Below are 72089 nucleotides of genomic sequence, written 5' to 3' on the forward strand. Positions count from 1 at the left end.
ATTAACCTGTGGGTGCCAGGTCCTTGAAATTACACTTCCCTGAACTAGCCCCACATTCTCCATCCCATAGGAATCAGCGAATGGGGGTTTCCCAAACCCTTGTGAATTCCCACACTCCTTTCCCAGATTCTCAGGCTCTCCGGGCCCCTTCCCTGCCTCAGCTCTGCAGTCCAACTGTGCTCTCTGGGTTTTTATCCTGCTTTCCCCTCCTGTTTCCTCCCCTCAAAGGCTGATCTAGGATCCTTACCTGAAGGATTCCAATGTCTTCTGCCCTTCCAAGAACCATTTCAGGACATTGAAGAGGACACCTTGTTGGATTCCCAGGCTCCCACCAGCACTAACTAATGAAAATGGGCTCAGTGATTTCCCACACAAACAAGCGAACAGCCCCGCCCCTTCCCCATCTCTCCTTAGACTTTACCCTATTTACTTCCTTCTTTTCTCCCTTTCTATTCCACAAATGCTCACTTTCATACTCAATATTTTCAATATTTTTTAAATGTTCTGCTGAAAATCAAACCTGAACTCATTAAATCCAAGGAATTTTCTTATCTCTGTCATATTTACAGTATAGTCAGTACAGTACTTTTAAATCAGCTGGTAACTTACTCCTTTCAAAAGGCAGTGTTTGATCCTAGTCTGTTTTAGTGGGGTCAAAGCTATTTCATTAGTAAAGACTCACAATTGTAGGTGAACAGCTCAATAAAGTTTCAGTATGGAATCATTCCTGAAACTGCCCCACAACGCAAAACACAGGGCATTTCTAATGTCCTGACAATTATCCTCAATCTCCTTTCTTTCTAGACAATAGATCACATATTTACTCACCATCTTAGCCTCCATAATGTTAGATCACTTTACTTTAGTTTAGAATTTCATATTATAATTTGGCATTTACTCTTCTGTGTGAGCCTTTATACTCTATGATGTGTTTAAGATCCAACCATATTGTCTCATAGAGTAGCAATATATAATACTTCATAGTTGTTTATCTGCTTTTTGCTAGAAAGTATTATTTATTCTTTCTAGAATGGTGAACACAGGCTGTTTCCCCTACTCTGAGCATTCTGTGCTTTGGATTTGTGGATACGCACACGTACTTTCAGAGGTAGAATTGCTGAGCTATAAGGTTCATTTTATTTAGGTTTTGAAGATAGTTAAGACTTTTCAAAAGGGATTGCAGACATTTTTCTTTCCTCCACAGTATGTGAAAATTCTGTTATATGCCTTCACCCAAACTTAGTATTTCCAGATCTTTAAATGATACACATTCTGGCGGTCATCTCTTTGTGCCTTTAGTATTTTATTGCCCTAATGACCAATGATAGTAAGTATGTTTTTATACACATATTGGCAATTTGAAAATCACCTTTGTTGAGTAGTTTTGCAAGCTGTCTGCCTGTCATTTATTCGGGGAAATGCTGTACTTCTGAGGTATACCTCCAGCTTACAAGCACATTGTTACTTTAATTGGGGTTTTTCCTCCCTTCTCCCTCAATAATCCTCAAGGGCATGAATAATCCCTAACACATGTTTAAATCTCACTTGAACACCTGTATGTAAAGCCATCTGTAAAGCTGGTTACACCAGAGAACAGAAGAGATGGCTCTGTGGAAATGATAGGATTCCAAACATACATGATTAGTGTTAAACAGGGAAATTTACTAATAGTATCCTCCAACATAGCCCTATTCTATTCAGCAAGCCAATCACACAGGGAAAATCCAAGGACGGCTATGAATTGTAAGAGAAAGGCCTCAAGTCTGGTGGGGTCCCGCCGAGCCGAGCAGCCTTGCTCTGACCCCAGAGACTGCCTATTTCCACATCTTCTCTTCCAGCTCTACAGAAACATCCATTGAAGATTGGTGCTGAGCCTCTTTGAAGGAATTTGTGCATATCTGACTTTGAGGTCAAACTCTTTTCCTGGAACATTTAAAGAAAATTGGAAATTTGTCATTCACATTAGTAAAACTGAATGTTTTGGTCATGTTTCAGGTTTGCTTTCTCAGGACCCAGTAAGATCTAGTTTGATTTCTGTAATAGAATTCATGAGGGTATTTTGAAGAACATCAAAAGATGCTCTTATTTTTAATTTCAATTGAAATATTTCAGAACTGTCAGCCTCTTTCAAAATTTCCATTAAATAAGATTATTAGAAAATTATTAAAATTTAAAGCACACAGAGATAGTCAATTTATAATTCTCTTTTCTAACATCATGAATTAAAAATAATTTGTCAAGTCTGAAGACTAGATTGCAAAATATCACAAAATGCCCTTAGTATTAGCTATCCAAACTTGGGAAAATCACATAAGTTTATCCTCAGTTTATTCTTCTGAATGATAATATAAGACACATAATGCAACCTGGGAATGTATGGAGAAAGTTTTGCAAACTTAAAAATGCGATTGCCATTATGCTTATCAATTAGCAATGGTCATTATTCCAAAAGTTTCCAATTTAATGTCCTTAATACTTACATTTTATTAATATTTATTTTATGTATTTCGGGGAGAAATGATTACTACAAATATGCACTGAATTTATTCTAGTGGTAAGTCCTAAGGACAACATTAAAATCTTGGACTCATTAGTCTTTTTTTTCAGTGCTATTCATTCAAATGCAAGCCCGTACTGACCACAGTAATTTAAAAATATATTTTACTCATACTTTAAATAACATTTTAAAATATGTGCCCTCCTTTCTAAACATGTAGAGTCAACCTGTGGCTTGAATATATCCTCTCCAAAACGCAGCTTTTGCCAGTGTGGTGCTAACAAGTGTCTTTAAGGGGTGATTAGGCCACCCTAAAGAAATTAGCACCCTTCTAAAAGATTTGGGTAATGTGGGCTAGTTTCTTTTCTCCTTCCCACCATTTGAGTTGCAGCAACATTCTCCAGAGAGAATGTCCCAGCAGTTACCCTCTTGGAAGAAAACAACAGACAAGGCAACCAATCCTGACCTCCATCTTGGTTTTTCTAGCCTCCCAAATTTTGAAAAATAAATTTCTATTCTCCATAAATTACTCAGCCTTGATACCTTATTATAGTAGAAAATAAGCCAGAACAGCATGTATTTGATATTTTCATTCTCCATTAGGTTGGAATTTTAGTTCTTCAACTCAGCTTTCATGATACCTGTAGAAACTGCACTTCAGTCCTCTGTTTTCCTTCACTATATGTAATAGTTGTGGAAGTGTGTCTCCAGCATCCCATTCAGTAGTCAGTTGTGCTGACAACCCACACTATGTACGACTTCTGTCTTATTCTGAGTATTAACCTAAGAGGACAATGGCAGCACTGCTGGTAGGTGGCGTCAATGTTGGTGCAGAACATAAGTGCCACTGTGGACACAGGCAGCAATAGCAAAACCAGTGCTTCTCATGCCCAGTGAGGGCTTCCTCTCTGGCCTAACTGTTAAAGAAGCTACTAAGATCCACACTCAAGCTGTACGCCCTTTAGCTTTTACTACTTCTTTAATCACAACCTAATTTAGAATTGAAGCACAAGCCTTAAAGAACTGAGAAATGGAAAATGTTAAAAAAAATAGACAAAGGTAATGTCTTGTGAGTTGACCTTGTATCCAGCTACTTTACTGAATTTGGTTATTAAGTCTAAAAGATTTTTGGTGGAGTTCTTGGGGTCTTCTATATAGCGTATCATGTCATCTGCAAATAATGACAATTTGACTTCTTCATTTCCTATCTTTTTTCCTCTTATCTCTTTCTCTTGTCTAATTGCCGTGGCTAATGTTTCCAAAACTATATTGAAAAGGAGTGGTATAGTGGACATCCTCATCTTATTCCTGATTTTAGTGTGCAGGATTTCAGTTTCTGACACTTAGTAAATTGGCTGTTGGCTTTTCATAGATCACTTTTATCAAATTGACATAGAGACCATCTATTCCAATTTTTATAGGATTTTTATCATGAAAGCAATTGGATTTTGTTGAACATTTTTTCTGCATCTATTGAGATAATCATATGGTTTTTGTCCTTGGCTCTATTGATATAGTGTATTACATTTATTGATTTGTGTATGTTGAACCATCTCTGCAACACTGGGATGAATCCCACTTAGTCAGGGTGTATGATCTTGTTGATGATATTCTGCATTCTATTTGCCAGTATCTTATTGAGGATTTTTGCATCAATGTTCATTAGTGAGATTGGTCTATATAGTTCTCTTTTACAGTTGGGTCTTTCTCTGCTTTGGGGATCAAGTTAATGCTTGCTTTCAGGAATGAATTTGGGAGTATTGCCTATATTTCCATTTTTGTTTTTTATAAAAATGTATAACTTTATTATCATTCACTAAACACACACATATACAAAAATTAAATTTATTCAAAGAAAAGCAATACAAGGGAAAAACTATAATAATATTCAAATATAACAGAACTCAACCAAAACAAACTGAAAAGTACTTAAACATTTTTCTGTATAATTTACAAAACTATCTCAAGCATTAACAAGAAATCAAAGGATGTGATTTGTTTTAGAAAGATTTTCAAAACTAATATTGAACAAATAGTGGTCTGGAAAAAAATTCTAATGGTGATAGTTCTTCTTTAAATGTCTTGTAGAATTCAGCAGTGAACCCACCAGGATCTGGGCTTTTCTTTGTTAGTAAATTTTTTAATGCATTTTCAATTTCACTCATTGTAATTGGGGTAGTTTAGAATTTCTGTATCTTCTTCACTTAACTTTGGCAATTCATATGTATCTAGGAATCTGTCCATTTCTTCTGTGTTTTCCATTTTATTAGAGTACAGGTTCTCGAAGTAGGTATTGACGATCCTCTGGATTTCTGCTTGGTCTGTTGTGACTTCACCTTTTTCATTCTTAATTGCATGGATTTGAGCCTTTTCTTTCCTTTTTTTGATAAGGTTGGCTAAGGGTTTATCGATTTTATTTATTCTTTCAAAAAACCAACTCTTTGATTCATTGATTTTTTTGTAGCATTCTCTTAGTCTCCATTGCACCGATTTCTACTCTGATCTTTATAATTTCCTTTCATGTATGAGCTTTGGGTTTGTTATGCTCTTCTTTTTCTAGGAGCTTGAGGTTCTGCATTAGGTTATTTAACTGAGTTCTCTCTGTTGTCCTAATATGGGCCTTCACTGCTATGAATCTCCCTCACAGAACTGCTTTCATTGTGTCCCACAGATTCCTGTGTGTTGTACTGGCATTATCATTTACTTGTAGAAACTGTCTAATTTCTTCTGTAATTTTCTCTGTGACCCATTGGTTGTTCAGGAGGGTGTTATTTAATTTCCATGTGTTTGTGGGAGTTTTGCAGTTTCTTATGTCATTGCTCTCCAATTTTATTTCACTACGGTCTGATAATACACAGGGTGTATCTTCAATTCTTTTACATTTACTTAGACATGTCCTATGAGCTAGCACATGGTCTAGTTTGGAGAATGACCCATGTGCAGCCAAAAAGAATGTGTATTCTGATTTTGTGGGGTGGAACACTGTAAACATCTAGTAAGTCCATTTGTTCAATAGCTTCATTCAATTCTAGAATTTTGTCATTAATTTTTTGTCTAGATGATCTGTCTAGATAGTGATAGTGGGGTATTGAGGTCCCCTGCTACAGTTGTATTAGTGCTTATTAGGTTTTTCATGTCTGTTAATATTTGTTTTGTATAGTTGTGGGCATTCATACTTGGTCCATATATATTTAGGATTGTCATTTCTTCCTCTTGGATTGTTCCTTTCACAAGGATGTAGTGACCATCTTTGTCTCCCTTAATTAGTTTTGGTTTGAAATCTACTTTGTTTGCAAATAAGATTGCTATGCCTGCTTTTTTCTGGGTTCCTGTGGCATGGAGAACTGTTTTCCATCCTTTTACTTTCAGTCTATGAATTTCTTTTTGAGTTAGGTGTGTTTCTAGTATACAGCATATTGCTGGATTTTGGTTCTTAATCCATTCTGTCAGTGTATTTCTTTTGATTGGTGAATTGAGGCCATTAACAATGATAGTCATAATTGATAGATATTGGCTCATCCTTGTCATGATGTTTTATTATTGTTGGCTCTTTTATTTCTTATTTTTTCCCCCTTTCCCTTTAGCTTCTTACCTTGGCTGGTGGCTTCCCTCTGTTGGGTCTCTTGGAGTTGTTACCTTCATTGTCTTTTTCTTCATTGCTTAGAATTGTTTGGAGTGCTGATTTGGTGTTCGTGAAATTTCTCAGGTGTTCTTTGTCATGGAAGTATCTAATTTCCCCACTGATTTTGAAAGATAATTGTGCAGGGTACAATGGTTTAGGTTGGTAGTTATTTTCTTTTAGGGATTGAGATACTTCACTCCAGGCTCTCCTTGATTTGAGGGTTTGTGTTGATAAGTCTGCCATGATTCTGATGGGCTTTTCTTTGTAGGTGATTTGTTTCTTTTCTGTAACTGCCTGTAGGACTTTGTTCTTCTGTTGGGTTTCTGGGATCTTGACTATTATATCTCTAGGTGTAGATTGGTTTTGATCATGGCTAGTTGGAGTTCTATATGACTGACTTATCTGTATGTCCAATTCTCTACCACTGTCTGGGAAATTTTCTACTATTACTTCTGTGAACAGTTTTTTTATGTCAATTGTACTTTCTCCTGTCTTTTCGTGGTGTCTTTTCGTGGACTCCTATCAGTCCTATGTTATTCTTCTTTGTATCACCTAGCAGCTGCTGAATTGATTTCTTGTGGTCCCTTACTATCTTTAAGAAATCTCTGTTTTCATGATCCTTCACCACAATCCTGATATATATCTGATACTCTATCTTCAGACTCCCTTAAACCGCTATGCATGCTTTCAATGGAGTTTTTAATCTCCTGAGTATCTGTTTGAATCTGTTTCATGGATTCCATTTCTTTCTTATGTTGGGTGATCATGGTTTCCATTTCTTTCATACACTGGACATCAATGGCTTCCAGCATGTTTCTGAGCTCAACTATTTCTTAATATGTTTCTGTTCTAGAGCCTCTCATCATGTCTTTCACTCTGCTCACCATCTCTGTAGTTATCTGGGAGATTATTTCTGTTTTGAATTTTTCTAGAGCCTCATTCATCTGTTTGGTTACTTCCTGTGCTATCAGTTCGGAGTGTCCAGGTTGTTGATTATCAGACTTTTCCACCTCATTTCCCCCAGAATTTGCCTTTTTTAGGGTGGAAGTCTGAGTTTGTGGCTTGCTTAAATGTCTTTTCATTTTGGGGTTTTGTACTGTCTTTGATTTAGTTCCTGGGTTGATACTTTGAAGTTGCTTATTGTAAGTATCTTTGTTGTTGTATTTAGGACCCTTGTGGAATGATTTCTTCTCAGAGGTGTCTTCCAGGTATAGCTGGTCTTTAGGTTTTGAGTCTCTAATGGCTGTGAGGCCATCTCATTTTCATTATGCCAGGAAGGACAACTGATTCAATCAATCACAGCACCTTAGTCCAAGTGATACAATCAGCAACATAATAGCATCAAGTACCTCTTAGAAAATGACAATTTGTGGTAATTATTAATCTATCACCTTTAACTGTTTGAATTAAATCAAGAGCAAGAACCAACCCAGCATATGTTTATAGTGAATAAACTCTTCAATATAGCAACTTTACCTTTGGGATGGGGAGTTAGAAGGAGTTGGGAAGGGAGGAATAGTTAGGTAGAAGGGTAGGGGAAGGTTAGCAGTGAGGCCAGAGGGCACAGGTAAGAAAAGGAAAAAGAAGAAAAGAAAAATGAAGAAGAAATCTGAATTAAGAACAGGAACAGAAAGGGAGATGAAGAACAATGTGGGACAGGAAGGGAGGGAGGGAGAGAGAAAGAGAGAAAGAAAAGAGAAAACAAAAAAGGAGAAAAAGAAACGTTTTAAAAGAGTAGAAAAAAGAAAAATTGAAAATAAGAGCAAAAAAATTAGTGGTAGTTTTGAAAATAACAAAAGATAAAAAAGAAGGGCCTCCTTCAGGGTGTGTCTCTGCTGTCACAATAGACAACGTGGGCAGCAGTGTGCAGGTATAAGTCAATGAGTCTTAGTAAGCCAGTCACAGACCTGTGAGATTCAGGCAGATTTCTGGCTTCAAGTCACAAGTTGAACTTCCTGTTCTTCTGCAGGATTGAACTGTGCAAGATTCTATTGCAGGTTCCAGCTGCCCTTCCCCTGAAGAGAGTCCAGGTTCAAATGGGAAGTGATGATCCCTCTGACATACCAAATATGGTGGTCTGCTGTGCCTTTATTGCAGAGAGTCTCTTCATTTTTCCAGTAGGCTTCAGTTTTCATAAGGGAGCCTAAGAGAGGCCCTCTCCCTGTTGTTCACTTCTGCAGCTCAGGACTATGGCCTTTAAGTCCCCGTGTGCCTCTGTAGTGTGGAACCAGGTAGCTGCACAGCCAAGAGGCCAGGAGGTGACAGCTGGTGGGCATGCCCAGGGGCTCCTCACAGTCTCCTGGTCACAAGTGGGAGAAGCAAGCCAGACGGAGCAGGGCGCCATCACCAGTGACCACTCTGACCATGCGGCTAAGCTGGCAGGTGTGCCCGGGGTGTCCTCCCTTTATTTCAATTTCATTGAAGAGTTTAAAGAGTAATGACAATAGTTCTTCTCTGAATGTCTTGTAGAATTCAGCAGTGAAGCCATCAGGACCTGGGCTTTTCTTAGTTGGTAAGTTTTTAAGTACATTTTCAATTTCATTGATTGATATTGGGTTGTTTAGAATTTTTAGGTCTTCTTCATTCAACTTTGGTAATTCATATGTATCTAGGAATCTGTCCATTTCTTCTGTGTTTTCCATCTTATTGGCATATAGGTTCTCAAAGTAGGTATTGAGGATCCTCTGGATTTCGGCTGGGTCTGTTGTAATTTCAGCATTTTCATTCCTAATTGCATGGATTTGGGCCTTTTCTTTCCTTTTCCTGATAAGGTTGGCTAAGGTTTTGTCGATTTTGTTTATTCTTTCAAAGAACCAACTATGTTTGTTTTGTTCTCTCAGTCTCCATTGCATTGATTTCTGCTCTGATCTTTATAATTTCCTCCCTTGTGTGAGCTTTGGGTTGTCCTGCTCTTCTTTTTCTAGAAGCTTGAGGTTCAGCATCAGGTTGTTTAATTGGGCTCACTCTGTTTTCCTAATATGAGTACTCACTGCTATGAATTTTCCTCGTAAGACTGCTTTCATTGTGTCCCATAGATTTTGATATGTTGTACTGATATTTTCATTTAGTTGTAGAAAATGTCTGATTTCTTCTTTAATTTCCTCTGTGACCCTTTGGTTATTCAGAAGTGTGTTGTTCAAATTCCATGTGTTTATGAAATTCTTGAGGTTTCTTTTGCTATTGATCTCCAATTTCATTGGACTATGGTCTGATAATATATGGGGGATAAATTCAAATCCTTTTCACTTACTTAAACATGTTCTATGAGCGACTACGTGGACAATTTTGGAGAATGATCTGTGTGCAGCTGAAAAGAATGTGTATTCTGATTTTGTGGGGTGGAACACTGTAAACATCTGTTAAGTTCATTTGTTCAAGAGTTTGATTGAGTTCTAGTATTTCATTGCTTATTTTTTGTCTCGTTGATCTATTTGTGACAGTGGAGTACTAAGGTCCCCCGCTATTATTGTGTTAGTGCATATTTGATTTTTCATGTCCAATAGTGTTTGGTGCATATATATTGTTTTCCACCCTTTAATTTTCAGTCCATTAGTTTCCTTTCGAATTAAGTGTGTTTCTTGTATGCAGCATATTGTTGAATCTTCTTGACTCATTCTGCCAGTCTCTTTCTTTTGATTGGTGAATTTAGATCATTAACACTGATGGTCATAGCTGATATGTATTGACTTATCCTTGTCATGACTTTTTCTTTTTGATGGATTCTCCCCCTTTGCATTTAATTTCTTGTTGTGCCCGATGGATTCATTGTGCTTTGCTTCCTGGGGTTGTGATCCTCATTGTCCTTTCCTAGAACATTGTTTAAAAGTTTTTGGAGTGCTGGCTTTGTATTTATGAAGTTCCTCAGGTGCTCTTTGTCATGAAAGTATCTTATTACTCCATCCATTTTGAAAGATAGTTTTGCAGGGTACATCAATCTGGGTAGGAGGTTGTTTTCCTTTAGGGCTTGAAGTATGTCACTCCAGGCTCTTCTTGCCTTGAGTGTTTGTGTTGAGAAGTCTGCTGTGATTCTGATGGGCTTTCCTTTGTATGTGATCTGTTTCTTTTCTCTAACTGCTTGTAGAATTTTGTCCTTCTGCTGAGTTTCTGGAATCTTAACTATTATATGCACTTGTGTAGATTTTTTTTATCATGGCTAGTTGGAGTCCTATAATAATAAATCTAGAGCAGATACAGTTTTTAAAAAGTAGAGGAGCTGAGTAACATGATGGAATTCCAACATATGAAACAAAAGGAATCCATAAAACAGATGCATACAGATTTCCAAGAGATTAAAAACTCCATTGAAAGTTTAAGCAGCAGAATGAGCCAATGTGAGGATAGAATTTCAGATATAGGAGAAAAGATTGCAATTAGTGACCAGGAAAAGAAAAATTTCTTAAAAATAGTAAGGGGCCATGTGAAATCAATCCAGCAGCTGCTAGACGATGCAAAGAAGAATAACATAAGACTGATCGGAGTCAATGAAGAAACAGGAGATGGTTCAAGTGACATAAAAAAACTGTTTACAGAATGCTTTAGGATTATATACACTCTGTAATACTCATTCCACTACCTTGAAATAAACTAGGAAATGAAATGCTCTCTTCCTTAGCCCCAAGGAGCTTCCCAAACTTGCTTTAGACATTATCTAGGCTGGGCCAATAAATCATACCCAAATTGTGCCCTACCATGGCTGAATACACAGATATTCCTTGGTTAAAGATCTACCTGTTTGGACTTGTGACCCACCACTCAAACCTACAGCCTGCCTTTTTTGTACAGTTCTGTATATCTTGTTCATAGAGCCTCAATGTCTTTTATTGTACAATACACTTTGTTCATACGGTACTCCAATTTTTGCTGATTGCACTCTACAGTACTATTGTTTTATTTTCTGTTATACATCACAGTAGTGCATGTAAGGGTTGTGCAAATAAAGGAAAGTCATCAAGTTATAGTTCCCTTTAACCACTTCTTTTTTCTGAATATCACGATGTACATACTATAGTGACCAATTCACTGAATGACCCAGTCCTGGGAACTTAACTGGGTCATTAAACAAGTAGTGTCTGTAGTGGTAAACTGGGTCAGATTTAACCATGGACCTATGGGTTTTTTAATTATTCTGATTTCCTTATTTATATTTCCCAGATGAGGAGGTGTTCCTGGAAGTCACAACGTTGGTTTCTGTCCATTATTCTTTCACTTCTTGGATATAGCAAGAGCTCAAGTTAATCATGGTGTTCTTGTTTCATAGCTGGTTATATTAGTGAATTGTCAAGGGTTCCAACTTTTAATGGGGCCCAGTACATGCTGGGCCATCAGCATTAATTATACTAGCAAAGCTTATTAAGGAACAGAGAATGTAGGGTCATTTTCTCAATGGTCCATGAAGGAAAATGGGAGACCTGCATTTTCAAGATTATTATTAGGTAACAAAAGAGCCTAATCTTAGGGAAGTGCTAAATATTTTTAAACCACTTGAGGCATAAAAAGGAAAAACTAATTCTGATCAGAAGGAAAGACAGGATATAGAATATTTTTAAAACCAGGAACATTTCTACAAATTCAACGTGAATCTACAACTTTGATATAACCTTAAATAATACTGTCACTGCCAATGAACTACAGTTACATTTGTAAAATATCCTTATTTTCAAGGTTGTTCTACATAATTCAGGTGATAAAACTAAAGTATCTAGTACAATGGCTATACTATGAAAGATGGTCAACAAATACAGGGTATTGTTTTCAAAATTTTATTGGCTTTATTATTCTATATTACTCTCTTGCCATTAAAATATCCCTTAAAATTGTCTATACTTGCCTGGGCATAAGGTCTGTAAAGCAGGACTCTGTCAAACTGAGACAGAAGGATTACACATTTGAGTCCAACCTGGACAATTTAGTGAGAATATGTCTCAAAGAGAAGAGAAGAGAAGAAAAGGGGTTAGGAATCCACTTCAGTGGGTTCAGTCTTTGGAAAGAAAGCAAGAAAGTGAGAAGGAAAGGAAAGAAAGAAAGAGAGAGAGAAATATGAGAGAAGCTTCAAATGAATCACCCATGGACTAGACTAGAAAGCCAGTTTTACATGGATATAATTTTTAATTGAAGTTGTGTGGACAAAATTCTATCAATGGGCTATTCTTAAATAAATTAAAAAATTAGCTACTTTAGTTCCTTACAAACATGTTTTAAATACGAGATCCTACAGAACATGGTTTATAAAACAGACAAGTTATTGCATTAAGCACACTCAGGGTCTCTTAAGTTTTCTCTTTCTATAGTCACTTGCTAGAAATCATGACTTTCATTGTCAAAAAACCCATTCTATCATACATGGCTAGTAATAATTATTTTTTAAATGATTACCAATTACCAGTAGGAATAAATCACTTTTCTTGTTCTTTAAACAATAATATTTACTGAGTAATTATTATGTCCACTTGCCCAGGGGAGGGGACCTGCAGGAAGGACAGGGAGAGATAAGCACACAGTGAATCCACTGTGATTCTCTGAGGAGTAATCTCTAAAGGTCTTAAGTAAAAGGGACTTGCTAAAGGTTATAAGACAATCTGAAGCCAGAATCTGTTTCAGTAACTCTTGGTTTAAATTGTGAAATACAAGGGAGCCCCCTCCTTGGTCTTAGACAATTATTGTCTATCTTTGGGTGTTACAGCTATTTTGTCTTTACATTAAGTTGGGTTTCATTAGGGATGGAAGGATATGACCATGTAGAAGCCAGGACCTATTTGTGGAATATGAATAGGGAATTGTGTAATACATGTGAGTATCAACTCAAGGTGTGGAGAGAGGGTCGGAGGTTTAGAAGGGAGGATACATGAACCAGTGCTGGCTGGTTTGAAGTAACACATGCCCCTTCCTGACACAGGAAAAAAGCCATATAGTTAGGAGACTAGAACACTGGATTTGGGTAAGGAGAATATGCATCCTGTTCTCATATATCTCCACCCAGACTCCTAAAGAGCAGCAGAGATCATTTTTGTTACCCAATGCCGTTAGCAGTTCTAAGAGTGCTTATGTTTTCACCGTAGACATTAAGAGAAGAGAGTTTAAAAGGAGAGGGACAGAAGTTACGGGGACATAGAAATGTTCATGAAGAACACTTGGAAGTGAAGAGGAACAGCAATTGGGACCACTGGTGAACAAGAACAGTATCAGCAAATGGTAAAATGTTGTGCAGGTGCAATCTGGAGTGTGGAGTGCTTTCAACGTCATCCTTAGTGGCTTGGGTTTGGTAGGGAGTGGGATATGATTTAAAGGTTTTAAAAGAAGAGTTAATGAAATGAAATGACTGACTCAAAAAGAGCACCTGCTGCTACCTGGTAGAGGAATGATTTGAAATAGTAAAAAAAAAAAAAGGAGACTGGGAAGAAATAGCACAGATTGTCTTAGGTAGCGTCTTCCCACATTTAAATAGGTCTTTGGGCTGAGGAGCATGGCTCAGTGGTAGAGCACTTAACTAGCATTCCTGGGTTTGATTCCCAGTACCATACACACTCACACACATACACACATACAGTTTTTTGAAGTATATTTATTAAAAGGTCTTTAAGTGCCACTGGCTTTTGTAGAGAACACATAATATTAATACAATGAGACGGATTGTATTATTTACATAAAGCTTACCTTTAGACACTAATTTCTCAGACAAAGTAACCTATTTCATAGCCTAGCCATGACAATAATAGTGGAGGGGAAAGTCTCTCATTACTACAGATGAGGGGACTGTGTGAGAGAAAAATTAGTCATCATTCTGGTGTCATACAGGTGGGAAGGCAGACCTGGGATTCAGGTCCAGGGTGATCTGGCTCCAGGGATTGTTCAGTGACATTCATTATCTTGGTCACACTCAGTAACATAGACAAAGGGAGTCTTTTACCTGTCTACACCGAGGCATCACTGTGCTTTCTATTTCCCTGATGTCTACATTTACTAACTACTAACATGGAAGAGTTTGTGTCCCATCCCTGTGTTGACTTTATTGACATTTAAGACCTTCAAACTGTCTGAGGTTAATACTCAAATGATTCCTAAATAATACCTTCCTTCTGCATTCTCTAATTTACTCTGACTCTAACTCTCAAATATCATTCAAGATAATTGATTCAATTTATTGGAATCAAAGGGCAAAGAATATTGCACATGATGGCAAATGCTTGGCATTGATTTTTTTTTTTCATTTTAAGGAACTGTTATCTCCCTTTCAACTAAAGGATCTACTCAAGAGACTGACCTCGAAAATTTGGTTCCTTGTTTGAAATACAATATTTACTTTGCACAGGGTCATTTACTGCACCACTGCAATTCAGGGAAAATCCTACCAGATAGAAAGGATTAAAACTTTTTTTAAAAATCTGTAATTTTTGCTTTTGACTCTGAAAAAATGTATTTAGGACACACTCAGCTTTTCTTATTTCGGCAGGCGAGAAGTAGATTGTCAGAATAACTCTGCAGCAGCACCAAGTCAAGTCAGCCACAGAAAGAGCTTTGGTAATAGAGTTATGGCAGGGAGCCCAGGATGCGCTTACCTCAGTCACAGTCAGAGCCCACTGAACTCTGCTCCAAGCCAGCTGAATTGAATGCAGAACCCAAACAAAATCATAAAGCCAATCTGAAATAGCATCTGAGGGCTTCCCTCCTTTTCTCTCCCTCATGAGAGAGGGGGTTTCAATTCTAAAAGAAAGCCCAAAGTAGCTCAGTAAGGAAACGGCCACACAGAGTTAGAACCACAGGGTGGACAGGAGGAAGAGCTGAGACCCAGAATAGCAAATTAGACCTAGATGGGAAACTTGATTATAAAGCTACTGCTGTCTACATCAGGCAGCAAATACATATAGCATATTAATCCGTGCCCTTTTATACATTTGTTCAGTAAATATCTTTATACCAGACGAATGAGAATCCATGGGAAAAATTGTTTAAAGGTACAAAAAGTTGTTTACATATTGTTATGGCTTGTGTATATATGTTCCCCCAAAGCCTTGTGTTTTCCAGAGGTGGCTGAATCTAGAGTGTGTTGTTGACTCATAGTGGGGCTAGGCTTGAGGGCACTAGGATTAGGAGTGTGAGTGCTACCTCCCTAAGTAGTCTAAGATAAAAGGGGCAGAAAGATGCTCTTAGGGTCCCAGGAACTACTCCCTTCTGCAATGCCCCTCTGGCAAGCCACCTTGCTCTGGAGCCAGCTGATCATGGACTGAAAGCTCCACAAACTGTGAGCCAAATAAATCTTTCCACCTTTAACTTTGGACGTTGGGTATTTTGTCTCAGCAACTAGAAAAGTAACTAACATATATACATTGAGTTTAAACTCACTCTGTGACATCCAATGAGACACCTTGTCATTGAAATTATCTCTATTTTTCCTGTTTTTTTTAAAATTACCATTCTCAACTGTAGGCACACACATAAAAATTATATATATATTTATATTTATATATGTATAAATTGTAATCTGTCAAGTTCAAACTCCTCTGTCCTAGGAGAAAGTTTTAATTGCCCAAAACGTTTAAGGTTTAAATCCCAATAAGTTAAGGATTCTGTATTGTGTCAAGAAAATAGTAAATATTCTAATATCAGTCCACAAAGTGGTAGGTTGATATAAGAATGTCTCACATGCTCTGTAACAATATTTTATTTTAAAAAGTGCACTTCATATGGAATTATTTTTTTAAGTATGTTTGCAAGTCTATTTGCCCCTGTGGGAAATGGGTTGTAATTGCTAACATAATTAGAAGCTATGTCCTAACACTGCATACTCTTTTGACCATTTTTAGATTATGGAGACAAACTATATTCTTTAGCAGTTCAGGAACTTTGATAGCCCTCTTCTAAATGGAGAAAATCAATTTTCCATGATCTTAAAGACTAACTGTATACCACACTGCATTGTTGGCAAGCTAGTTTAGGAGTCACCAAAGTAATGAATGTAGGGTGACTGCTGCGTGTAATCTATTCCCTGCTTTTGTTAGTAAAGTGTTTTTTGGCATTAATAATTGAACATTGAAAAAAAAATAATTGAACATTGAAATCATGGCTTTCAAACTGATGGACATCCTGAGCCCTTCTTATTTTTATTTACTTAAATATTTTTAAGATAGTGTTCACTAAGTCCCTCAGTTGCCCCATCCAGGCTTGAGCTTGCAATTCTTCTGCTTCAGCCTACCAGAGTGCTGGGATTACAGGTGTGCACACAGCCACACCCATTTGTTGGCCTGTTTTCCATGGATGCTTTTGCACTACAACAGAGACTGCATGGCCTTGCAGAGTCGGAAGACTTCACTTTCCATCTCTCTACAGACAAAGTTTACTGATCTCTGGCTTAATAAAGTACTAAGCATCTTCCCATTTCTGGCTTCCAGAATTTTCTGATTCTATGAATGTTCCCTGTAGGCTTGGAAGCTGTGCCCTGCATCTTGGCAGAGAGAAGGTCTGGTGCTACACAGGTCCCCAAAATAACAAACTGATAAATGATATGTGAAGGATGGGCAGAAGCTTCTGGTAAAGTAAAAACTATTATCACAAGTTCTGAGTATGATCTGATTTCTATTCAGAAATTCAAAATAAAAATATAAAGTATGATTTAAAATACGGTAAATGTTTTCATTTTAGAAATATATTACAGTAAAGGATACATTTCCCTGAATCCCCCTCTTCAAATATGCTTATTCCATCATCCTTGCCACTTCCTGCAGCAGCTCAGGAGTCCTCTTTCCTGAGGGTCTTTGGCTGCGCTGTCCTGGCTGCCTGATGTCCTGAATGAACTCAAAATGCCTCCCTTTTCTGATCATTTTGACTTTGGGGAAGAACCAGAAGTTGCATAGTGCCAGATCCGGTGACTAAGGTGGATGAGGACACAGCGTCGTATTTTTATGAGCTGCCTTTCTTTTGGATGGTGCTCAGCAGCAGCAGTCACTGTATTTTTTATCCCACCTCATAAAGACACTCAGGAAAGTGAACTTTCAGAACTGCCACAGAAAGTGACAAGAACAATGAGATAAGTATGCATTCAAAGTGAGGGGGAGGATTTTGAAGTGGATTAACACCAATGTGTCTTTTCCTATAATACATTATTTAAACATTCACTGTATATTTTGATAGCACTTCATACTTAATGAATGGGACATTTGAGACATCAGAAATAAAGTTCTCTTATTTAGCATCTCTGTCTCAAATCACCACTATTTTTAGACATAATTCAAAGAGCAAGTTACTATCACACCTGCATATCTTTTCCATGAACAAGCAGAGAGCATGGAGTATTTTTCAAACCCCAGGACAAATATATATATGAACATTTAAAGTAAAAAATAAAGATAAATCCTTAAAAGATGCAGCTGATAGGAAATACCCTTTATATTTTGCTCCTAAGACATTGTTCTTCTCCTGTTATTTGCATTTTCCTTATAATTTCAGCAATAAGTGATGATTACTAGCCATAGCTTATCAGTTAATGACAAGAACAGCTGGGCCCTATATCCCTGGATGCGTTTTAATCAAGCCATTGAAAGGAAACTGAGCAGCTGAAAGCTATCTATTTTCTTTGCAATGATTGCATAATATAATTAAAAGTATTTTATCAGCCTCCCCTGGCAGAAGACAGAAGTTCTATGTATGTGGTCTAATGGACGTGACCTGCCAGCATTTTCTAACACTTGAGGAATTTGCCATATAAATCATGACCTCATACCCGAAGACTCCATTAGCTTCTTGGTGCTTGTGTTTGCTGGTGAGCCAGGGAAAAGACTCCCAGAAAGTCTTCAGTTTGCAGAACCATAAATCCCGTGTGGAGTCAGTGGCATTGAGAACACTCGGGCAGCTCCAGCTTCTGTAGATGAAATTCACACCCTCATCGAGACTCATGGACACATTGCAAAAATGCCACACAGCATATTTTCTGCAATGAACCCTTGAGACTGTTGAGATTTGATGTCAAGAGTAGAATTCTCTCTCCTGCTCTCCTATTCCATACTTGCAAAAATTGAGCGGGTTATTTGCATTTCTGAGCCCAGATTCTTCACAGGGCAAACAGGTCTCTAAGTTAAATTCTTACCTAACAGGATTATGTCCTTTGCAATACACTGTCTTTGATACATGTGTGCACGGCCTAATAAAGGGCTACCTCTTAGGAAACTTTACACATTAATCATCTCAGTATGCAGAAAGTTTGTCTTGTGTGATAATTAAGCTTGATTATGTCAAATTGTGTGGCTTGAGAATCAGGATATTTGTGGAGCTCTTTTCTGGAGGTCTCCGGTTTGGTCATGAAGGGGTAACCTTAAGGGATTTTTTTTTGTACATGTTTGCTATACATAATGATCACATTCACCACGGGAAACTTGTACCTGTATATAAAATATCTTAATTTTTTTTTGTTCCCATTCTCCTCCCCTCTTCAACCCTTCTTCCCCTCCCCATTTACAAAAGCTTTATTTTCATTTTCCCTTCTATTCTTTTTTTGTAAAATCCCCTTTTTCTTCCTTCCTTTCCCCTCCCTCCTCCCTTGTTCCCCTTCCCATTTGAATAAGTTCTTCCTACTTCCCATTATGTATCTTACATTTTGTGATTTTACACTTTGAGTTTCAAAACATTGCAATATTTAAACTTGTGTGTTTGAATTATTTTACTATACCCAATGCAAAAATGGGCATCTGAAATGAATAGATACTTCTCAGATGAAGTACAAATGGCAAATATATGAAAAAATGTTCAACATCACTGATCATTCAAGAAATGCAAATTAAAACCACACTGAGATTCCATTTCGCTTCAGGAAGAATGCCTCTCATCAAGAAATCAACCAGTAATAAATGTTGACAGGGCCATGGGGAAAAAGGAACCCTTCTCCATCACTGATGGGAGTGTAAATTGGTATTGCCACTATGGAAATCAGTATGGAGATTCCTCAAAAAAATAAAACTAGGGGTTCCATTTGACCTAGCTGTGCTCCTTTCAGGTATCTAACTGGAGTTCAAAGCATCACACCACAATGTTATATGAAGACTTCAGAGGTTATGTTGAGGCACTTCTTTTCTGGCACTGTTCCCCGTCTCAACCTCCTGGCCTCCAAGAACTAAGCAGCTTTGCTTCACCACACACTTGATGTCCCTGCCTTTTACCTAGCTTACCATGGACGGAATCCCCTGAAACCATGAGCCACTTTGAATATCTCCCTTAAGTTGTGGATGTCAGATATGGGGCCCCAAGGACAAGAAACCTGAGTAATACTGCTTTTTTCATTGTTTAAATTAAAACGAGTGTGTATATAACAACCTGTACAGATATTAAGTGTTCAAATGAAAGAGTTTTGGAATTTTATACTCTCCTGTAACCATCAAAAGAAATAGGGGCCAGAACTTTTCCAGCATGCTGAAATTCCTTTGGACCGCTGTCTAGGGAATTCCAGCTGCTTGCCTCGGAGTTGAGCAAAATCCTTCTGAGTTCTGCATTGCTTGTTTCTGGTTTCAAATGCATAGAATTTTACAACATGTATTTGTGTGTGTGTATACCTGGTTTATTGTTCTTAACACACCATTTTAAGACATCCGTCTTGTTGTATATATCTTTACTTCTTTTGTGTGTATCTCTATTCCTTTAATTTGTACTCAATCTTGAATATACCTTAATTTGTTTCTCTGTTATATGGTGATGGATATTGGGTTGTTTCCAGTATGCAGAGACGATGAATAAGTTTGCCACGCACTGTCTTGACTAAGTCCTTCTGGGCACCTATTCTCATTGCCCTTGATCTCTATGAAGGAAAATGCTAGAGGGGATGCACATTTCTGACTTCAGAAGAAACAGCCAGGATTTTTTCATCATGCTCAAATCATGTTACACGGCAGTAGGACTGTGTGGAAGTCCTAGTTTTGTAAGTGTTTCACATTTTGTGTGGTTCATATTAAAGTCAAACCAGACATGTGGGATGGACTTTCTCCACCTAAAATTTGTTTCAGATGTCAAGACGAAAGACATCAAATCCACATAAAAAGGGTGTGAGAAAGAGGCACTGCTGATACAATGAGCCTTCATGAGGAGTGGGCCTCGGGCTCCCAGCTGGATCAAACACTGTCCCGAGAAATCAGGGAGCCATGATGGGTCAAGGATCTATGAGTTTGAGGGGAGACACAGGGGTGAGGATTCCTGCCTGTCAACCAGGACTGGCATGGTTTGAAGTTCAAACCAGTACAAACCAAGGAGTACCAGGCTCTCTGACCAGCTCATCCAGCTGTGGACCAGAAGTAGGGAAGGTGGTCAGACTTGACAGCTTGCATCAGTCAAACCCACAAATGGAACTGGACAACTTGTTACACATTGTCTCTGTATCTTGAGGCTTTTGTGTGGGTGTGAAACAGTGCACCATTTTAGTTTTAACTTAATTTTACCGAGGGACTAATGGTGGCGAACAAATTTAAATGACAAATTAATCACTTATAGGTGCTTTTGCAAAGTGTCAATTAAATTTTTGTCAATTTTAGTGTTGCTTTTCCTTTCTAGTGGTGCATTTTGAGATGCTTTTGTGTTTTAGACATGAGTGCTTCATTAGATACATGTGTGGGTATCTGAAGGCTTAAACCCACATATACCTGTGTTTATGCATGTAGTTCATGCATCTAATACAACTTTACCGGGGACAGAATACATCAGCAATTTTCTCTCTTAATATTTTACTTTATGCTTTTCTGGAAGATAATTTCACCAGAGAAATTTTAGGCTTGGAGATGTTTTAAATTCAGCATTTTAAGCATAACATTTCTCTGTCTCCCAGTCACCATGGTTTTTCAAGATAATGTAGCTTCCAATCTTATTATCTACCTCGTTATGTAAGCTGTCTTTCCCCCCGTGGCTGTTTTCATGACATGTTCAACATGTTGCTTTTTTAAAATTTGATTTTAGTTTTTCCTGCATATGATTTTTCTTGTATTTATTTTGCTTAGGATAACTGCATTCTGGGATCTTCTTTGGGTTGACATCTTTCAATTTGGGAAGTTCTAAGTATGATCTTTTCAGATATTATCTGTATGCTGTTCTCTTTTTACTCTCCATGGGGGACCCCATTATAATTTTTCAAAAGCATCTCATTTTATCTCAAGAACTTTGTACATAGCATGCATTCTTTTTGTACATTAGTTAATTTTAATTTATCTCTCTTGAAAATCACTGTAACATCCTCTTTTGTGTTGTCTGCTTTTCAGCTTCCCAAATTAATTTTTCATTTCTGATATTGTAATTTCCATTTTTTGTTTTATTAATTTGCATGTATATACTGGAATAACATTTCTTTGCTCCCATATCTGTTAATTGTCATAGTTATTTTAAATTATTGACATAATTCATATGTTGAGGTCATCTCTGGTCCTGCTTCTACTCATTGTTTTTAGTCTTTTCTTATAGGTTGTATTTCCCTGCTCTTTTACTTGGCTTGTCGTTCCTAACTATATGCTAGGGACTATTCTAAGAGAGCAGTAGAAGTCAGAACAAAATCATATTTATCTTGCAAGGAAGTGCAAGACTCTTCTTCCATCAAATTGTCAATGCAGTGCCTGAGTAAATCTAATCTACTCTGAAGCCAGGTCAGCGATTGAACATAGCTTGGACTAGTGCTCAACTGACTTCAGTTTTTTCCAGGAAGGGTGGCACTGGGGAATGAGCCCAAGATCTCTAAACTAAGCTACACTCCCCCAGCCAACTTTTTAAAACTTTTTCATTCTGACACAGGGTCTTGCTAAGTTACCCAGGCTGGGCTGGAATTTGTGATCCTCCTGCCACACCTTCCCAGAGTGCTGGGATGACAGGTGTGGACCACCGTACCTGGCAGCTTCAAATACTTCAAAGACAGAATTATAAATTTACATTCAGCAGAGCTTTATGATTTCCTCACTGACAAGATATTACAGATTTCTTTATTATTTTCACCTTAGCTATCAGCTAAGGAATATTTTCTGTCCTATGTCCTGTTTTCAAGATGTTGTCCTCAGTACCATTTTCCTTCCAGCCCTTCACTAGATCTCTGTATGCTAAGTGCCCTCTCCTGACCTTACTGCTCTGCCTTGGTTTTGAATGAGGCATAATACTGAAGACCTTTTTTCTATCAGACAGACTTAGCTCTGCTCTCCTAGTCTAATCCCAGTTTCCTTAGGGTGCGCCATTTTCCGGCACTCAGGGGAGTTCTGAATACTAAAGAACTGCAATCTAACCACCATTCTTGGTCTCATTACCCTGGAACTTTTGGTAAAAGTCAGAATGTATTACATTGCACAGTCTATCAAATATTTAAGCTTTTGTGACTTAGAAGTTTCTTTACTTCTTGTTTTAGTTTAGATCAAAAATATCCCCCAAAAGTCTATGTATTAAGAAGGTGACTGGATCATGGGGCGCTTTGCTCATCAGTGGATCCATCCATGGATGAGTTCATGGCTGAATGTGCTGCAGGAGGAGGGGCCTGGAGGGTGGAAGTCAGCGGGGTGAGACCTGGCAGGGTGCATTCCTGTCCCCAGCTCCTCCCTTCTCTCTCTGCTTCCTGGCTGCCATGGGTTGAGCAGCTCTCTTCTACCAGACCCTTCAGCTATTCTGTTGCTGCCATGAAGGAAGCTGACCATGGACTGAACCCATGAGACAAAGTAAACCTCTGCTCCTTTAAGTTGTGGGTGTCAGGTATTTTGTCCCAGTGATAGGAAAGTGATTGAGACACTTCTTAATGAGGATCCCAATTTTTTAAAGTTGTTAGAGGACAATAATGCTCATCCTGTGAAGATTGAATTAAATAAAAGAAAAATACTTTAAGAAATGTAGAGTGTTACACACAAGTAAGACTTTATCACCATTGGACATAACATGTTTAAATGGCAACAGCTGAATCTCAAAGAATTTCTTCTAACACTAGAAGAGCCTTAGAAGAGCCTTTTATGCATGTTTTCTCAAAACTCAGAAGTCAGTGACAGCAGCCAGCAATGACAAAGACCAAATCAAACCAATTTTTCACTGTTGGGAAATTATTTTTCAGCTTTCTGTCTGCATGCTTAGAGTATTATACAATCTTAATATTTGAAAGAGATTCTGTCTCAGGGAATTTATTCATGGTACGTTACTATTCAAAGTTGAAAAAAACATTCATTACTGCTACAAATTAGGGCATTCAGCCTTAAGTATCCTGCTCCTGTTAACATATGAGTCAAGTTTGACTTGGAATATCAGTAACCTCAAATCATGTGCCTTCTCTACCACAGTACAATAATATTTTGAGTTTATACTACAAAATCACATCAGTTTATTTACTCTGTCCTTTCAAATGCCTTCAAGACTTTAAAATTCCTCTTAAAACATGGAGGTCATCATTAATGTCTATTTTAACATTAATTTTTCATAAGTCTATTAAGTACAAAGTTAATTTTCTACAGGTTCACACATTTTTCCTTCCTCTATCCAGGTATGTCTCATTTCTTTTATCTTTCATTATCAACACATCTCTGACTGTTTATTAAAAGAATCTGTCTGCCAAGATACTCAGTAGAATGTTTACTCTTTAATCTATAATTATTAGGGAGCTTCCTCCACCATCTCCGGAATGCCATCTGGATTACTCTTTGTTCTGTCCTGAGGCCAGACATCTGCAGGGGCTGGTTTTCTGCTTTCTGAAGCTCATATTTCTCCAAAATCAGTCTAATTTATAGAAAATATAATGCAGGTACCCCACACACACATACACACACACAAGTGATTGCCATCAGAAATAAAGAACTTATATGTGAATTAAATGTGTTTTCCTTTTGTCATCTACTGCTTTTCTTTCTTACATCAGCAATCCCTTCTAAACTCTGGTAATAAACACCCAGTTTTTATTCTTTATCAAGCACCATAGAAATTCATATTGAAACCGACCTCGTTCATTCCTGAACTGTTTAATCATATGACTGAAATTAAACACTTTTCAGAAGACCTTTAGAAATCAGGATACTTTGTGGATGCTCCTAGCTGATTTATGGTTTGTTTCTTTTGATTACAGGTGGGCTTCTGAGCAACACATATGGCTGCAGTGATTGTGACGGAACTGAATTATCCCACACAACTAGCGAGAAGGTATTCAACACTGTGTGTTATTTTGTTTCTGTTTTGATTTTTGGTTACTGTTCTTGATTTTCTGTTTAACGATCAAAGAACTGGCCAGCCACTCACTCAACAAACACTTTTGGATGCATCATGTTCTGGATCCAGGGATTCTCATTAAAACCAGCAGAAGAGCTTTCAAAAGCACACATTTCCCACCTCAAACCCTAGAGTTCATGACATCTACATGGAATGGAAGACTGGGTAACACAGATTTGCCTCCGGATAAGGATGAATGATGACCAACTCTTGTCACAGAACCGTGGGTAGCTCTGGGTTCAGAGCATACAGCAGTGAGCAGGATGCAGTCTGAGTGCTGCAAGTCTTAGTACTAAGTACTCAGTACTGAAAGTCTTTAACACTAGTAGTCTTAGTCCTGGAAATTTGCAAAAAGTGCTCATATTCTGGGTGGACTTAACTCCAAACTTATATGGGGATCAGGAAGTGATTTGGAGGAAAGGTCTTGTGTTACTGCCACTCTAAAGAGAAGTGGATTCATTAGAAGAAGAAAAGAGGAAGTACATTCCAGACAGGGAGCAACATAAACAGACTCCAGAAAGTGGAGGTAGCCTCCAACATGGGAGCAATGTGAAGTCAAACTTGTCCATGGAGGAGATGATGGCAGATAGGGTCAGGGAGGGGATTGTAATCCATGTTAAGCATTTCAAGTAGATTTTTGTCATATGGAGCAATTATAAAATGTATAAAATACAGGGCCAGGGATTTATTCTGGCCAGGGATTTAGCTCAGTGGTGCTGCCACCTGCCTTGCAAGTGCAAGGTCCTGAGTTGGATCCCCAGTACCCCCCAAAAATGTATAAAATATAAACTCCATAACTAAGGAAACCAAATATGGCTCACAAGTTCTGAAGCGTTAGGTGAGCTATGGGGACTCTACAATCCTCAGCTATCCAACCCCTGAAGTGAGAGCCATACACCCAGGTCTTGCGTAGTTAGAGGACAAAATGCCATCACCTATACAGTGCATATTTTTCCCAAATCTTTTCTTCCACTAGAAGGCAGTTTCCATAATGATCACATTCATCATGGGGTATATGGACCTTTACATGATGTATCTTGATCCCTTTTTTCTTCTTTTTTTCAATTAGAAATGAAAAAAAAATGTTGTGGGGAAGGGGTGCATCTTGTCAGAGGATTGGGAAGATTCTCTGCCCAAGGGAGGAGTACCGGGGCTGTTCTGGGAGCAGACAGTTCTCTACCTCCTCTCCTTTGTACAATGCAATTATTTCTAGTAACAATCATAAAATTGAAAAGACCGACAATTAATGAGAAAAAGAAAAGAAGGAGACAGCTTCCTTTGTCTCTTTGTACCCTAATCATCAGTTCCCAAGCTTTAACCGCACACTGCAGAAAACGGCAGAGTCAGGGCAGCAACAGGAGCTAGGACCACTTATCCAAGAATGGCATGCGTGCTCCTCAGCCTCACTCAGGCTTGGTCTCCAGGAGGTGAGGTTTGGGCTGGGTGTGTTCAAGGCTCTCTTGGTCTTTCCCGCAGGGTTATAAATTGCCCATGAAGCAGCATGAGAAAGCGATTCATGCGTGCTTCATAAGAGGAAGAAATGTTTAAGAGAGAGAAAAATGATATAAACATACACCTGGCTATGCATTCATATATAAACTAATAATATAGGACACCTTTGTATGTGTGGATAGATTCCTTTTCTCCACAATCTTTTCTTCTCTGAAGAAGGAAAATCTTATCCAAAAGGGCTCCAAAAGTGTACCTTTCTCTCTCACTATGCAGCAAGCCTACCTCATCCTTAAATAAGACAACCAGCTGACAGGTATCGATGAAGCATGAATGTCAGGACTGGAGAAAACACCTCCCTGCCTCTTTCAACCTGCTATGCATCTGATATCTGAACAAATCTATATTTCTGTTAGCAAGGAAGGAAATGAAAAATGGCCGCTCATCAACAAATAGTAATCAGTGCAAAGTATGAGGGCACTGGGGAGGCAGAGGGGAGTTAGATGTGGAGTGGAGAGTAGAGGAAAGACAATCAGAAATCAGGTCAGAGCAGGTGAATGGCAAGGATGATCCTACTCCAGCCATCAGGAAAAAGATTGTGAATACCTTGGAAACCCAGGGCAAAGGTCAGGAAAATTGTGCCTAGGTAGGCTGATATGGAAAACATCTCAGATGAGCATAGTACTACACACCAGTGATCCCAGCACTGTGAGAGGCTGGGGCCAGGTTCAAGGCCAACTTTATGACTTACAAAAACCCTAAGTTAAAATAAGTAAATAAAAATTAAAAGAGGGTATTCCTGAAAGAATTAAAAGCATCATACCACTGTGATATATGCACACCCATGTTTATAGTAGCACAGTTTGTAATAGCTAGGTCTTGGAAACAGCCCAAATCGCCATCAACCAATGAATGGGTAAAGAAGATGTGTTTTTTTATACAAGGAGCACTACTCAGACACAAAGAAGGATAAGTTTAAGACATTTCCAGCTAAATGAACAGACCTGGGGATCATACCCTTAAGTTTAATAAATTGGACACATATGTGAATATGGCTTTGCTTCTCAGGTGTGAGAATCTGAAAGTGTAAATAAGGACCAAAATGTATAGTACAGATTGAGAAATGGGAAGAAAATGTTCAAATGGGAAGGGGAACAAGGGAGGGGGGAGAGAGAAAGGAAAGAAGAAAAAATAAAAAGAAGAAAGATAAAATGCAAACAAAGCTCTTATAAATAAGAAGGGGAAGAGAGTAGAAGGGAGGGAGGGGATTGGGAAAGAATAAGAATGAAGACATATCCTGCACAGGTACAAATTCCGTATGACAAATGTGATCATTACGTATATCTAAATTGTACCAATAAACTTAATTAATGATAATAAAAAAGCAGTAGCTTTAACATACACATAAATAAATAATAAATAAATAAATAGAAAGATGGGGTGTAATTCACTCCAAAGGCCCTGGGTTCAGTCTCATGTACTACAAAAGAGGAAGGAAGGAAGGAAGGAAGGAAGGAAGGAAGGAAGGAAGGAAGGAAGGAAGGAAGGAAGGAGATGGGAAGAAAGAAAGGAAATATCCCTAATAATTCATGATAGCTAAATTGTGCAAGCAGCCTATATGTCCATCAACAGATGAATGGATAAAAAAGTCTGTGGTATTTATTTATCCACAATGAAGCACTATCCTGCCATAAAAACGGATGAACGTGAATCATTTGTAAAAGAGAAAAGCAGCACTTTGAATCCATAATGTTAAGTGAAATAAGTCAGATACACAAGCTTACAAATTGTATAATTTCTCTTGTAGGAGAAGCCCAAAGCGTAAGTAAATCAAAGAGTAAAGTGAAAGACAGACAGTAGGAAAGAGGGAGACAGAAGGTGGAGGCACATGAGGGGACTGGGCGGGGGCGGGGGGAGAAGACATAAAAAGAAAGGAGATGTGTCACGTACATGTGACAGCTCCCACGACAACGTATTCATGGTGTACACCACACATGTACTAATAAAATAAATTTTAGAAAAAAATCAAATTATAAGTAAAATAAAATAGAGCTATAGAACAAACACTCAAATACCCCAATACCAGTGGGAATTTTCATCTTCTTTTTGGTTTGAAACCTGCTTGGTGCATGATCCTGGACCTTGCTATGTGCCAGCCCCCTTCCAACCTAGAGCTCGTGCCTTGAAAATGACCATGTTCCCTGCCCAACATGCAAACATACTGCTACTGTCCTTAAATAGAAAGTAAAATTAATCCACATAGGAGAAGTTAAAAGCAACAACAAAAAACCCTATCCACCTGACATTGACACCAAGTAATAAAAGCTTTAAGATTTCCACTGATAAAAAACAGGAGAGGGAGGCAGATAATTTTAAAATGCCCTCTGGCTTAGTAATATTTCTCATACCATTTTTTCCTCAGATAAGTCACTACCCCTGATTTTCTTAGTTATAAGAAAAAAAAAGTAAAATCCTTGGCTAAACTTTACTCTTGTGACCTAGAGGGCAGGCTTAGGTCACCAGTCACAATGGCCGTATAAGAGGACAAATATTAATTGACTCTTTTTTTGGAATAAAGCTCAGTCTGCTGCTGTCTTTTTGGAAAAAGGTTTGGAAATGTGTGTGCACACATGTGTGCACGTGTGCCCCAGAGAGAGAGAGAGAGAGAGACAGAGAGACAGAGACAGAGACAGAGACAGAGACAGAGACAGAACTCAACAGTGAGTCTCTACCATGTACCCAGCACCTGGTAGATATATTACATACATTATCTCTAATCCTCTTCACAATCATATGAATTTATGATCATTATCCTATTTTACAGATCAAGAAACATGTTCAGAAAACTTCAGAACTTTCCATCAAGTCCCATCCCAATCTCATAGCAGAATGGGGCTCAGATCTGCCCCTCCATCTGGCATGACAGCCCATCTGATTTTACACTACACCCACAGTGCTCAAGGATAGCTTGGAAGGAGAGCGGTGGAAGATGTGGGCATCTGACAAAATAAGTCAGTGCAAGCCACCACCCCATCAAGCAGAGGACCAGCAGGGGTGCTCTGCATCCGAAGTGAGATCCTGCTTAGCACAGTGGCTCCTCTCATCTTCCACAGAAAACTCCAGAATCCAATATGGAACCAATGATATTATGTCATGCTCATGGCAGGGACTTCATTCATGCAGTCTTGACATTGAGCTGCTGTCCTTTTCCTGCCTTTGCTCTCTCTGTACACCAATCACTGTAATTTAGGAAGATTACAGTGAACTAAAGCTAGATTGATGTCAACATAATCAACTGTCTAAATGATCTAATAAAAGATCGTCCATGAAATCTGTTCGGCAAAATTAATATTTGTTGAGTTATAGAGGCAAAATATTTTGATTCATAATATCAGTTAAGTACATATATCGGTGTATAGTATATAGTGATTTTGTATCTATGTACAATTTTATATAGTAATCATATGCATACATATGTGTATACACACACATACATGTATAAACAGAAACAGTATCTTTGCCCATCCTGCTAGGTTAGTTTGAGTGTTAGTTGTTAAATGACATCAGAAGTGTTTTGAAATAGTTTGTTCTTCACCTCCTTGATCTATCAATGTGACTACTTGAAATTTGAACAGATGTTCTTTGCAAGATTTTTTTCTCAAATAATTTCCGTTTTTAAAAATTAATCCATTAACTTCAGTAGCCTAGTCACCTGCCACTTGGTCAGCATTTGACTCCAACATCCTCAATAGTCTGCTCTCCAGAATTATAGCAGGAGAGGAAAATTGCTTTTGGTCCTTCACACACACATTAGACCATAGGACAGACTCTTTTCATCTGATCCTTCCGAATGTGCAATACTAAATTAGTCAACTCAGGGAAGGAGATATGTTTGGAGATATACATATGTTTGGTTATGTTTACCAAAACCCATTCTATGTTGCTCCTTGTACTTCTATATGTTCTAATTCTATCATGGTTCTAGTATGATCTTTGAAAGATGTGCTACTTCTTGCAGGCCTTAAGAGTGATAAAATCCAAACACTATCCCCTAAATGCATTTTTGAAAAGGCATGCTATTGCCAAATAACAAGCACACAGCTCCACAGTGAGATTCGTAAGAAATCAAGCCTTGTGAGTGTTCTGTGTTTATAGTACGGCTGATTTCTTCTGACCAGCTCTGGGTGTCACGAGTGGAATTGGGGACCTTCAGAGTTTCCATTCTAACCTTCCAGACAACCAGACAAGCCTAGGTATTGGAAACCCCTGGGCCCTCCAATGTCATGTGGCCCAACTCTGGAATTTGCACACTTACAACTGGCCCAATAGAGACGCTGACTTTTGCACTGTGGAAGGGACACATTTCCAATCCCGGAATTATCAAGGAGTCATGATTTGCTGGCTAATGAAGCCAGCTAAACCGACTAAGTTTAGAATCTCAGCAATCAGCACTTTGCCTGGGACCTTGGATCTCTCAGCCTCTCTGAGAAGCTCTTTCTCCAACTAGAGAGATGACTGCTGGCCAGTCGACAAGGGTTTTGAGACTATAATTTCAAAGGGTTCCCAAATTGGCAAATCACATGATAGACCTGGAAAATCTGCCCTGATTCAAGAGATCTAGAATGTTCCCTAGGAAATTGCATTTTTAATGATAACTCAATGTTATTTTAATTCATCAAATGAATTCTTAAAAATCAGTATTTGAACTTTTTCACCAAACATTTTTAAAATTACTATTTTCTACAAAATCTAAAATGATGAAGAATTTTCTCATTCATCTGTTTTATCTTTTTAAAATCCCTGAATATAAATAATGTTTTCAATTCTCCTGTGTCCATTTGAATATCTGACAGATGCCCATTCTGCCAAAACTATTGAAGTCACCCCAGCTTTAAGGTGATAAACAACAATTCTCTGGCAATCAACTCATGACTGGGAGGCACTTTACTCACCTAAATCATTTCCTTGGCTCCTCTGAAATCAAACTCACAGGAATTATTAAACAAAAAATTACAAATTTGAAAAATGTCATACTTCAATCTGCCTGACTTCCTCCAAAGCATATGTAGGCCTATTCCTTTGGTTTCCAAATATCTCTCAAGAAGGACTGATAGCTAAAGAAACATTCATATAAAAACATTAGCCTGAGTGTAATAAATACGCATCTCACTTACAAGAGTCCCACTACACTAACTCTAAGGTCTCAGATTTTGTGTCAAATCACAGTAAGTGCCTGGATTTCTCCACATGCAGCCCTATGGGCAGTAAGTTCAACCCCTCATTCAGAGTTAAGGATGTCAGGAGCCCATCCGACCTGTCTAGCCCCAGCTCACCCAACCAAACTCATGGCAGGCATCCTTAGCGGGTCATCCCTGTGGACTTGTAACTTGAATTTTTTCTTCCTGAAGGACTTTTCTTCACCTTTGAACATCAGAACATCAACGCTCCTTCAAAGTCACCTGGAAAGCTCCTCTGACCTCTCCACATCCCCCCATACCCCTTAGCCAGCTACTCATCACTTTCCCCTACTCATTTCTGCAATTTCCCCTCCATTCCTCTGCACAGAGCTGCCCTGCCTGTCTCACTATGCGCATTTGAACTCAGGCTCCCAGTGGATGGCCCTCCATGGTGATGCAGAACACTGGGACCAGCCGGAAGACAAGCACGTGAGCTACTGTTGGTAGAAACTAAAATCATCCATAAGAACATCTGTAAATGATTGAGCTGCTTCAACTAATCAGAGGATATCTTTGTCAGCTTGGTCTGCCACTGGCCAGAATTAGTTTTCAACACTCTATGATATTTTAAAAATCTAAGTCCATTGTTTCTCCTTCCTTTCTGTTTCCTGTGGTAGTCTATTTTCTCCTCCATTTATTCCTTTCAGTGCCTTTTTAATGCCATTAGTGAATTTTTCATTTTTCAGAATCATCAGGTAAGTCTTCCTAGGGAGTTTTCCAGAAGAGTCTATTCCTGGTGCCCTTAGGTAGAAGGAAAAAATTGGGAAGCAGCACTAGGGGGCGCCATAGCCACATTACAACGCAGGAATTAGAATGCAGGAAGAGGGTGTGTTTGCTGCCCCAGATGAGTTTTTGCTTCCTCCTTACATCTGCCACCCAGGCTCCTCCTGAAAACGATCTTGACTCCGTCTCGTCCTCATTACACAGGACCTGGTCAATTTCAGCAGCCAGAGGGAAGATTGCCTTTCACCAGACAATCGTCTCACTAGCACGAGACAAGAATTTTGGTTTTTTTGAGCCAAGAAGCACTTACTGAAAGCCAGCTCTATGCTTGGCTCTGTTCACTCTTGATTTAAAATTTGACTTTGTGCTGCTGGAAAGAAAAGTAGACTTCTTCTACCAATCCCCTGTTTCATAGAGGAGCTCCCGAACTCCCAGGGGTGACGTGAAGCCTGACTAATGGCTTTCAAGGAGGTGGAAGCAGGAACGGTGTTAAAGACCAGACCTTCCAGCTTCCAGACCTTCCTTCTCAGTGTTGTTCCAAACCAGCTTGAACTCAAAGATCGGTGCTGTCCTACGGGGCCCAGCATAATAAGCAGCCTTTGTAGGTGACCAGAGAGGGGTACTGATAGATGAGCAAGTTAATTGGCTCTAGTTTTATTCTGGTATAAAAGGGTAATTATTTGATCCAGAAATATCAATATTTTCTTTGCCTTGAGGCGGTCTGGATTCTAAATCCAAACCACAATTTCATATAAAATAAAAAGGAAACTTCCAAGAATGGAATAAATAACCTTGTGCAAAGTATGTTTTACCTGTTCACACATATCCTCAGTGACTTACGGGTTTGCTGCATATCAGAAGTGTGGTGAAGCCATTTACTTCCTACGGCACCGGGGTATTTTCTGATGAGCTGCTGCAGCACGGATGCTGCTGAAGAGTTGGTTATTTGGGCACAAGCTCCGTGTGAGGTGGTTTCTATATGGACCTGGCCTGACTCAGGGGTTGCAACCAAGAACAGGAAAGACAGAACCTCCTCCTCACCCTTCTGCTATTTTCATAAATGCATGCGCTGGTGGCAAGAAACAAATCAGCAAAAAGCCAACTAAAGTAGCACGATGTGGAGATGGTGACCAGGGCTGTTTAGATGGAACAAAGGAGGGAAGGAGCAGCATAAGCCCACTTGGATGGAAAGGGCGGCAGACATCAAGGATGTATGCAGACCCACAAGCATGCTGTGGTTTGGGTGTGGCTTGCATAGGCCCCTCAAAGATCCATGTGGTGGAAGCTAGTCCTCTTTGTGAGGTATTAAGAAGGTGGAAACTTAATTTGACTGTCATGTTTAGAGGTTCATTGCCTGTGGGATGATTAGGGTTAGATTAAGTCATCAGGGGGGAGTTCCATATGAATGAATCCTGGTAGCTTGGTAAGAGGAGAGAGAAAGAACAGAGAAGACAGACATACACATGCATGCTCCCTTGTGTTTTGCCATGTGATGCTCTGTGTGGCCTGGGGACCTGCCTCAGGACCACATGTAGTCCCTGAACCTTGTATCTCAAGAATTGTGAGCCCAAATGAACCTTTTTGCTTTACAAGTTACCCAGATTTCAGGTATTTAGTGATAGCCACAGAAGCCAGACTAATACAAAGTGCAAACCACCTGAGAGAGAGATGTGACTGATATATGGAAAAATAGCAAGGAGGCAGTGTTTTTGGCCAGAAATAACCAAACAGCTCTTATTTTTGCAAAGGCAAGGAAGGGAGTCTTTGTCTTTTCTCTGCACCAGGTTAAACTCTTATGAGACAACACATGGTTTTCCTTTTACTGCTGTGGAAAATGTGTTAAATGTCTAGGTTACTCATCAAGCTCCAGGACTTGGTGACTGGGAGAAACTGTCATCTCAGAACCACTAAGGATTAATACTGAAATAATTTCCACCTCAGACTGGAAACCCCCCCTATCTACTGGAGCTGCCAGTCACAATCGATAGCCCAAGCCAAGTTAATCATAACAAATGAAAATGTTGAAGCACCTATAATTAATTTCTACCTAAATGAGATTCCTATCTTTGCTAAAAATAACCCCTGGATATATCAGGCCCATCCATCTTTCAGCTTCCTCCCCTAGGTTCATAATTTCATTTTCCTGCTGGCTCCTCTTAAAAACTTCCATGAGCCTCCCACAGGCAATGTTGTTTTCCAGTTGTTAAGATTATTATGCAAGGAATGTGTAAGAAATATGCAAAAAGAAAGTCAATCATGAGTTGTAGGGCAGCGAGAGTCATTCTCTACTGGATAAGAACTCATGTTTGTAAATGATTTTGAAGTTTATAATTTCTTCCCCACATTTATCTTCCTGACCTTCCCCCTGAACACCATGAACTGGGTGTTTTGTATTATTCATCTTTATGTGTGAGAAACCACAGTGAAAGCGTTTTAAAAGTTTTTCAGTCCTCTTCACCCTCATCAAACTGCCTATTGTTGCAATCTGTTTGATACCTAAGTGTTCAGCTTCGTCTCATTAACTATTTTAAACCCAGCAATAAGTTTCACTGCAACCACATAATGGCAGAATAAATATTTGTGGGGTTGAACTGAATTGCTCTTCATGGGAAATTTCCTTCTTATTACTCATCCTTCTCTGCACTTTGAGTCTTCCCTCAGAACTCAGATGAGATCCCATTCATTCTGAGAAGACTGCCCTGGAATAGCTCTCTATCCCCTTGTTCCATCTACGCTATCAACTAGAATTTCTAACTCAATTCACTTCAGTGCATACTGATTGAGCCAATGTCTTAGAGTCATCTATCACCACAGGAAGACTACTAGAAGGTACTAAAATCTGGAAAAATAAATAATAATAGTGTGTGATTGGCCACATAGGAGTTCCAAAAGTGGTAATTCATTAGTTAAGATTCTCTGAGAAACAGAATCAATAGAAAATATATGTATAATTAGGCAAGGGGGCTTAGGAGGTAGCTTGAAGGCTTGGGGGCAGAAATGTCCATAACAACTGTGAGCTCAGAGGCAGGAGAGCCCACAATGCCTGACTACATGCTGGAGAGCTGGTGGATCCTAGAGCTGCTCAGCCAAAGAAGATGAAAGCTGCAGAACAAGAGGGATCAAAGAGGCAACACTAGTCCAAAATCTGGAAATCTGGAAGCTCCTTGGAGCATCACCAGCAAGAATCTGTACTGGGAAATCTGGAAACTGATGCCCAAAAGCAATGCCAGCAGAGGACACACCTGCTCCAAGAGTTGGGAGCTTTTCAGAATGGACCCGCTGCCTTGTTCTTCACTTTTCTTATTCTATTCAAGCTATGAGCCTACTGATTGGTGCTCTCCGTGGAGGAGGTCTTTCTGCTCTTCAATTTGCTGGCCTGTGTGTTAATCAAGACTAACAGTCACAGGTGGTGAGCCAAAAACAGTGGAAAAGACAAAGAAGATCACAAAAATTACCTCTGTTTTCAGGGAATTTACAGTGTAACCCATGAGTAAGATGGAAGCTAAAGGCGGATGGCACAGAGATGAGGTTGAGTTCATTCCTGGGGACACTTTGGGAATGGTGGGATTGGATTCTGGTTGATGAGCTCAAGAAGTCACCGAGGAGGAAAGGACAATTTGGACACACTCTGAAGAAAGGGAAGGTCCCACAAATACAGAGGTGTCTCTGGAGCTCTGGGGCCTTGGACGTGGGTTTGAGAACTCAGGAGTGGGGAAAGACTATAGGTGTGGTGCTGACATGATTCACAGCAGCTCTGGAAGACACCAGTGTGTGACAGTCGCAGGAGTCAGACAGGAAATGCGGTGCTCAACATCCGGTGGCCATTTCCTCCTAACGTGGGGCCCATCTGTTTTAATATTAAGGAAGAGGATAACTGGAATCACCAATGGATGTTGTAGGAAGACAAAGAATATTCTTGGGGACCAATAGGATCAAACTCATGCAGGACTGGTGTGGAGAGCTTTGCAGTCATATCCCTGTTCCTTTCCCTGTCTCTCTGCAGGGTCTCCCAGTCTCTTTCCACATGTGTACGATGGGGATTTTACCTCTGTGGTGTGTAATTCCTCACTTGTGGATAAACTCATATAAACAGTAACTAGAGGTTCCACAATTCAAACTTCTCCATATGCTCATGTGTATTTTTCACACAAATTGAATCACAGTGAAATTTCCAAAGTTTCTTGGACAAAGTGCTATATGTTGACTATAGAAAAATCCAACTATGAGTGCTTCACCCTAATGAGATATCTCTTTTAAGATACTTTCTTGAGTCTACCAAGGCTTTGGATTATATAAACACACAACATTGAATTGATGTTTTACATTGACATGAAACAGATATCTAACAGAATATAAGTATAGGCATATTTATGTATATAAATGTATAATTATTCTTCTGAAGTTTATAAAAACATTCACACATTGCAGTAGTCGAATGTATTAATGCTCTGGAATTGGCGACTACTTTTCACATACTGACACGACCAAATTCTTTCTCTACCTCCCTCACAGATTTCTTCTGAGCTTTAAATGATCAATGATCAATTAGAGTTAATGTCATGGTAACTGTAACAGAACAAGTCCTCACCAAATACTATTGCCATTATCATTATCATTGTCATTACTTTCTCTTCCTAACAGCCTGATGGAGTCTTAGGGCAGACACACTACCCAGTTTAGTGCAGAGGACTCTAAGGCTAGGGAAACATAAATAGATAAATGGCTTGGTGTAGTACAACTGCAACTGGAAGTTAGCTCTTATACATCCTGGTACAGTGGTCTTTCTCTTGCTATCCTACCTCATGTCTCCATGTTAGTAAATTCCCCTACTTGGGGAAAAGGCTGCCAAAAAGGAAAGTTGATGAGATTAATCACTTTGATGAACAGATTAGAAAAAAGGTTGTTCTTTTGCACATATGTTCTTGACAGAAATCAAGTTGGTGCAGATTTTGAAGGGAAACCAGTTAGATAAATATGGTGGTTACAAGTAATCAATTTACTTAAAGCCATACTGGTTATATTTAATTTTAAAAAATAAAATCAGAAAATCTATGCAATGTTGAAACTGTTGAGTTTGGATCACTACCAACTTTCTCTCAACAAAAATAATGATTCTAAAGAGATATAAATGCTATAACCCTATATCATGAAGTATACATTTTTTTCAAGAGAACTTCTCCAGTTAAATCATCATTGTAAAATCTTAGGAGTTGACTAGGACTGCAAATATATAATTCAAACACCAGTAGCTTAAGGAAGAAATTTAAATAGCAGGAAAATCTCCTCAGCCTAGGTACAATCCCATCAGCTTTGAGATCAATATTTCTTTAGCTCTGTGTCTATAACTCATACCAGGCACCATAAAAGTAATGAGGTCCTACCAGCAATTATTTAGTGAATGAAATAAAAACACTGGTGCTCTGAACAAGAAAGTAAAACCAAGATAAACTAGTGTCCGCCACTGATAAATATTTAACAGATGTGGTCCAAATCTCTCTGCCAGCTGGAGGAGGGAAAAAGTTCTATTTCTATTTCACAGCTCAGATATAATTATTGGCCACATTTCTCCAAGCAAAGACAGTGACATTGGCTCACTCCCCAGGAGAATTTTCTTGTGATTTTGGCTCTGGGACTTGCTTTTCTTTAACAGATTGCAGCAATATGCCCTTCACTTGACCTAGTTTATTCATTCCAAAGATACCTGGAGCCAAAGCCATGTCAGAGAACTAGGAAAGGAAGACGAGACACAAGTGGTGTCCTTGCCCCCACCAAGGATTACAGTGAAACACATCGACTCCAGACTCCACTGGTTACAGCTGTCTTTCTGTCAACTTAGACCAGATTGGTCTGATGAACGATCACTTGGTCCAACGGGTTCACTTGGCAATGAGAAGAACTTTTCCCTAGATCCTCCTAATCACCTTTCAGGACAACATTGCAGACAGGAGACATTGTTCCAAGCATTACACCCTTTTCACTCCTAAACAGAGCACATGCACATTTCCTTCCACACCACCACTGAGACCCCTTCCAGGAATGACTCTGAGTCATCCTTTGGCTTACCAAGCAGCTGTTGTATAATGTGAGCAGGATGTTTTGACCATAGTTCATGACCTGCCCATTTTGACCCTAGAGGTATTTTGGCCTGAGAATGAATTCCAGAGCTTAGGTAAGTGATCTACCATAAGTGTATTCATTTCCTATTTCTACACTTTCCTCATTTAATCATTCCCCTAACATTGTTATTGAAATATGTTTTCAAAAACACTCATTTCATCCTTCCACTTAAAAGCCATCAATCTCTAACTTCCTATCACAAACTAAAAGACAATCCTACATTCTGATTCCAACTGACTTGGCTTTTTCATCTCCCTGGTGACACAGCGGATCCTACACCTGCCATACATTCCATTTAACTTTTTTACTTGCCCAAGGTCACTTCAGAATTGTCTCCATGTATAATTCTTACTCCATACAAAGCCTCTCTCGAGACCCAGGTCAAGGCTGTCCATATCCAGGAAGCATTGCTCAATAACTCCTAATCCTCTCTGCCGCTCTTGTGCATGTGTTCTTCCTCACTCATTAGTGAGCCATCACTGTCTTCTGCCTGACATTTCTTATTGGCCAATGTATGCCTGGTCTTCTTACTGGTGGTACAGCAAAGCTTTTTTTTTATTCATTAATTTTATTGGTACATTTTAGGTGTAGAATATGCTGACATTCATTATTGGGGATTTGTACCTTTATATGATATATCTTGGTTCTTATTTTCCCCCCTTCCCCTGCCCTCCCTTCACCCCCTCCCCCCTCCCTATTTACAAAGACTTTGTTTCCATTTTTTCTTTTTCTCATATTTATCCTTTCCCTTCTTTCCTTTCCCCTACCCCTCTCACTTCCCTTACCACTTTGGACCTTTTCTTCCTATTTCACATTATCTATTATACATTTTGATCCTTATTTACACTTTCAGTTGCTCACACCAGAGAAACTATTCGGTATTTACACATGTGTGTCCTATTTATTTCACTTAAGAGTATCGCCTCAATGTGCATCCATTTAGCTATAAATGTCTCTAGTTTCTCATTCTTTATGGCTGAGTAGTACTCCATTTTATTAAAAAAAAAATACCACATCTTCTTTATCCAGTCTCCAGCTGATGGGCATTTGGGCTGTTTCCAAGTTTTAGCTCTTATAAACTGTGCTGCTATGAACATAGGTGCACATATATCGCTATGGTATGATGCTTTTAATCCGTTTGAGGAGATCCCCAGCAGGGGAATAGCTGGGTCAAATGGGACTTCCAGTCCTAGTTCTTTGAGGTATCTTCACACTGATTTCCACAGTGGTTGCACCAGTCTACACTCCACCAGCAGTGGAGCAGGATTCAGATCTTCCTGACTTCTTTTAAATAATTCTATGGGAAGACAGAACCAAGATAGGAATCAACCACTAACTAAATAGATGTCCTGCCCCCATATCTCACTTTGTGAGGAACCAAGTCAGTTAAGCACCGATGTTTGATAACTTCATAAAAAGTATTGGTGAATATTTTATCATCATGTGAACATCAATGAATATGTGATATGGATGTCATCATTCATTGTAACAACAGCCATTGGGCATGTATACTATGCCTAAAAGTATAGAGAGACCATGATTCTGTCCTTATCTTGAGGAATTCTCTGCACAAAATTTTAGAGAAAGAAGATCTGAAGCTCAGTTCAGTCAAGCAACTGGGCCCTGACCAAAAGTTGGTTGGCATGGACTTCATATAAGGTACTTACTTAAGGTACTTTTCTCACAGTCCTCTCTTCTCCTTGTGCTGCTTCTTGGTCCACATTCAAGGAGATTCTCCTCTGCCTGGGCTTTTGAAGTCTCATCTAAGTAACTGGTGAGCTCTGGATAAAAACAAAACATAAGGAAATATGACCCTATTCTGCTCATGTTTCAAAAGCAACTTCTCCAAGTAGGGTAGAGACACGAATGCCAAAGTAGCTTCCCAGTGCTGCTCCTGGTCTCAGAGAACATCTAGATCTCTCCTCAAGTTTACATTTCAAGTGTTGCATTCTGCCAGCCCCGGTACTTAGAAAGGTCTCACCACTTCCCAGGGATGTGGGCCAATTTGATTGCCTTCTTTTTCCATACTTGGAAGTTACTATGCATGCACTCTGTTAAGCTCTGCAAATCCAGGGGAAATGTGACTGCAAAGCCCACACTGGTCCTAGAAAATGACTTTCTTCTTAGATTTGAGAACCTATTACATACATACATGAAGAACGCAGAACTCCTATCACTGCCAATAGGGATTCTCCTATTTAGAGCACAGCTCTTCACAATTCCTGTTCAACCCCACAATAGAAAGGAAGGATTCTTAGAAACGTGTCCTTTCAATTTCCTGGCAACATTTAGGGTACTTTCCAGCTTTGCTTTCCCATCCACCCTTAATCTGCTTGTTTTATTCTTAAATATCATTAAGATTCTCTCTGGCTTTTAAAATTGGTTTTCCATGGCAAGGTGTGGTGGTGCATACTTATATTTCCAGTTATGGAATTCCAAGGAAGCTGAGGTGGGAGGATTACAAGTTTAAGCCCAGCCTGGGCAAATTACTGAGACAGAGAGGTGCTGTCTCAAAATAGAAATTAAAAATTAAAAAGGGCTGGGGATGTAGCTTATAGCAAAACCTTTAGGTTCAATCCTCATTACTGGAAAAAAAAAATAAATGCCCAGCCACTTTTCATTAGTACCTCGATAGGATGATCAACATTATTTCAATTTCCCTTTGGTCTCTGAATCCAGACTCTGAGCATCCCTCAGCTTCCCTGTGAGTTTACTCACCCCTTGCCTAACACCAGATCCCAAAGCCTCTCAGGAAAATATGACCCCACGAGTTCCTTTCTAAGAGGGGCTTTGTGACGGGAACAGAGACTATCTAGCTGTGTAGGCCTCATGTATTTACTGGAAAGCTCAGCATTTTTTTTTTCTCTGACAGGCTAAGCTTTTAGTCCCTTGGTTTTTGGCAAATGCGGTAGAAGTCCAATCAGTATTCTACGAACACATCCCTCTTATTCCTGAAGTCACTGTTGAGAATATTTCCCAGTCTTCTTGAAGTTACATATGACCCACATGTGACTTACTGAGCCAAAGAAAATGTGAATGAATATAACTGAGAGGGATATTTAATGACTGAAACCAAAGGGTCTGAGTTAAAATAGCTCATTTAGAGGTAGCTCTGAGAAACAGTGTGGCCTTCCCAGGCCAGCATTTTAAGTAGCATGAAAGTGCCCTTATTAAACTGAGAAGAATGGAAAAAGCTTGCAAAAACAAAAACGGGGGGATTACGTCTAAAAAAGGATTTTCCCTGTGATGATAGGGACAGAGCACGTCCTAGAAGAAAATCAAGCGGAAGTCTACAAAGCTTTTGAGAGAAATCATTTTCAAAGGATTTACAGTTGGAGACTAAAAATGTGTTTGGCTTCTCAAACTTTAGAGAAACCCTAGGCTCCAATCTTACACAAGCAGGGAAGCGTCTGAAGGTCTGATCACTGTACAAAGAGAGCCTCTTCCTGGTCCTTACCTGGGCTGTGAGCAGGGATTACAGAGGAGGCAGAGCCAGAAGAGCCCACAGCCATTCTGAAGTTTTGATTTTGTAAAAGGAGCTTCCTTTACTACCAGAACCAAGAGAGACAGATTTTGTTCAGCAAGACTCACGACTGCGGAGAGCCAAAGCCTCTTCCATTTTATCTTTCTAAATAAGGCTTCCATCCTGGCTCTTCTTCACCATTTATATTATGTGTACATATGGGCTGCTGGGCGTTGAAAGAATATCAGTTTGGTTTCTTTATATTCTAAGAAGTTACATTAGAAAACGTTGTATCTGGTTATAATAAGTAGACTGGCAATCACCAGAAATCCTGGATTTTGAGATGGATAACATAGCTGGTTTTGGCTTTGAGTAGCAAATGAATTTTGTTTCCTATATGTGAAGATTAAACTGACATTGGTGTCTTAGTCCATTTGGGCTGCTGTACAGTAAATGAAGTGATCTAGAAATGATAGTAATCTGTTTGTAGCAGGTGTGGAGTCTGTAAAGCTGAAGGTGTTAGCAGATTCTGTGTCTCCTGAAGACCCATGTTCTCAGTAATGGCAAATTTTCAATGAGTTATATTGTGCTTGTAAGAACTCGCTTCTCCCAGCTCCTGGGTATGTTCTGAGACTTCTTGAGTACTAGGTAACCATGTTTCATGGCCAAGCATCAACATAATTCTTGTTTTTCTTCCTCTGTAAATTTTACAGCAACCACTCTTTCCAGCTGCTTCTCAGTTTACAAGGGAGTTATAACTAATCAAAACATCATCAGTGACAAATATTATTAATCAAAAATGCATCATACGTTGAACATCATAGCTTAGCTTAGCTTACTTGAAACAAATAAAATATCAAGTTGCACATTTTAAAAATAAACATTTTTAATTTGTCAGTTGTACCTAAATAAAACTAAAACAAGAGAAAGAGTTAAATCAAAGAAAATTTACTCAGAAGCCAGCTGGAGAGAGTGGATGGAAGCTGACCATGTTTTTCAAAACAAGAAGTGAAAGAGGACATGCAGACTGCTGAAAGTTTCCACCAAGGTGGAACAAATGCTCTGATGAATCTGAGGCTCCAAGAGGGTCTACAGATGGATGAACCTAGTCATAAATGGGTACATCTGATATTTATAAGCCAGAAATTCAGGAGCCTGACCTCAGCTGGAGCAGTAGATTTCGGAATCCTTTAAGTGTGTGTTCCTAGAGACCTTGAGAAGGGTGCTGAGAGTCTGTGAGCCCTGGGGCTTGGTTCTCACCTTGGGGACCCACAGATGTCACACTGTGAAAAGCAGCCATAAAACAGCCGTTGCCACTCAAGACTGCTGCAGCGCGTTAGGAAGGATCAGCCCGAGAGATCAATTGCACAGCATGTGGACTACCAACAGAGTCTTGGGCACTCTAGAGCTACTGACAGCAGATTTTAAGTCATTTCACCACAAAAAGTGGAAAATCTGAGAGGTGATTGACGTTCATGAGTCTGGCTTACCTGATCCACACTATGCACGTATTTTGAAAAATCATGTTGTACACCATGAATATACACAATTTTCATTTGTCAATTAAGAATACATTTTTAGAAATAAATTTAAAATTATTGTAAAATAATAAACATGTTAGCTCATAAATTATATCAACTTAGGCAGTGAATCGTCAGTGTGTTTATTAGCTACATTCCTAAATGTTGCTTCTAATGAAGAACTAACAACATTTGATATCATTTATTGGGGTTATGAATAACAACTTTGTTTGTTTTTATTTGCACAATATTAAACACATAGAAAAGCTAATTATTAATTAACTAGTTCTGTTCATTTTACTGAAGCAATAAAATTTCCTCAAATAACCAAAACATATTTTTGAATTTTATTTAGTAGGCAGATACCAAATATAAACGATATCTTGCTAGACAGTAATGTACAGAAAATTTATAATTTTTTGAAATGAGCACCTAAAATTTTATAAAAAATGTATTTTGAAAAAAATACTATGCATTGTATTTTCCTGGAATCAATCTATGTGCATTCGGAAGTACATGCAGTTGTTGAAAGTATACTAAGATTTCTTGATAGCAGCCATTCTTTCTGGGGTGAGGTGGAATTTTAGTGTTGTTTTCTACATCTCTTGAATGACCAGTGAATGGAGGGGAAAAAGAAAGGAAAGAAGGGAAAGGAAAAATTATGAGAAAAGAAAAACAAAATGGAAATGATGTCTATGTAAATAGGGAAGGGCGCACAGGTAATGGGGAAAAAATAAGAACCAATATACATCATGTACAGGTACAAGCACCCAGTGATAAATGTAAACATATTGTATACCTAAAATGTACCAACGAAAGAACTTAAGAAAAAAAAAGTATACTAAGAGCTACTCATCATTTGACAATATCGTATTGCTGATGGCAATGATAGTTCTGATATTTAAGTTACCAATACAATACATAGACATCAATTTGAACTTTTAGCAGATAGAGCTCAAATATGCCAGTCTTGAAACTCCTTCTGATGGAAGTAAAAACGCTGACGATTGTTTCATATGATCACATACATGCACACACATGATGAAGAATCCAAGTAGTGGGAAACCACTGCTTTGTCTTTTGCACCCGAGTTTCATATGAATTCCATTGGTTTCATATTAATGCGAAACCATGGGTGTCCTTCCATCCCTCTCCACACCATTCTGTCTCTTTTCCAAGAAAGTTCTCATCACCCTCTGATTACTAAGGGCTGCCGTCTCCATGGCATTCTGAGTACTGGAAGCTGAATTTAGAGATAAGCAATGATGATGTTGGTGATGATTTATAACTTCATTCCATCCCAGATATTAGGAAATCATCTCAGCTCTCAATATCACATTTCCTCACTTTCACTTATTAGACAGTCTGTAACTCTCATTGTATGTTGTTTTTATTGAAATTAAAGACAAGCCTCCCCATATACAGACAAAGTAGTCTGGTTTGCATTTACTAATTTTAATGCTGTCTTCAATTGAGAGTCTAGCCATATATCTAATTGTTTATTGCCTATACTTCTTCTTTTCTTTTGGTACTGGGGATTGAACTCAGGCCCTTCCGCTTGCGAGGCAGACCCTGGAACCACTGAGCTAAATCCCCGGTCCTATTGCCTATACTTTTCAAATTTATTTTGAATGATACATAAAAACAAATTTTACGTATTTATGAGACATTGTATGATGCTTTATTATGTATATACATGTATGATCCTTAAATCGGGTTAAAATTCTTAATTATAATTTTTCTTAAATTTAAACATTTTCATTGTTGCTACATAGATTCTTTAGTACAGCAATTCACTTTTTAAATGTGTATTGCTGCTTTTTCTCAAAATCTTAACTGTTCAGATTCTCCTGTATTTGCCTTCCAAAGACTACACTTGTAAGTAGAAAGTTATTTTGTAAACAAACATTAAGAAATACAATTTATCCTGCATGATACAGATAAAGTTGGATTCTCGTGGTGATGTTTAGAAGGCCACACATACACAATTGAAGCTGCACTGTTTAGAGTCTTGTCTGAACAAATGATTAATGACAAAATAGAGCACAAATAAAAATATTACCAAAGTAGAACTGAGTTTTATTGGTCACTGCTCAAAGAGATAATTGTATTCTGCTGGCTCAAATCTCATATTGCCAAGGTCATTTCCTAGGAAAGCTCATTTCTTGACTCTGTTTGGATACGGTGGGTGCTGGGTATCTCCACTCTGTGGACCTCAGGGTCACTATGACCCCTAGAGAGGCCCAGTGGTGTCCTTCTGATAGAAAGCCTATTTTTTAAGAGCCAGAGGAAAAGATCACTCCGATCTCTTGGAAAGAGAGCAAACCTGTGAGGTGGCAGAGATGAAAATCCGTCACCCTAAATGACATCAGCTGTCTATCTGCAGGTGCCTCAGCCTCCTCTGGGTGGAGACCGCATCTTCTTCCCTGTCATATTCGCAGCTCCTGGAACCGGTACATAAAAGGAACCTAATAAACATGTGTGGGTGGATGACAAAAGCATTTCCCAGGTAAATACAACATAAAGAATATTGTGTGGTGGTATAGGTTGAATATATTTAAAAACAAAAAATGAGGGAAATTTCAGGAGCACTACATTAATAATTTGAAAATTTACATTTCTGTAGATTGGTTAGGAGCTGTGCGTAGGGGTGTATGCCTATAATTCCCAGCATTCTAGAAGGCTGAGGCAGGAGGATTGCAAGTTCCAGGTCAGCCTGGGCAACTTAGCAACATAGTGAGACAGTGTCTCAAACTTTAAAAAGAAAAAAAAAAGGCTAAGGATGTAGCTCAGTGTGAAGACCTTGAGTTAGTCCCCTCTACCCCCACAAGTGCTGTCCTCATCTGCAGGAATCAGAATAGGTCAATAATTTTTCCTAGAGCCATTTATAGCTAAATGGATGTGCCTTGAGGCCATACTCTTAAGTGAAATAGATCAGTATTTTTAAATGTCACAGAACTAGATCATGCCTTGAGTATTTAGTGAAATGTGTGGACTGTGCCTTCAGAGAAAGAATGTATCACACCCAAAAATTTGCAGTGATTTTCAGAGGTCCTGAGAGCCCTCAGGTCATCAAACCAAAAGTTTCTCAAACTCTAAACTTTCTTAGTCTATGACTCAAGAATTGTTATTATGTTCTCTCTCCTTCATTAATCCTTAGGGCTGGCAGTGGTAGATAAAATAGTCATACGGACCAATTTGGAAATTTGTCAAAATTTTAACAGACTATTAATAGTGGAGATTAAATTTGCATCAGCCCTTTTTGACTCACTCTACAAAATCATTTTTCAGTTGGATGTGGTGGCACATGCCTGTAATCCAGCACTCTGGGAGGCTGAGGCAGGAGGATCACAAATTCATGCCCAACATCGCCAAATTAGCAAGACCCTGTCTCACAATAGAAAAGAAAAAACAGCTGAGGGTAAAGCTGAGAGTGAAGACCTTAGGTCCCACTAAAGAAAACATCATTTCTTTATAATATTCCATGTACTCTTTATGGCTTGTACCTACATGTCCCCCTAAAGTGTCATGCAATCAGAGGTGGGGCTCTTCAGAGGAGGCTGCATCTAGGATGTGTGATGCTGGGATTGAGGGTGTCTGATTACTACATTAGTCCACTTCAGGTCGGAATAGTTCTGGGTGTGGATAATGGGAAGGCCCACCCTGGATGTGAGTGACACCACCCAAAGGATGGGTGGCTTAGAAGGGTTAAAGAGGGAGGCAGGCTGCTTCTGCTGCTGCTGCTTCCTCAATACTTTGCTGCTTTGCTGCCCTCCTGCCCTCTGCTCACCATGAACTGCTTCTCCTCTGTGATTTCCCTCTGCCATGCTGCCTTGCCTTGGGGCCAGCTGATTCTGAACTGAAACCTCTATAAACTGTGAGCCAAAATAAACTTTTTTCTCCTTTAACTTTGAGTGTTGGGAATTTTGTCTCAGCAACAAGAAAAATAACTAAGTAACTTATTACATGCTTCCACAGCATGCTCCATATGGCATGACTAACATGTCAGAGCAAAAACAAAATCTATCATGGCAAGAATCTTTTCCATTGGTTTTACTATTTTTTAATCATGTGTGAAATACACAAACACTGTTTTAGTTAAATAGTGCTAAACAAAGCACTTCAAACCTTAATGGCTTAAGACAATGCATATTTATTTTCTCAAAGTTTCTCCAACTCAGAGGTCCAGGAATGACTTGTCTGAATCCTCTGCAACCCATGAGGTGTCCTTGGGGCCACTGTTCCTTCAAGGTTCAATAGAGGTAGGATCTGCTTCCAAACTCACTCGATGGTTATGGGCAGATTCTGTTCCTTAGGACTAAGACCCTGTGGGCCTCAATTCCAGGCTTGCTATTGCACCGAAGTTTCTGGCCAGGTCGATCTCTTCAACAGAACTGACGTGGCAAAGCACCCAGGGACAGAAAGTAAAATAAAACCACAGTCTTTTACAGCCTAGCCCTAGAAGAGTCTGCCCGTCAGTTTTCCATACTGTTTTCATTAAAACGAGATATTATGTTTGTTATGGTCAGCCTGCCCAAGAGTGTGGACAGGAGGAGGTAGGGATGATTGGGAACTGTATCAAAGAACCCACCACAATGTGCTCACATTACACTGACTTCTTAAACTCGAATCTTACACGTAGACCTTCTTGATGGATGAGCACATGTGGTGTTTCAGAGGATGTGTTTATTTAGTTTTCCAAAAAGCATACCATATTTGCCAGACCCCATGCTAAGAATACAGACATTGACATCTTACTCTTTGTTCTCAAGGGGCTCAGTTTCTGTGTCAGGAGCAAATGTGTAAACAAGCTGTGAGTGAGGCTGTACTAGGAAGAACAGAGAGCAGTAGCCCTGAGCTACACCAGCACATCGCCTTGTCGGGACTCCTCTCTGTGCTTAACCTGCAATTAGCCAGGCAGCAATAGCCTTTGTGTGTTTAAAATTTGTTTATTCAGTCAACGAATCACCAATCACTCTTCACTCTGTTGTAGTGATAGCGAGAAAGCAATATAAGAATGAGTGAGAATCATTTCAGAACTGTGGTACAAGACTGGACAGTTGGTGCATAAAAAGGACTGATTGTATCTATGTTGGTGAGAATAAGAAATGATCCACTGGGAGATGGAGTTCAAGAGTCTCAAAAGTCAATATCTGGTGTGATTTTATGTCTATGAGTAGAGGAACCCATCAGCAAGGCAAAAAATTCATCAGAAGAAGCAGGTTTAGTTGTCCTATGAAATGTTTTCTTAATATTGCATGAGTTGCCATTCAGTTGAAGAAAGTAAAATCCACACTGTGTACTCCTTCAAAAACTGATTTAATAAAGATAATTAGCTGCTTATAAAATTCCTAGAAGGGTTCCAGAAGGGTGCCGTGAGCTGAGTTACTGTAAGACATCTTTCTACACCAGAAAAATAAATGTCCTTTACCTGGCATCCCTCGAAATAGCAAACATTACCAGATTTTCATTGGTTTCATCTCTGTAACCATAGTTTTAATGACATCTGGGAAATACCATCTTTTGTTCCTCCAACTGCACTAAAACAAATTAGGCTGAAAGGAGCTATTTCTTAGGTTTGGTCACAATTTAATTTAGAATATTTAATTTGAAGTGCCTGTGGAACATGCTGGTGGAAAAGCCCAGTGCATGTGGTATACACAAGTCTGAGGTTCAGGGACAGTTTAGAAATAAAAGATCTGTTGGTAGTTGAAATGAGCAACGTGCACCACCCAAAGAAAGTGTGAAAACAATAGAAAGCTCCCCAATAATTCATTTGGGACTTGTATGCTCATTTTTTAGGAAGAAGTAAGAATACTAAAAACTCAAAGTTGTCAGGCCCCAATCAGGACATTTTTTCAAGTACTTCTAGTATTTGAATTTGACTGGTACTATGTGGCTAAAATAATGAATGACTGCATTGAACTATTTATCTGTGAAATCCACCCCTACCCTTGATGGATACAGCTCTGTGAGATTTCTATGCTAGATTCAGCCAAAATCATCCTCCACCTACCATTTCCTACCATTTCTTGGTACCATGGAGTTTCTCAGAATATTTGTGCCAATTTTCTTTAAGATCTACCAAATTTTGAAGGCCGTTGGTACAAGTGGGAGGCTCCTGTCTGGATCACAGCCATGGTCACTTTAAAAACTCAGTGAAAATCTTTTGTGAAGATGTCAAGATTCTAGAGGATTCTATTTTCCAGAATTCTGTGAGTTCTTGCTACTTTGGAGAGATTCATGAAATTTGGGGACCACCACCCTGTCTTTTCCATCTCCTCCTCCTCATTCCCACTCAAGGTAATTCTAGAGTATAGTAAAACCAACTATTTCTTTTATCTGTAATATTTTATTCATTAGAGGGACTGTGCTAGGTTCTTCATTTGCTCATTTTGTTTAATACCCAACAGGATGGTGACCGTTATTGTATTTTTTTTTTGGTACTGGGGTTCGAACTTGGGTCCTTGAGCTTGCAAGGCAGGTGGTAGAACCACTGAGCTAAGTCCCTGGCCCTGGGACTGCTATTATAGACATTATTTTCTTTTTATCATAGTGGAGAAAACTGACACACAGAGAAATTAATAAAATGTTCTTAGGTTAACCAATTTCCTCCACTTGTGCTTTTATGACATAGCGGATTGAAAAGCAAGGTACAGTGGTAAGCTAAGATCTTTTTGATCTGCCTTGTTGCTTAGTGAAATGATACGATCAGGTTGAGGATCCAACATGGATTCCTATGATGCTCTAAGTCTGTATTTTGTTTTGCTTTATCTTTTTCAGGTGAGAAAATAGCTCCAACCGTGCATACATCTATAAATCTCTTCTGAAAATGCAAGCAATTTAATAAGTGCAAGGGGATTCACTTATTAAAACAGTTAGGATGTTATTTAGGAAATGTGGGTTGTTTTCTGGCATTTCTAGAGATAGGCTGCATGTATTGACTTTAAAATTATGGTCATTTCAAGAGACCTTGAATGCGGCCACTTTGACTTAGGTCCTGTTAGTGTTGTTCGTTTTGCAGATAAGAGCCTTGTGATCTAGAAGGATGAAATGATGACGTGCCTTTCCCAAAGCCCTAGAGAGAATGAAGTAAATGAAAATGTACCAAAATTCAGACCCCATGGAACCTTATATCTAAACTCATGCCTCATTCCCAATCCCTACCAACTTGGGCTTTTTCTTCCTTCCTAGAAGATGTGACCCTTCTGGGAAGACTGTCACCCTCAGGTAAGCATTGGATCAACTGGCCAAAGCCTGGTTGGCATTGACAGTTAAATGGGGGCCTTGGCTCTTTCTTAGAGACCAGAGTTTCTGGGAGGAGACTCATTTTCCTACTCATTTTCTTGTATCATGTGCTTCCTTTATCAAGTGGGACATTAGACCATTTGGAACTTTTGCTTGCACATATTGGGTCCATGTGTGCAGAAATAACCCTACTTCAAATATGCATGTACATTGAGGAACTGGCTCATCTCTTTCAGAAGTTGGAAGTGGATATGTCACCTAAGCTAATCACAATGCTTCTGTATTTGTGTTTGGAATTCAAGGAACTTCTATCCATCGGATTAGAGTCAAGTTCATATAACTTGCCTGATAAAGTAGGAAACTAACATGTCTGGTAAATTTAGAAATTTTTGTCATGGAAAGTATTCTTCATTTACTTTAAAATGTGTATGAAGAGATAATGAATGAGTCAAGGTCTGAAGTTCTGTTTTGCTTGATGACTATAGCAATCATACCCTGCTATAGATCAGTAGCACTGAAAGCTTATACCCCCCACCACCCCAATTTGTATGTTGAAACCCTAATGCCAATGCTATTAAGAGGCAGAGACACTTAAAAATGTGAATGGATGCATGAAATTAAGGCCTTTATATAAGATGGAGCCAGAAATTCAGCTAAATCTCTTTCCACCATACAAAGATACACAAGCCAAGTCTCTGTAAATAGAAAAAGGGCACTCATCAAGATCCCAACCAGACTGGCTGCCTGATCTTGGACATGAGCCCTCCAGAACTGTGAGAAACAAATCTTTGCTGTTTAAGACCCCACTCTGAAGATACATTGGAGCAGCCCAAGCTGAGACAAGAATTTATCTAACATTTTTTTCACCTCATAGTGTTTGTTCGTGCTTTACATGTACCCTGTGTTGGGTCTCAGTAGTAAAATACCAATCTTTTCAGGAAGAATATGCCAGAATTTGTTCTCTGTAATCTCCAAGAAGTATCTATCCAAAGCCAACCATTTTTATACCGCACGTGAGCTAAATATCTCTTTGTTTTTGTTGATTAGCTACCATGTCCAAGCTTTCTATCTCCAAGGAGCCCATATTTTCACGGAGGATACATGCATAGATTTGACTGATTGCACAAGTTACAGTCAAGATATACAGCGCCACTGGTGTTCCTGGAGCTTCTAGGGTTCTTGCCCTGTTAGCTCAGAGAAGAGGCCTCCGGCAGCCACCTTGGCCGATGAGGAAACTGAGGATCAAAGTTAACTACCCAGCATCCCATAAGCGGGTAACACAGCATTCACGGGCTGCCAGCTGTGACATCTTCGGCCACGCTCCCCAGCCCTCTTTTCAGCGCTTGGAAACAGGGAGTGCTGAGAGCAGGAGGTGTGCACCAGAGCAGAAGAAATGCAGGTTTCCTGGGCAGGATGGGTGGTATAGCTAGGAAGTCTGCCCTGCCTTTATGTTCTAAGGTCTTCATTCTCCTACCAGCAAGAGAGGGAGAGCTGTTAAGAATGTCTGCTGTTACCCAACTCCCATACCCTAATGAGGAAAACAACCCGCCCCCTCTCTCCCTGGGGCTTCAACTCAGCCTTTCTGCTTATTAGGTTTGTTTTAAATTTATTTTTAAACAACTTTGCCTGTAGCGGGTTTTCCTCTCAGAAAGAGAGTCAAACACCAGGAAAATTGGTCCTCATTTTTCACCTGAAGATTTTATTAGCCTCTCTGCTTTCATCCAGCCTGACACTTTGCTGTGTTTTCTTCTCCTGACTGAGCCTCTTATTTGATCTACAGCTGGTAAACTAATGAAATAAGCTTGGCCCTTGCTGTTCTGTGGTCAAGTGTGCGGGTGCCTTGCCGAGGGTCCCTGGATTTGCTACTTGTCTCAATTCTTCAAATTGAAGCCTGCTCCCCTCCACCTTCAAAGTGTAAGGGAGGCACTGATTGTTTCACTCCTTCCACAGAGTAGTACTGAGCATCTTTCCTGATATCAAGATTTCCTTTAGAGGTTATAGATATAATATTAATAGAACCAAGAAGAAAGGAAGTGACAATGAATATAATACAGAGAAACACTGTAGTGTGCAGATGATGCCATTAAGTTCTGCAGAAGGTAGGAAGGAAATGTGCCTGGAAAAAGTATTGTTCTTGGAGAGATGGAATCTGAGCTACAGTTTTGGAGGATAAGAGATGAGTCAGATGGATGGTAGGGAGAAAATAAGTCTTCGGAGTCAAGGAGAAAAGGATGTGCAAATGTACAGAAGCAAGAAGATGCTGGCAGGGCGAGAGGTACCACTGCTGGGGGGAAGACAAGCAGGGCTAGCAGACTGAGGAGAAGCAACCCGGAAAGATAAGGGCTGGGCAAAAGAGCAGGCTGAGCAGGGGGCTTCCTCCTGAAGGCCAACAGATCTAATCTTGGGGTCCACGTGCTGTTCAGCACCCATAAGCTACCTAAAATGTCCTACAAATAAATGTATGCAAACTTGGGAATAGGGAGAGAAAAGAAGATGAAAATGCAAAACTGTGTTTTGATGAGCTTTGGGAAGACATTCTTTACCCGAATATTCTGAGGCCGTTTCTGTAGGCGACAATGTGCCATTGTGAACTATTAGATGCAGTGGGAATGACCAAGTCAGTGCTTCAAATTCTTCACTTTCAATTAAGCCCCTTGCTTCCTATGACATTAACAAAAATAAATGCAAGTGTTGCTCTTAATGTGGTTACAGAAATACTCTTTGTGATAAGCTCCAAGAATTTAAGGGTTTTTGACCAGATATGTGGGCTCATTCACTTTAGGCAGCTTCTCTGTTTGCTTCAAAAATTGGTAATCTAGGAGGTCTTGAAAAAGGTATTATTTGAAAACAAAGTACCCATTTGCAAATGTGTACGGGAAGCGTGGCATTTCAGGGAAGTGTGGGTCACCAGTGACTCCGGTCTATGGGCCGTGGCCCTGACTAGAACACTGAATGACTGACGTACTCACTGGCGTTGGGATCAGCGTTTCCATATTCATATCTTCTATGTGGGTTTCAAACAAATGCTCATTTTTTTCATCGAGGGAAAAGGCAATATCTAGAAGCCCCATTGGGAGCTCATGCAAGGGGTTTAGCTAGGGCTTGAACTTTGAGCTTTTTCTCCTAAGTCCACACTGTGTCCATGATGCAAATTCTCCACAATGGGGAAAATGGGAGGCACATTAGGAATAATTACAGATTTGGTCATGAAATAAACATTATCTATTTTTGATGTATAAGTGACCCAGGATATCCAACAGAGCCTCTCTTATGTCAGAGAGAAAGCTAGGACTATGAGGAGAGCCAAGATGGGAAGAGGGTAGAAATTGGCAATTTAGACTTGAAAGACCAATTCCAGAACCAATTACAATCTCCTGTATTAAATGGACTTGAAGTCTAGGAGTTCTTTAGCAGTGTGAGAAGTTACATTGCAGATAAATACACAAGTTTGACTAAGCAAGGCAATGCCCAAAGCAACTTAATTAAGACGTATTAAATTCCAGCGGTTTTTCTAGGCAGGCTCTCACTTAAGCTTCACAACAATCCCACGAAACTATTAAGTTATGCCTCAATTTAGAGAAAGGCCCCGATTTGGTAAGGGACTTGGTCATGTTAGTTGTGAACTTGGATTCTGTGTATGAGTGTGGCAAAGATAACTGCTATTAGTGAAAATCCCCAAATCTCAATGACTTCCCCCAATAGATACTTTCTCCCTCATGCACAGGTCAGTGTGGGTGTTCCTGCTCCGAGAATCTTCATCTTTTTCCTTGTGGGATTTAGTGCTTTCTAACTCATAGTTGAACCATTCAAGCCTGTGGTTTTCCCTGCTTCTGGCCAGGGAAAGTGGAGAAGGCATTGTCATCTTTCAATATTCCAATGACAACAGCTGTCACGTGATCTTTCCTAGAGATGCCCACTTCTGAGAAAGGACTGTATGCTACAGAAGAGTAATTCAGCAGCTGTGTCTGTAAGAGATTTTGATTGTGTCTGATTACACTTAGTGGTATTCAACCCAAACATGCAAATGCCCCTGTTTTATAATAAATAGGCAATTTTTTTCACCATGTGGAAATAAAACTCTTAAATTACATTACCTAATTGTGTAAAAGTTTTCAAAAGTTAAATAGAATTTTTATATGACATAAAGGAGAAATACATTTTAAGAAGTCATGAATGTAATATGTACATGAACCCACTGCCCACAATGAATATGTTCATTATGTGTTGCAAATAGGCACAAATGAAAAAAAAAAGGAAAGATAACACACATGCACATACTAAAAGAAGTCATGGTAAAAGAATAGATATTTCTAAGATGTAAGTATTGAGAAACAACTATCCTAAAAATAAAATGTCTCTGATACTTGATTATATGTGTAACATCACGCTACATGTGACAACTACAGTCTCATTCCGGTGTTTTATATTAAAATTTCAAATTTCATTAGTACAGATGCTTTTGCTTACATGATTTTCCGGTATAGTAAACAAGTCTTAATGGTGTTCTGAAGAAAAGCATTTATAATCTCTTAATATATATCAGAAATGCATTCATCTATTGTATAACCAGGAAAATGTTACTTTGTTCTTAAATGTAAAATGGTGGTGGGTTTTTATGCTTCAGTAATAGTAAGGAGTAGCCATTCCTTTGTTTTCTACCCTACATGAAGGTTGGGAACAGGGAGCTCATGTTCACCTCTCAAGAGTGGACTTCATATTATAAGGACATCTGAGAACTCAACCATGTTCTCGGCCCATGAAATTCAAATCACATCTTCCAAACAGCTATGACAATATATTCTCCAAAATTTACAAAATGTCACCTGGAAACTGATATCCTGGGCCTGGGATTTAGCACAGTGTTTCCAGCACCTGCCTCACAAGTGCAAGGTCCCAAGTTTGATCCCCAGTACCAAAAAAAAAAAAGAAAGAAACTGATATCCCCATATCAACAACCACACAGACACACACACACACACACACACACACAGTAAGTCATACTATCTCCATTAATTTAAATTTTTAATTGTTTAGTTTTGAAAAAGGAGACAGGCATGCTGGTGCACACCTGTAAAACCTGCAACCTGGAAGGCCAAGGGAGGAGAACCCGACCTGGTCACTAGGTGAGACTCCAGCTCGGAAAAAAACAGAAAAAAAAATCAAGGTTGGGAACACAGCTCAGGGTGGAGGCCCTGAGTTCAATCCCCAGTAGTGCCAACCAATCGATCAATCAGTAAAATGTGAGAATAGCTTTAGACTTAAAGATTTAGGAGGATAGAATAAAAAATCCCTGTATAGCCATAGCCAGCTTTCCCTTATGATTAGCACTGCCTATTCACTTTCTACATTACTCACAATTGTGATTGAAAATGGACGTCTTGTATAGACTTAAGTCCAGGTTCATTCAGATCTCTTTAGATTTGACCTGTTTACTTTTCCTTCCCTAGATCTCACCCAAGCAGACACGTCACGGTTCCTTGTCTTTCTCCTCGGGCTCATCCCAGCTATGGCACCGTCTCAAACTTCCTCTATTTCTGATAACCTAGACAGTTTTGAGGAGTCTTGGTCAGGCATCTTGCAAAACGTCCCTCATGCAGGATTGTCTGACATTTTAAGCCAGAAAAATGAAAATATGAAAATTGAAATACTATTAGATTAAAATATAAATGATAAGCAAAGTTTAAATAATAGATGTAAATTAAGGAATTGGGAAGAGAGGCAGCTTGGTTTATCGCAATACCATCTTTAATGTTTTGGTCAGTGATTCTTTCTGTTGGTACTTGTGTGTTTTTGACATACACACAGCTTGTGGTCTCTTTTATTTTTGGAGTCCTTTTTCACTTGCTCATTCTATAATGTGCTCCAGTTTCATCACGTATATATGTTTTCTGTTGGTGAGTCAATATGAACCACATGTATACAGTATCTTCATTTCTAGGCGTAACCATCTACGTTCATGTAACCCTGAGTTTTTATGGCTGTTGGCAACTAGAGTCCAGTGTGACATGAATGAGTTTAACATTCTCCTCTTGCTTGTCTGTAACCTTGCACTCAGACAGGAGAGAAATGGGCTTTCACCATGTCTCCCATCCACCTAATTAATTTTTTATCAGGTACAATACAGATGGATGACAGAGTTCCTTTGCTTTCATTTTTATGGGCTCCATTCATTTCCACAGCTAGCTGATTTTGTCAGAGCTGGAATTCTGCATCTGGCCCTCATCCTCCCAAACATACTTTGTTTCAGTTGCTGTGCATTACAATTCACTCCTTCTGCTGTAAATTTTCATATGTTTTGAAAAATGCATGGTATCATTTATGTACCTTTAGCACATCATGCAGAATTATCTTAACACCTAAAAATATCTTCTGTGTTTTACCTGTCGATCCTTCAGAACCATTGGTGTTTTAAAATTATCCTTTTCCTAAATTGTGCATAAACAAAACCATTTACATTAGGCAGTCCTTTGAAGTTAGATTTTTTTTTCATTTAGCAATATTCATTTAAGACTCATCTATATTTTTACACAGCTTAGTATAGTTTATTATCTTATAGCTTAGTAGTATCTGTCTACATGAACTATTGTTTATCTGTTCTCCTGTTGAACGACATTTTTGTTACTTCTGGTGTTTAAGAATTATTAATAAAGCTGCTATCCAACTTCATATGTAGGTTTTTGTGCAAGGGAAGTTTTCCAATCAGTTGAGTAAAGAAATACCAAAGGATGATATTCCTTTATCATATGGTAAAACTGTGTTTATCATTAGGAAGACCAGGACAAACTCTCTTCACTAATAACCTCGATGAATGGAAACATGATCTGCCATAATATGAGCTAAGATCAACAATAACAAGAATGAAAACCAGGTTAGGGGAATTAGAGGAGGAGGGGAGGAGAGGGTAAGAGGGGGATGAAAAAGAAATAAGCTGTAGTATGTACATGTACCCACTCCCCGGGATGACTGTAAACTTTATGTACTGCAAATATGTACCAATAAAGTAAAGGATAAATGAATAAATAAGTGGGTGGGCCATATTGTATTTCTGCTATCAATATCTGGCTTGCCAATCATAACAAATCCTATATTCAGTATTTCTCCTTTAAAGCACTGATGAACTTAGAGGACTTATCTGATTCTCAAGACTATCTTAAACATTACGAGAGGCCTCACATTGCTGGACTCAAGGCACCAAATGTCTATGGTGTCCTTGGTCATCCCCGCTGTCAAAGCATCCTCTATTTACACTTTCAGTTTCTCACACCAGAGAAACTATTTGGTATTTATACATGTGTGTCTTATTTATTTCACTTAAGAGTACTGTCTCAATGTGCATCCACTTAGCTGTAAATGTCTCTAATTTCTCATTTTTTATGGCTGAGTAGTACTCCATTTTATTAAAAAACCACATTTATCCAGTCTCCAGTTGATGGGCATTTGGGCTGTTTCCCTAGGTAATGTGAAATAGGAAGAAAAGGGGCAAAGGGGAAGGAAGTGGGAGGGCTAGGGGAAAGGATAGAAGGGAATGGGATTAATATGAGAAAATGGAAAAATAGGAGCAAAATCTTTGTAAATAGGAAGGAATGGAGGGGTTGAAGAGGGGGCTGGGCAAGGGTGAAAAATAAGAACCAAGAGAGATTATGTAAAGATGCAAATTTCCAATGATGAATGTCATTATATTGTATACCTAAAATGTACCAATGATTAGAATGAATAATCGATAATGCAAAATAGGAAGAAAAGGTCCAAAGGGGTAGGGGTAGTGGGAGGGGCAGGGGAAAGGAAAGAAGGGAAAGGAAAAATGATGAGAAATGGAAAAAATGGAAACAAAGTCTTTGTAAATAGGGAAGGGTGGAGGGTGTAAAGGGAGGGCTAGGAATGGGGAAAAAATAAGAACCAAGATGCATCATGTAAAGGTACAGTTCCCAATGAGAAATATAATAGTGTTGTATACCTACAATGTACCAATAAAAGAATTTAACAACAACAAAGAAAGCATCCTCTAAACACCTTCAAGGAAAGGAGAAGTGTACTGTCCCAAGATAAAATATTGGACCCCTACAGAAAGTTAACCTTTAAAATCTTATGCCATTATAATTTTTAAAGGATACAAAATGTATTCATCAATGTTTAAAAGAGCGCAGAGTTATCTTAAAGGTTAAAATCCAACATAAAGCTAATCACAACTATACATGTTAGGACTATAAATATTTTCCCCGTTACGCATTCTCTTTTTTTTGTAGTTATTATGTAGTACTCTTTTAAGAGAAAAACAACACTCCTTAAAAATGCTGTAATAATGGAATGACTGTTCAATTACCACGTTATAGTGTGTAGATTGTGCAAAGCTTTTACTATGCGAGAGATCTTCATATTCCTTAGACACACTTCTATTCCTTTTCTGAATCAGGGCCAAGGTTCTCCTTACAGTTTCTTTGATTGAAATGAGTGACAAGACAGAATAAGAGATGAGGAATGACAGAAAACACCAGAAGGTTACTTCTCACCCACGTCCCAGGTTCTGCGAGTGCGTGTGTGTGTGTGTGTGTGTGTGTGTGTGCGGGCGTGTGTGCCCCCCTGCTCGCGTGTGTGTTTCCAAATGGATTCTTCAAGGATAGCAGACCATCTCCAGGGATAACACTTTTCCTTCTCCAACTGTTTCCGAGTCTCCAATTTTCATTTACAACCCTGCGCCTTTCTATCTAAGATACACATTTTCCTCGCCTTGCATTTCAGAGGGAAGAAAGGAGCAAGACTGATACAATGCTTCTTGAGAGGAGAAGGCTCTTTAGAACTGTTTTAACTGCTTCTAAGACAGGTGATTTTAGCATAAGATTTCTTTCCTGGCAACTGTTCCTAGTGGATTCTGAATGTGAAGAGGATTTCATAGAATATCATATTCTGGCTATTTTTCCATCCACTGATGAAAACTAGTTGGATACATTTTCAAGAGCAAACTAATATCTGCAGGGCTGGCTGGAGCCATTCGCAGTTAGGTGAGGAAAGGCACGTACTTTTGTGCTGGGCAGATCTCAGTCTCAAGTTCCCCTCTTTGGTTCTTTCGAGCTCTATGATGTTGCAGAAATAATTCAGATTCCAGCCTCAGTTTCTTTATCTTAAAATGATGATTCTTACTGGGTTATTGAAAACAATTAAATACATATGATTCTTAATACCCTTGCAAGTTAGTTTAATATTACTGATATATTTCCAAGGCCTGACATTAGAAGTTAGAGGTAACCTCAGTCAATATCCAACCAAACAGCTAACTTGCTGTTCTTTAGGAAATTAGCTTTTCTTATTTATTAGCACGTGTTTGCAATACATAATGATTACATTCAGTGTGGCAAGTTGGCACATGGACACAGCATGTCTTAATCAGTTTTACATCCCCTTTCCCTCCTCTCCCTTCCCCTTCCATAGCTAGATCCCCTTCCCATGTGCAAAAGATCTATCTCCCTGTTTCCTATCATCTATTTTCATCTTGCTTTTTAATTGATTTGGGTTTCTTATACAAGCAAAATCATGCAATATTTAAGCTTTTGTGTCTTATTTCCTTTTACTTAACATTGTGGTCTCAAAGTGAATCCATTTTCCTAAACATGACTCAAGTTTATCCTTCTTTATGGCAGAGTAATACTCCATTGTGTGTACATACCACATTTCCTTTATCCAGTCATCTGTTGATGGCCACATAGACCTCCTCCAAGATTTAACACTATGACTTGTGCTGCAATAAACATAGGTGTGCATGGAGCACTGAAATATGACATCTTTAGGTTTTCTGGAGAAAGTTGTTCTTATCCAATGTAGTTTGTCTGTAATCAGGGAATTTTATTAAATGAGTTTCAATATATGCAGATTACATCTTTACTTACCTTCTTTTTAGGGAGGAGAAGCTGTTACTATTTCCTCTCTTGACTTTTCCAAATAAATAAGAAGAAGTCTATGACAGTCAGGACAGCAATATTAGGAGCACAAACCCTTCACAGCTCAATCCGGAGGCAGCCAGAAATGGTTTTCCTATAAAAGCTCTGAAAATATTCAGACAAGTTTGAAAATTAAACGAGGCACTTCCTCCAAGCCACTTAATTGCGTCTCAGAAAAGCAGCATAAAGAAAGTGTTATTGGTGGCCACGAGGGGGGTGAGGTGGCTGGGAAAGGTGTTTTTCCCTAAGTGGGGCACTCCTAGCCTGGATGGTCCTCACACACATGGGTATTGAACCCTGTAGACCAGGATTTGGACACGAGCACCGGTGCTTATACAATCCTCTGGGGTTTGGAGGTAGAAGACAGAAAGTGAGTAAATCCAGAAGATTTGGGAGACTAGCTGGGAAAGATAAATACTGGAAAGAGCTCACATATTAATTGGCTACTTGCAAAATTCTGTAAAAATGAAAGGCGATATTAATTGAGAAAAAGTATCCGATGACCCTATCAGGCTTTTTTACAATTTGAATCCTACACTGAGGCTGAGAGGTATGCAACACCATCATTTCAAGATGAGGAAGTTGAATCTCTGAGTAGGTAATTACTGCACTGAGCTGGTATACAGCAGAACTAAGAAAAGAGTCTAAGTTTTCTTACTTTGAATTCAACATCATTCCCAAAACATTAGGATAGAAAGGACAAACCTTTGCCGCCGAGTGACTTTTCGATCCTGTATGTTTGACTCTAAAATGTTCACCTCCCTTTCTTACCATCGTGACATTACCCAAGGGCTTATTTGCAGAGTGAGAGCAGAGTTCAGGGAACCCAGGGGAAAGCTAAGACCTCCATCCCAGCTGGGAACTGGTCAGTAGCTAGGGGTGGTTACAGCCTCTACGTCCAGAGTGGAAAGGAAAAGGAGGCAAAGTTACAGAGCCCCAGAGTTGGAGCCTGGAGAGGATGCTGTGAATGAGTTGATCTGTCCTAACAGGGTGGAAAGAAGAGACTGTTAGTTGGAGAAGTCAGGAGAGAATATTCAGCTCACATAACCTCACTGCAATGCATTCAGTGGCCTGGTCTAAAAATATGAGCCTAGCTTCATTTTGCTCGATTCCTGATTCTCCATCTATTACCTGTGAAATCACCACTGAATTCACAGCATCTGTCTCTTGTTTCATGAGCACTTTATACAGTGTATGTGAAGACGCTCTGGTTCCTATTCCACCCAGGGAGGATGACAAGCTGAGGGACTCTACTCTGAGCAAGTATGCGGGAAACAAACTTGGGAAACATCTGAGAAGTGTGACAGTGATTATCTGGAAGAATTAGAAAAATTTATGGCTGCTTTTGCTATCTGTGAAAGGCAAGAGAATTACAAGAGAGGGTAGAAAATGTTCCAAATGTGTCAGAGGGCTTTGCCTGGGGATCCCACTAGGGGTGGAAAAGCTAAGATTCCTCTCTTCCTAAGCGTAACTTGACGATAAGGTGACCATGTATTAGGGCTGTGCAGACAAGGCCAGAAGTAAACATTTCAGAGGTAGAAATGGGATCTGGTTCAAGAATAGCACAAGGAAATTAATTCAGTGGGATGGTTTAGGCACTGGTTCCAGGAATTCAGGGGATGAAGGAGGAATCTTGTATTTATTGAACATTCCAGAGAGTAGCTATAGGTCCTGGGTTATGCTACTGGGCTCAGATTACATATGGTCTTCTACAGGTGACCTCTTCTGATCAGATAGGTTGCATATGCCACAGAACGGTGTGTGTATCCCCTGAGTGGTTAATTTCATCTCCCCAGATTGCTATCCTTCATCCTCACTCAACTTCACCTCGTTCTCTTCAGCCGGGTCTGAGTGACCTCTCTATCCTGCAAACTGGGTCTCATTATGGGCCCGCTAATAAATAGCAAAGTCACCTGGGATTCAGCTATTTTGCCTCTGAGTCCAGCATTCGTTGTATCTCTAGAGTCTTATTTTGACCTTAAATTCTGAGTGTGTACATTCAAGATTTATTTGAAAATTAATTTAATGGTGCCCCCGAAACTCCAAGAGAAATCAGAAGTTTCTTTTCCATCTGAATACTTAAAAGTTCCATGCCTGCTCATGTGGAAATAGACAACTGGAAGGTAATTTGACTACTCAGATTTAAATTTTTTTTTCATTTTAGTTGTTTTTGTTTCTCAATCTTGTTTTTTGCAGCTATGGATAAATATGGCATTCTGGTCCCCTTCAATTTCAAAAGAAACCTAAGAATTTCCTGGTAGGTTGATCTTTGTGCATCAGTCTCTTAGAAATATAGAAATAATTGTCATGCGTCTTCAGTTTGCACACAATATAAAAATGAAAACATGAGAAGTTTATATTTGAATTATGTTTGGATTCTTCCAGTAACTTGGTTTAGGCAATACCTTTCTGGAACAGGATAGGAAATTTAAAGAAAATAGAACCACTGCTCATAGGTGGGTAATTAACACAGTCTAAATACCAGCTGTACAATAGCTAAGTTATCTGGACAATTCAGGAGAAATATATCTGTCCAGATATTTTATTCATGAAGGGAACAGTCCATCATCAAAATGCATAACCAGATATGAAAATGTGTTCTTAATTCAGACAAAATAAATTGTTAATCTAGCAGTACAACTAAATATCTAAAGTGAAGCAAACCATAGTCTACTGATTCAACACATGCAGGTGGGTGGATTGTGTGGCATGATGAGGATCTACAAAGGGTGGGGATATTCTGTTTCTAGAAGTCACAGAGAGGGCTGAGAAGCCATTAGAATTTAAATCTCTGCAAACAAGAACAATCTGGGAGTTGTTAAAAGCAGATCCAACTGCCTCGGGAGTAGTGAGTTCCCTGTCACAGGAAGAATTAAAACACAACTCATGTACATCTCTCTCCATCATTTATGCAGTTTTAGTTTTGGAGACAGAAGATGAGGTGTTGCTAACAGAATACATTAGTTGCTGTTCATTTTCTTCCTCTCTGTGTTCCAATTAAATGATTAAACTCTTGCACATTAACAAGCAAAGGGCTTTTCAGAATTTTTTTTTAAGTCTGCACACAGAAGAAACCAATTCAACTGTACTGAGAGTGGGAAGGAAACAGACGTGATGATCTCATTGTTGTACTTCTAGGAAAGATGAGTCATGAAGTCTGCTTAAATTCAGGGTAGCTGGAGGGAAGCCGGACATCAGCGATGCTTTCTTCCTCTTTAATAGGGACCAGAGTCTCAAGTTTCTTTTAAAATAAAGGGGAGGAAAGCTCTTAGACATTGGCCCAGATCAAGACAACTTTACTAGAATGTTCTGGAAAATATGAATAAGTCTGGTGCAACTTGAAATTAATTAAATTGAGTGTATGGTGTTGGGTGGGCGGCAGGGATGTTATAAATCATCCAAATCCTCAGGCTCCAGCCAGCCTCCCTGAGTTCAATTGCAAATTCCCTTCGATTTCCAGGCAAGAACAAAGAAACAGGTGAGAGCAGTGCAGGTTGAGAGGGTCAGAAACGAGCCAGAGGTGTTCGCAGCTGCATCGCCCTACAAGGACCCTGGGTAGAAGTCTATGCTCTCCCTAGGAGAATCTGTTTGCCGGTTGGATGTACAGTATGGCAGCCACGCTCTTGGATACTTCTCACCTTCTCTATTGCCCAAACTACGTGGTGTGCTTCACAATCCCACAAACTGGCATTAGGTAAAAGTCTCCTATGGATCAGGCACCAGGAAGCAGACTTATGGATGTAAAAATCGCCAGGCTGCTTAAGTACTATCCAGAAGGAGCAATACAAACTTTAATCTCAGCAAATTGTGGGTGTATGTTTTTACCTGTTAGGGGTTCCCTGAAGAGTAGACTCTGTGATGTGCCTCTGTTTGGTAGCCCTCAGAACATCCTTTGCCTTCTGGGTTGTCTATCAAAAGCATTTAAAAATACAGGAAATGTGATCATAAAATAAAATACACTGTGTGTTTAAATTAAAATTTTTTACAGTAAATGATATATTGCCATGAATCCCCCTCGCTTCCAGCACACTCATCCCATCATCCTCACCACTTTCTGCAGTGGCTCTGGTGTCCTCTTTCCTGAGGGTCTTTAGCTGTGCTGTCTTGGCTGCCTCTATGTCTTGCATGGATCCAACATATTTCCCTTTCATGGTCATTGTGACTTTGGGGAAAAGCCAGGAGTCTCATGATACCAGATCCAGTGACTAAGGTGGATGAGGACACAGCACTGGGTTTTTATAAGCCTGCTTTTCCATTGGATGGCGCTCAGCGGCAGCAGTCACTGTGGTTTTTTATCACATCCGGTAAAGACACTAAGGAAAGAGGACTCCAGAGCTGCCTCATAAAGTAAAAAGAAGGATTGGAGGACTATGTTCAAAGTACAGAGGAGAATTTTGACGGGATTAATGGCAAGATGTCTTCTACTGTAATAAATTTTAAAAATTCAAACATTCACCATATTTTCTGATCACTTCATGTATGCTAGCTCCAGCCACATGGGAAAGGGACAACAAATGGAACAATTAAAATACAGATCCAAAACCCTAAGGAAAAAAGAGGCTAAGGAAAGAAATACATGGGATAAAGGCTTTGAATAAAAGCTTTGAAAAGCTTCCACACGTGCTGGAAAATTACTTGATCAATTTTGGCTGCTGTAACTATAGCATACATGATGTGGCCCAAGCAGTACAAATTCATTTCTCAAGGCAATGGAGGCTGGAGCATCCAAGAACAAGAAAACACAGTGTCCAGTGGAGGTCTCCGTCCTGGTCTGTAGGTGGCCACCTTGTTGCATTCTCACATGGCAGAGCGAATGGAGAGGATGAGGATGCTAACCACACTCTTGAATGCTCCACTCTCATGATCTAAGGGTCTCTCCCAAAGCCCTTTGTTTTGAAGATTATCACATTGCAGGTTAGGATTTCCGCATCTGAGTCTGAGAAGAGGGGCACAAACATTGAGCACACAGAGGGTATCTAGAAGAGCATGTGGATGCAGAAAATAGAAACAGGCTATGGAGCATGATGTTTGTGTGAGATGCATTGCTCTGCACATTTGTCCGAGACTACTGAACCCTCCGACACAGTTGTATGTTTTTAAATAAATGTTACTTTCTATAAGTTAAAAATAAGTAATACCAACATGCTATTGGCAAAAATTTCATTAAAGACAAACCTTGTGTTTTGAAAGCACTGAATTATTAGAAGGCTAGGGAGCCAGAACAAGTCTCAGTTAACTTCTCTAACTAAAATATGTTAAAAAGTAGTGAATATATTTTATCTGGACACTGTTTATGTGAACACAAGTGTTCATTTCAAAGTAATGTCCAGCATGTAGAATGCCAAGATAGGTTCTACTTAACAGTAGTAACCACTCTATAACTCTTACACATTAGAAAGCTTTCTCTTATAAACAATCTTCTAGTATTACAATGGAATGATTAGTGTGATCACATTTGTTTTTCAAGTGGGCAGTTTGAAGTCAACCCAAGACACATTTGGCAGAAAGAGAAACTGTAATGCAGGACACAGCTCTATAGCGACCCCCCCCCTTTCTTTTATTGTTAAACCTTATATGGCCAGGAAGAAACAAGGAAGGGTAGCATCACTGTAGCACATTGTTTGTCCTTTCTCCATAAATCACTGTATATTCAAGGTCTCTGTGGACCATCTACCTGAGCAGAACATAGAGAGACTCTATACTCAGTGGCTGAATTGATTAAGAGGTTAGATGTCACCAAGGAGATAGGATAAAGGAATGCAGAATGCAAAATCCCTATACTAAATTGAAAATGTGTGAGTTTTTGAAAATTTGATGTATAGAAACTACAATAAATCTGCATATTTAATCACTGTAAGCATTTCTGTGATAAAAGCTAAGAAGTTTCCAATATCATGTTCGGGGAGCTAGTTCTTTTCTCAGAAGAAATTTAAACAAAAACTATCAGCATCACCACCCAACAGGATTTTGTGCCATATTAGTGTGACATTTCTCCTCTGGAATCACAATGTATGAGTTTCCAAGGGACCAGCATATTTTCTATGTTGGATGCTGCAGTGGTTCCCTCAAAAAGGAATTTTAGAAAATGCATCTTGGAGAAAATAGTGGGTCTTACATCAGCAGGGAAGCAGGAGTCTGAAGTTACTCAGGACCCCTGCTCCCACCTGCGGCAAGACGACAGCTCTTCTGGCTTCAAGGTGAACCAGAACTTCACCAGTTTTGTGACACATAACACAGGAAAGGCTATTGCTAGTGCTGTGCAAAGAGGATGGAAAAACAGTGAAAATGCTACATTCTGTTGCTTCCACAGAGAAGCTGGAACAGGTGGTATTTGAGATATCTAGACACAGAGACTGCTATCTATTTCCATTATATTCTCATGCTATTTTTTTGTTTTGCAAAAGAATGTTTTTGAATTTAACACTTTAATTTTTTGTATGTAGACCTCTTATTAAATTCTTTCTTATGAGCTCATGCTGTTATTTAATTCTGGTTTTTTTAGTTATGCAATCTTATCATCTGAAAATAAGGATCATTTTGGCAGTCACTCCCCAGTGTTTATTCCTGTTATTTCTGCATCTTCACTGGCTGTGTGGAAGGTTAGAAAAAATAATGAGTTTTTAAGTTGTTTTGAGAAGAATGAATTTGACAACTGAGAAAAGAGTGAGAGCAAAGAGCAAAAACTCGATTGGATTTTTCTGAGTGTGGAACATGGTAATTTGTAGGAGCAGAATGATGTTTATATGTTTTATAAAGGAAAGGATATTTGAGTGAAATACTGGGCTTGCATTTAACCATTTGAAATAACTGAGAATTCAAAATGAGGTTTAACAAAAATGATTAAACTATTTCCTATTTTTGAAATAAGATAAAAAATATTTCCGTGGCTGTGGGTAATATAGGCTTTCATAGACAAGAACAAAAAAGGCACTTACTGTAGAGAAAGGGGCAAAATTAATTGCTTGAGCTAAATAATTCTGTTTACTTACAGATTCCAGGCAGAGAGTGAAAAGCCCCAAATTAGAAAAAGTCCTTACACATTTTTTTCAGTTATTTCTAGATGCTTATGGACATTCATAATGTAAATAACAATATTTTAAACCTTTAGTTATTTGCTGATTTGCATGCTAATTGTCTTTAAACGTTAAATTTGTCTGTAGCAACCTTGATAGAGTCCCATTAATGACTATAACTTATCTGTAGAATCTGCTTTAAAAATTTTTGTCTGTGTTCAATTATATCATCTGTGAATAAAAAACATTCTGCTTAAACTTTTATTATCCTAACCCATTTATTGCTGTTCTTTTCTTTTTCTCTTTTTACTGAAAGAGCTACTGATTTCTAGTACAAAGAGAATAGGAGACATACAATGCCATAATTCTGTAGTTCCTGAGCTCAGTTTGCAAACTAACATGAATTCTTTACTGTTGATTGTGGGACCCATGCTATTAAGTTTTATCAAGTCCAGCTTATGTTGCCCTATTTCCACATTTTTAGGAGTTTATTTTTTCAAAAAATAGCTACTGAACTCTGTCAAATTCTTTTTCAACCTCCACTGAGATCATCACAATAAATTTTTTCTTTTAATCTGTCAGTGCACTAACTTAATGGATTTTTGAATGTTTACTGAAAGCTCCATTACTGAGATATACAATGGATCTGTGGTAGTATTTTTTTTTTGCATTGTTTTGTTTTGTTGGTGTGTTTTGCGATTGATTCATTTGCTGCCTAATGTCACTATACAGTTCTATAATTCTGGCAGTTTTTGAGGAGAAATAATAGGAAATTTGCTACTCCATCTTTGGGTGTGCAAGACTTGTCACACTCTTCAGTAGGTCTCTCTTTATCTCTAGATGAGAATGCACTGTGTTGAGCTGAGTACATAATGCAGATTGTATTTCCCAGGCTTTTTTGCAGTTGTATTTGGCCATGTGACTGTGTTCTAGCCAAGGAGAGATGAGTAGAACAGTTATGTGAGAACTAGAAATACCCAAAGTAAGCTGTCCATCATGTGATCTATCCAGAGTATACTAAAAATAAGAATTTAATGTAGTTACTGCACTGGGAGGCAAAGTTAAACTCTCTAGTAGTCAGAGATGTTTCAGATTCAAATAATAAAGAATCCAGTCAAACCAGCAAAAGGAGCCTTGAAACAGAAAAATTAACGAAAATTTGAGCTGGTCTTGGGTATGGCAGGACCCATTAGATCCTTTTCTATTTCCCTCTTCTCTTTGTGTTCTTCTTGTCGTCTTCCCTGCACTATAGGAAGTCTTCATTCAGGTGTCCGGAGACATGCCTGCCAACATTCTGTAATTATCCCATGACTCCGGGGTAATACCTGTGCTTCAGGGATGAACTGAGCAGGTTGGTTCCATTCAGAAGGACTCAACGAACCTTTTAGAGACCAAATGCCCAGACTTCAGCCCTAAACCCACTTATTTATTGCAAAGTGCCACCCCACAATTAAACCTGAACTCTGAGTTTTAGTTTAGAAAACACAACTGTTATCTGATGCTCTGCCACTTGGGAGATTTGGCTTTCATGCCCATAGAGAGAGCTCTGTGTACCTGCTGTAGCACATGTGTCACAGGTTCACCTCACTGGACGAGAGGCTAGGACCAGCCTTTCATTCCAGGGTGGATTTGTTCCTCATGAAACTCTAGTATGTTAAACTGAGGAGAAAAGATCTCCTTAGAGGTCAGACAGGTACTTGGAGGTCACCACAGTGGGAAGACAGAGAACAACACATGGTCCAGGCAACAGTAGGAGGAAGCACCTTCAGGTTTAGCTCCACAGGTAACAGCGGGAAGGCAGAGATTGTCAAATGTCCCAACAGGAGAGATGATCTCTTCCTCCTCCACATTCACAGGCCTCCTCAGAAGAAAGTCTCTTAGAGCCTTTCATTCCTTCCATATTGAACTAAGCAATATAGTATTGCCTTAGCTTTCTTAGCCATGATTTTGATGAGGGCTTCATTTCTATTTCCTGTCACCTCCATGACTCTGAGTGAGCTTTAAACACAGACCTGTATCCCTGTGGTGACTTCAGACAGATTGAGTAGAAACATGAGACTTTGTCTTTCAGCCTCTTATCAGATCCTTTGGGGAATTGTGTGTGTGTGTTTCCTTCTTCCTTTTTTTTTTCTTTCTTTCATTGCATCAATATTATAGCTCCTGTTGGTTGGGAGTTCCTGCCACATGGTAATCACTAAATACTTGGGAGCTGAGTGAACACAAAAAAGAAAAACTAGGTGGCTGGGGTATAGTTCAGGGGTAGAGTGTGTGCTTAGCATGTACAAGGTTCCCCCTCCAAGAAACAAAAGAAGGAAGGAAAGAAGGAAGGAAGGAAGGAAGTGGAAGAGGAGGAAGAGGAGGAGGAAGAAGAAGAAATGAAAGAAAGAAAGAGAGAAAGAAAGAAAGAAAGAAAGAAAGAAAGAAAGAAAGAAAGAAAGAAAGAAAGAAAGAAAGGAGACAAAAATTCTCAAAGTCAGCCCTAATGGACACTACTGCTGATCCATTCCCAAATGCCATCTCATAGCTTTAGATTTTGTCCAGTTTCACTTTCAACCATTCATCAAACAGACCTGACTGAGCCCTGTGAAGATCCAGGCACCAGAGCAGCTCCTGCTCCAGCCAAGTGGCTGTCCATTCCAGCCACCACCATCATTCTGTCTCAGCTTGAAAATTTATAGCTTTAATATTTAAATCTCAGGAGAAGGAACCATAAAGCAAAAGGTAAGGTATAAAAATATGTATTTCCTGGTTCTGTGCATTCAGACATATGCTTTTAATTGCAAGAAAGTCATTCAGTAAAGAATTTCCAAGCGGCATACTACCATTGCAAATGGCATGGAAAGGGGAAATTACTTCCCCAACAAGGGACAGGACCAGTGGCCTGAGCGTCCGGTCCATCATCCTGTCTGACATTTCCCACAGGGTAGTATAACACCCTGAGACTTAAAGGTGCATTTCAAAAAGTCCATAGCTGCACAGCAATTTCATAGTGTGGGAAAGAAATCACCACCTCTTGTCTGAACTGAAAGGAATTCAAAGTTTTTGAGAATTGCAACTTCTTAGAGAGTCTGAAGCAAAGTGAATATTTCAATGCAATCAGACAAATGTATGAAAAGATCTGTGTACTGGAATGAGAAAATCCTTGTCCAATACTTTTAAAAGGAGTAAAAGTGCATAGAGAAGGCAAATTCAGCACTGGTAGACGTGTAATTAAGCTAGTCTTTAAGTAACCAGATCAAAGGGCCATATACTGTTGAAGCAACAGGTTAGACTTCTGTGCCTGCTGAGTTTTGGCTCCTAAGCAGCTGTGTTCTCTGGAATACAGCGCTCTGATAGATGAGTTTGAAGGCTGCCTGGACCCAGGGATAATTGACATGTATTGATCTCCCCAAGATCTGCCGCAGAGAAGCAGAATTCTATAAGAGCACATCACTCATCCACAGTGGCTGGAGGAAAGGGGTCATTGATTTTGTCCTGGTGAGGTTCTAGATGCTGTGACAGCCACACTACCGGTGCTGCTTCAGTGGCCTCCCCCAGGGGAAGGGGAGGAAGAAGTGAGCCCCTGCTGTGTGCCCAGCTCTGTTCTGCATCTCAAACTTACATTTGATTAATGCAGCAATTCTTATGTAGTTTTTATCAGCTTCACTGAATTCCTAAGGAAACAGTTTCTTATGGGGGATGTGTGGTCCATCAATAGTTTCTACAGCTGGTAATTGACAACACTAGGATTTAATTCAGTGTTTATCCTCGAAGCCAGTACCCTTTCTCTTCACTATTCAGCTATTACCATGAAAAAGATGAGGAGATAAAATAGGCAAAGCACTTGTCCTTGGCTACTCATTCAGACTATTCCAAAAAACAGTGTGTTAATACTCATCATCAACTCAGAAGGCAAAACAAACCCTCATTTCTAAAATTAAGGGTTTATATTTGAGGAGAGACTGTTACCGTGCTAGTTTGGTATTTACCAATTTATTCCAAATTGCTTGCTTTCTGGTTTTCCACTAGACTGTAGTCTTTTGATGATTTTTTCTTTTGATTGGTGTTTCCAATGATGTGTTTACATCCCATGGAATCAATGTCATTTGTTTAATGAATCAGTGAATGAAAGTGTGAATGAATGGCAACACTGAACCTTGCCCGTGAAGGTGATATCACCACAGCCAAAGCAAAATCGATGAGGTATAAATTGTGTTGTTTCAGGAAGGCTGTTTCGGTGGTGGTACAGAGACTAAAGGAATAAGCGAAAAAGAGGGATGGAGTGAAACAGAATTTTTAAGAACCAGCAAAAGGGGAGGCATTTCAAAGATATAGCTGAGACACTGCTACAGAAGTACCCTTTTGAAGTACCTTGGAAGTGGAGGGAAAGTGAAGTAAGAAATATTTACTGTAATTTACTTGTGGTTGGATTTTAACATTCTATCTCATTTGATAGTCATCACACTTAATTGGAGGATATCTCTATTCCAGTGTAGAGGAAACAGTCTAAAAAGATAAAGGTCACCTCACCTCTCTATAGTTAATAGGGGATCTAAAATGTGAACAGAAGTCTAAAGATTTCACAAGTGGATGAAATCCACTTTAGTTTTTCCAACTAATTCATATTACCTTTCTAATCCAGTCAAACAAAGGAGAAGGAAAAGCTGAATTCTGAAATTGGAAAAAATTACAGCATACATCACTTTGGAAGTGTGTTGCTGACTCAGAGTGATATAGAGGTCCGGCTGACTAACAATCTAATTAAGTGCAGTTCTAGATGAGCTAACTACACTCGGCAGGAATAAGTATGATCTATTTATTTTCCATTTCCTTTCCTTGGCTAGAGATTCAAAAAATAAAGTCATTAACGATCTTCCGGATGTTTTCCTTTACTGCTGCCATACAAGTGTATTGAGCCTGGAAGGAGAATGTTCTAATTAGCAGGACTTATTTATACTTGATGACAATGATATATGAATCAATTCAATCCCTCGTCTGTATGCAATGGTCCTATGCTATTTCAAAGGTGTATATTTGCACCGCAAATAAACCAATGCTCTTTCTAATGTAAGCAGAATAAGCTGAGAGTTCATGGACTGATCACTATAAACAAAGCTGAATGCTCTCTGA

Source organism: Heterocephalus glaber, unplaced genomic scaffold, assembly GCF_053883595.1.
Source record: "Heterocephalus glaber isolate CG9 unplaced genomic scaffold, H.glaber_assembly_v1.0 deba00001724, whole genome shotgun sequence".
NCBI lineage: Eukaryota > Metazoa > Chordata > Mammalia > Rodentia > Bathyergidae > Heterocephalus > Heterocephalus glaber.